The sequence below is a fragment of the Phoenix dactylifera genome, chromosome 16 (genome assembly GCF_009389715.1).
Source record: "Phoenix dactylifera cultivar Barhee BC4 chromosome 16, palm_55x_up_171113_PBpolish2nd_filt_p, whole genome shotgun sequence".
Lineage (NCBI taxonomy): Eukaryota > Viridiplantae > Streptophyta > Magnoliopsida > Arecales > Arecaceae > Phoenix > Phoenix dactylifera.
In genome coordinates, this window is record NC_052407.1 from 9,973,684 (window position 1) to 10,042,976 (window position 69,293).

The following is a 69,293-nucleotide window of genomic DNA, read 5'->3' on the forward strand; positions in this document are numbered from 1 at the left end:
AGGGTCAGCAGCACACATCATATTCTTAGCATCCCACATTTGCTGAGTCAGCTCAGGAACGGTGAGGGCCCGGTACTGCTGGGAGCCTCTAGAGGTTAAGGGCGCAAACCCCACCATGAAGAAGTGAAGGCGGGGGAAAGGGATCAAGTTGACCGCAAGCTTTCTAAGGTCAGAGTTGAGCTGACCTGGGAACCTTAGGCAACAGGTTACACCACTCATGGTAGCGGAGATGAGATGATTAAGATCACCAACTGGACCAAAGAGAAAGAAAAAATGAGGCTTTAAGGCCATCAAAGAACAAGAAATAACTATGAAAGATTTTATATTGCAAGCAGTATGGTCCATTAACCAACCCAAGACAGCAATTCACATTGGAGTTGGAAGTCTAAAGCAATCCAATACAGGGCAGAATAAAGAAATTATAATTCTAATTCAGCATATTTTACCAGTTCTAATTAACAATCAAAATTCGCAAAAAATGACAATGAAGTTTAACCAGTGCACTCATTGAAAGGAAAAAGGAGGAGAAATAAAAGAACTTACAGGTAGGAGTGGCAAGCTTGAGAGTGCGGAAGCAGATATCATAGAGAGCTTCATTATCAAGGACCATACATTCATCAGCATTCTCGACAAGCTGATGGACAGAAAGTGTAGCATTGTATGGCTCCACAACTGTGTCAGAGACCTTGGGTGATGGAAAAACTGAGAACGTCAACATCATACGGTCTGGGTACTCCTCTCTGATCTTAGAAATAAGAAGTGTTCCCATGCCAGATCCAGTGCCTCCTCCCAACGAATGGCATACTTGGAATCCTGCAAAGGCAATCAAACAGATAAACAACAACATTCTTTAAAATGATAACTGCTTATTTTTTGGGATAAAAAAACAATCAGACCACAATTGCACCACGTGGTACTATAACAATTTGAGGAGATAACAAAAAGCACCACATTGGCTCAAAACATGCCTTATCTATAAGAGTCAGAAGCCACATTTGCTTTTCCATACCAAAAAAGGAATGATAAGTATATCTTGAGATGCATGCAACCCTTCCATAATAATGACCTAATCAACATAAAGTCCAACTTAATTATCTAAAAGCAGGAATAGCTGAAAGAAGGATAAAGAGAAACATGTCATGAGTTCATAAGGCTGTATACATCTATGGTCAGATATAATCTGATCATGGTTTACCAGGCCTTCTCCGATTATGCCTTACTATGCTAAACTAAACTAAAATTCCTTGAAGATAGTTTAGAGCATAATTTGTGTCCAAAACCCTCTTAAATTTGCAATACTTATTGCTTACTATCAAATCCTTATTTCTGACAAAATTAACTTAAAAATTCCCAACAACTACGAAGACCAGAATATAAAAATATGTTAAAATATATGATCACAACCTTTCACCAAGCCAATACATTAGTAGTCATTGCACTTTCAAATTATAGTCGTTACACTCTTTTCAAGGATCTGAAACAAAAGTTGAAGAGGAACAACAAAGAAGTACCATATGAGCTGTGGTAGGGGATTCCCCTTGAATCTTAGATGTTTTGGTTACTCTTAGGACTTTCTGACAACAGAACATGTAAAGCAACTGTAGAAAGGCCATATCAAACCAGTAAACACAGATGTGCCCATAAGACGTTGTAGTACATGTCACCTTGTATAGAAATACGCACTAAAGCAAGGTTTAAATACTTGATCATAAATACAAAGTATTACTATTATTATTTTGTCGTGCTCATTTTTTAATAAACTAAAGATACTTATATATAATCCAGGTATCGCAAATCACTGGTCCAAGAGCAAGAAATAGACACTACAAGGTCACATGTACTGGGTACTTGGAAATGTATCCACCCACGGTGATCAACGCTACTTTGTGAGCATCCAATAATACATGCATTTAATCAAGTACCAATAGCTACCCAAATACTTGCAGCTATAAGATATCAGCAGTGAATCATAAAGGACACCATCAGTCCAAGATTGCTAACATATTTTACCCCTTAAGTGATAACAGAGCAGAGTTCAGACAAAGATCTGGACATTAAAGTTACATAAAATTTTGTCCTTATAAGATTGCCTACACACTCATCAATTAAACTTGCCAATCCAGATACAAAACATTGAAAAACATATGCCGGGTAAGGATCTGGATCATAACAATCTCCACCAAGAATTCATTTTCATCTAACCAATGAATAGAAAGACCTGTACATTTTATTTGTAGTTCTCGTCTCCTTCATACCCACTTGGCGACTTTCAATCTCCACGAAGGATGCAGAAACTATAAATTTCACTCAGATGTATATGACAGATCTGTGGTGACAGAACAGAGCTACAATATCTTTCCAGCTGCCAACTAAAAAATAATATTGTATGGGTTCGAAATGGATTAAATAGAACTACATGAACACACAAATCATTTACCTCATAGAACATACAAACTAAGCATTGGGTTGGTATAAAGGGGGAAAAGTAAAACATTGGATCCCCATAGAGATGAATTCATGCTGGCACTTAAACATTAAAAATAAAATGTTTTTATATACAAGATTCAACAAAGAAGAGAAATAAACATTAAAGAACAAAAGACACCGATCATTTTAATTGGACAAAAATAATAGCTAGCCATCAGAAAACAGGGACGCAAAACTTCTACAATTATATAATAACTAACGATGCAAGTAAATAACAAGATTGATGAGAGGAAAAATCTTAGAAGAAGGAAATTAAAAAAACAATGTGGAGGAAATACGAATGGCAAACTTGCAATTCGTGATTCTTAGAGTATAACCTGAGCTTGCATATAAAAGGAAATCCAGATTTCAAGAACCAGTAGTCTTAACACGATAATATCATTGGGGTCCGATTTTTTTTCTAAGAATAGGATAATTAACATTCGGATATCATATACAACAAAAACTAAAGAAATATATCAAAAACCCTAACTACCTTCAATGAGACAAATTACACAAATACATCTGACCATATGTAAATTACATCGAAAAACCAAATTAACCACATTTCAGAGACAATGCGGAAAAATCAAAGAAAAACACATAAAAGCCTTCAAAAAATGCTACCAAGATGGAATCTTTAACGACATCAACAATAAAATGAACAAAACCCCTAGCATTCTCCATTTCATACCACAAACCTTGCAAGCAGTCGCAGTTCTCGGCCTCCTTGCGGACCACATCAAGAACGGAGTCGATGAGCTCGGCGCCCTCGGTGTAGTGCCCCTTGGCCCAGTTGTTCCCGGCCCCGGACTGGCCGAAGACGAAGTTGTCCGGCCGGAAGACCTGGCCGAAGGGCCCGGATCTCACGGAATCCATGGTCCCGGGCTCCAGATCCATGAGCACCGCCCTGGGGACGTAGCGCCCGCCGCTGGCCTCATTGTAGTAGACGTTGATACGCTCGAGCTGGAGGTCGGAGTCGCCGGAGTATTTGCCGGTGTGGTCGATCCCGTGCTCGTCGCAGATCACCTCCCAGAACTTGGCCCCGATCTGGTTCCCGCATTGCCCGCCCTGTACGTGAAGGATCTCCCTCATCTTCGCCTCCAAGCGCCGCCCTCGTCCTGTGCGTCTCCGGGCGGCCCGGCTAGGGTTCCGACGAAAAGGTGGCGGCGGCGAAGGGAGGAGGGGATGGTTGGAGGGGAGCGGAGGGCGGAGAGGGGTGAGCGATTTGAGAGGGCTTTTGTAGGAGGGTATGGGGTGTGCTCACCGGAGTTTGCTCACCCGTTCATATATCAGCCTATCGACTGGGTATCACGCGCGTGTGATGTTCTGGGAGGGATAGAGGCGAGTCAGGGGCGGTGAGAGGATCAATGCAGTGCTTCGCTGGAGCGGACGGTCGGGAGGAAAACCGTTACGGTGTCGTTTATGGGAAATGGTGTGGGTCGGCTGTACGGGAAAATGGTGTGGTCACTACATAGCTGGACCTCCCCCGAATCTATCTAAACTTTCATTCGAGGATGACAGCATGCACCTGGATTTCCAAAAAGAAAAAGGAGGAGGGGCTGGGTAGGGTTGCTATTTTTATTTTTATTTATTTATTTATTTATTTATTTATTTATTATTATTATTATTATTATTATTATTATTATTATTATTTACACAACGGCGCGTCACACACGATAAATATGGGTGCAACCAACAAAATTAGAAAAAATAAGTGGACAAAAAGGAGGAGTAGATACATAATTCTTTCAGAGAAAATCTTTGGAGTGATGAGTCGCATAGAAGGCAACTCTATCAGCAGCACTGTTTGCTTTCCGGTAGATATGAGTGTTCCAAAAGAGGTCACACTCTCTCAAAAGTCTGCACATGTCGTGGAACAATGTCATTATGCCAGTAGCGCTGCGCCGACCTCAAATCCACTCGATCATTGTAGCCGAGTTCCATTTGAGGAGGATACGGTCCGCATCCAGAACAAACCTCACATAGGTGATGGTCTCTCATGTGGCTCTAAGCTCGACACTAATGACAGAAGTATCGAAGATCCTCTGGCTTTGATTGCCACCAGTCTGGCGTCATGGTCTCTAATGACAAATTTCACACCTCCACTGCCCCCTCCCTCATCGACACTTCCGTCGAAGTTACATTTAATCAGTTAGTTCTTCGTTGGATCGTATCTACTTCTTCTTCTTCTTCTTCTTCTTTTTTTTGTTAAGATGAGCATTTCACACTACTCTAATAAAAATACAACCAAAAAAATAGAAAACAAGATATCTCTAGAAACTCTAGGTACAATGCCTCAGAAGTCTAGAAAAATCTGCTGGAATGGTCAGCCACAAAGGAGGTCATACAGTCTGTAGCTCTATTCACCTTCCGATAAACGTGCCTCGCCCTAAAGAAGATACAACCTCTCGCCAAGCCTCCGATGTTCTGAATCCGGGAATGCGACCCTGCCTCCTAGCTCGACTTTGAATCTTGTCAATCACCATCACTGAGTCACCCTCCAACAAGATGGCGTCGGCCCTCAAAATATAGCTGTGGCTGGCTCAAGCGGCCCACAGTTCTACTTCAGGCACTGAGTTGGTGAAGATCTAGCACCCATCCGCAGCAACCAGTCTGGAATCTGGATCTCTGATAGTAAAGCATGTTCCTTCTTTTCTGCTAATATCCAACACATATCCGTCAAAGTTATCTTGAGAATACTTGAGAGCTCCCTAAATCATACCTTAATTATTAACCCCTCTGGGCCGGTTTTATAATATCTGGTCCATAAGCAAAGAGAAGCTTATATGCTAGAAACAATCTTTTGTGATGTGTTGATATTTATTGGAGCAACTACAAAAGAACTTGTAATACTGTCAAATTTTGGTTCGGATGGTATATATAGCTCTTGCCGCAAGTGGCAAAAGGCGAGGTTCGATTTTGAAGGATGTTGGTCCTTGCTTCTATGTATAAATCTTAGGTTCTGGGAATATTTGGCTTTGTCTGTCCAGGAACTTCTATTCCAGCCTAAGTAGAAAAAAAACACAACTTGCAATGGTATGAACCACATTTTTTTAAGTTGAGCCCTTGATAATGAAAAAAATCTTGGTTGACTCATGAACAATGAATGTGATGGATTCTAATAAAGGATTTAATGGATGATTGTGATATCATCAGTGTATCTTTGGTAGATAAAAGATATTTAAATACATCAATAGATAATCAAAGTAGGGCTCCTTCTTATTCTCCAAAAAAAGAGAGGAAAAAGCAAAGAAAAGAAAAGAAAAGAAAAACCGATAATCACCCTTTCAAATTTTGGATGATGTATTTGTACATTGAGGTAAAAATGCATATAGAGATCAAGCGAACCTTCCAAAGTCAAGTGCAATCTGGAATTTTATTTTTATAAATACAATAGTATTCTTCTAATCCGCTTAATACTACAATTTTTTTTAAAAAAAAGTTCAAATAAGTTCTGTATACTCAAAAAGGTCAAGATCTTTAAATGGTTTACAGCTTAAAAAGAGTTTATATTTTCACTAAAAGGTTATAACAACATGGTAAGATTATTATAGTAAAAGATGACATATTTTTGCTTGAAGTCTGGCATTAGGTGTAGGGTTTTGTGCATCTTGCTATTAGAAATATTGGTTCTATTGCTTTTATGCGGTTGTAGTTGATGGTAACCTCTTTCTCTATAACAACTCAAGACCTTACTCAAATGGTTAGCTGAAAGGTATTATTTGGGTTTTTTGATCCTGTCTAAGTACCCAAGATTTACCCAGCAAATAACCGATGTCGGACTAAACACATGCTTGCATGGATCCTTACATACTCCTCTCGTTCAAGTCCTGATGTCCTTGTCAGACTAAAGGTTCAAATCCATTCAAATTTAATTACAAACACCACGATTGGCCCGTAGTCAGCCCTAATGGATCCGTACTATAGTGTCCCCTAGTCCACATAGGTTATGAGCCAAGTCCGCTCCGATACTATTTATAACAACCCAGGATCTCACTCAAAATGGCTAGCCGGAAGGTATTATTTGGGTTCTTTGATCCTGTATAAGTACCCAAGATCTATCCAGCGAATAATTAATGTGAGACTAAACACATGTCTGCACGGATCCTCACACTCTCCACCGGGAAAATGAAAGACATTTTACTAACAAAAGTCATCTTGCATTTTTCTCTCTCCATCTTATAGTTTTACAAATTCTCAAAAGAAGAATCAATGGATTTGTAGAACGACAAGAAAGTCTTATTGCCATTTACCATGCCCAACTCCCATAAACAACAAATGTTGTAAAGGATTTATAGCAAGAAACTGTGTATTTTATTAGAAATAAAAGAACCCATGCAAGTTGGACCAATAATGATCGATGTTGGATAAGATATCAACATGCATGGGAGCCGTACTGGTAGTTGCTTTCCATGCTTTGGAGGGACATGCCAAGCTGTTCTCATTGAACCCCAGAAAATTAATCAAATAACTTTTGGTTAGCAAGTCATCATACGATTGAATACATTATAGAGATGGAAATAGACTGAACTGTAACTTTGAAGCTAGAAGCCAAGTACCATCATTAGTTTTCATCATTGGGAATCCTGTTTACTTGGTGATGATCCTTAGAATATGATTCCAACTAACACCCATCTTCTCCTCAAAGATACTGTAAGTTAAATGGATTTGTCTAAGGGACAACAACAGATTTTTTTTTTTTTTTTTTGTGTTGGAGAGAGAAGATATTACATGCATTTGATGGGTAGGTGGCGCTTTATCATGCCCTTACCACTTTTTGGGTGGTTTAATGAGGTGGATATTATGCTTTAGTTCTACTCTATATATATATTTTGAAGCATATTGTAAAGATAAACTGACAAGGTAAATGTTATCATATTTGATAATATGAATATTTCGAATGATCTGTTTGATTGTGATACGTGTTATTATATAACTTTTGTTGTTTATATATTTGATAAATATATATAGAGTTTTAAAATTTTTAAATAATTTTTTTTAAAAAAAATTTAACTCTCACAATGCTTTACAGCATTGTTAAAAAAAAGCACTACCGACGCTTTTTAGAAATTTCGGCAAGTTGATTTTCAATGCTTGTATTGCGACGCTTTTGCGACGCTTTAGAAAGCGTCTGAAATAAAACTATCAACATTTATAAGCACCGGTGTAGAATGCCTGAAACTGATGTGGTGACATCAACTAAAATAGGTTGTTTTAGCAGACTATTGGCATGTTTAAAGGGATTAAAAGGGAAGTCTAGAGCTTAGCATTTTCAACCAACAGAAAGAAAATCTCATGGCTCCCCACTGCGTTGGTTATTGGTCCATGGAAGAGATTGCAGACCAAAGACAGAGAAGGGCTGGCATCAGATTAGTTTGGCCAAGGGACTTTAGTTAGAAGGACTACAATCTGATTTGCTTCTGGTCACAGATAAAGTAAAGCTATAAAGGAGCCAACAACTCGATAAGAAGCCCCAAAAAATAAGAAGGCTGATCTCCACCATTTCTCTCTCCCTCGTCTCCTCTCTTCTCACACGTCCTCTCTTCCTCTTCGCCGTGACCCAGCTCTACCCCTCCACCTTCATCTCGCCTCTCTTCTCCTTCTTCGTTTTTTCTCTTCTCCCTTTCTCCCGGTCTCTCCTAAGGTCCGTATGGTGTGCCTTCTATCGCACTGTAAAGTAGTGCAGGATAAAGTTTGTCGAGCGGACGTTAGAATATAGCCATTTCCCTATCATAATGATCATTAGTTTAGAACATAAATTTAAAAATTATTTGAAAATATTAGCCTGCGATTGAATTGATGATACATGTATCTGGTTTTTGAATTATTAGGTTCCGAGAAACTCTAACAATATGATTAGATTACTTGATTGTTGGTGTTTGCAAGATAAGTAATATTTGTTTGTAGTATTTGTTTAAAATTAATTGTGCAAATTATTATCATAATTTTAAAATATATTGCTAATTTTCTCTAATAATATGAGATTCAATTTATCATTACCATTTTACTTATTAACTATATGATTAAATCTTCACTACGAGATCAAACATGTAAAATTAAGTTGGTCGTATGTTCAGCTATAAAATTCAAAGTGACATTGTAAAATAAAAAAGACTTTATACATACATACATACATACATACAACCTATGTATTTGGGTCCTTGGATTGGGTTCCTTTCTTTATTCATATCTAGAACCTATGTCTACCTTATTCCAGTAATGGTTGAGTACAAGTTCCGGTACCTTATTAATATGGTATGGACCAGTACAGCATGATATTTTTATGAACATATGGTGCATCTTTTTTTACTAGCACGACAAAATTAAGAAAAGGTATCAACAAAAAACACAATTTGAGTTAGGGTGGTTTAAGTCAGGTTGATTCAAGACATTCTAATGTCGGTTTGGTTGGTGCTTTAAATTTAGAAATTTGTACTTGATTGGGTTTAGTTAGGTTGAGAGGAATACAAAGAACATGGTTAAGCTTCAGTTAGATCGCCTGTAATAGAAATTGAGTTCGATTTAGATTCGGTTGGGTTTCCCATGCTCTAATCTAAACCCAGTCCAACTTGAAACGAGGTTGACATGTTTCAACCAAAGCCAACCCAAGGTGTATATATATCAGCCCAACCTGAGTCAGATTACAGATTAGATTATTAGATGGTTAAGGTTTGGGTTAACCTAAATCGAGCTGTGTCTCTTTATTTAGGCAATAAATCCTCTACATGCTAGAGATGAAGCTGGTGCAAAGAGGGTCTTAACTTCCAAAAAGAAGATGGTGACATATTTCAGATGAAGAAGATCTAAAGCTAAGTCCAGATTGTCCAACTTGTTTAATGCCAAATTATGAGGCTTGCATGTCAAATCCTTGACTCAAAAAATGTTACTCAAGTTTGATAGTTCTTGTCTAGAAGAATGTGGTATACCATAGTTATCATTTTTAAAACCAACTTCCTATACATTAATCTGATAGATTGCTTTACTGGAGCCATCACTTGAATTGTTCAAGATTAGACTACTTTCATAACTTCCTACATCGTCGTAGCTATCCAATGCATCTATAAGTTGAACAAACTAAAATTTGGATGGGGGATGTGTGGCCAAAATAGTGAAGAGCTTTTTAAAATGAAGAGCTGTTTCATTAATCTGATTTTCTCATTGTAAGGTATTCAAGTCAAACATGAATTTGGGATACTTTTTATTTATTCTTAAATTTCTCCTTTTTAAAATGGTTGTCAAGCAAATTAAATGTTCCATTAGGCTCTGAAAAAATTCTTCTTTTTATTTTAATTTTTCATTGTAATTGAGTTTTATTGCACTAGAGAATGGGTCCTAAGTGTTCAAGGAGCCGACACCTAAATATCCATGTATTTTCATCGATTTTATATTTTTTTGAGTTTGATAAAATTGAGATTTTTCTCATTAATATAGTTGTAAGATGTGATCCAGCAAAGGAGTTGTGATGCAAGGCTACGGTTTTCAAGAAAAGGAACTTGTAAGAGGCCAGGCGACTTAAATCAACTTTTGATGGAGATTTTGGTGCAAGACAGAAAACCTTTTAGTAAAGTTTAATAAAATGCTAACTGTGAGGTAGAAGATCCAGCAAAAAGAAAAGGTGTGAAAAGCCTTCTATTTATCCCTACAATCTTCTCTCTGAATTTTTAACCATTCTTTATTCTTATTACTTTTGTTATCTATTTTAAATTTTTCAATTATTGCTTTCTCATATTTTATTGTGAAACTTGTTGTGCTTACTATGTATGCTGCGGAAAAAGATAGCTTTTAACTTCTTTACTCCATAAGCTCTCAAAACCCTAGCACTTTATTTTTATTTTTATTTTTTTGTTGTTGAACAAATAATTTATAAAATTCTAGTGCGGATATATCAAAAAAAAATCAAAAAATAGCAAGTCTTGGAGCGCTCTAGACAACTTCCTCTTCCAACCTATAGGGCTCTTTCGGAGTGATCTGCCACATACTAGCACTCCTTATTGGTTAGACTACATTTGGCTATCGACATGCATAAGTTTTCATATATTTATTTTTAATAAATGGATTGTTTCTACTGTTCAAGCATCCATAAATGTGACATCCCACTAGGGAAGATGTGCATTTTAGCTAAAAATCATCAGTGAATTTAGTGTTCTCTAAAAGTTCACACATTTCTTTTATTATATTCGTCACGAATAACCTGATATCAATTGTAAGGTTGGATTATTGTCCACCTTGACACATTTCGTACCATATGCATATAGTCTAATTAAACTAAAAGTTTTGTCCAATTTGAATCGATCTCAAGTCAAGCAAGCTAGAAAGCAATCGAAGAGATGAGCCTTAGAAGCATGCAAACGGATAGGTCTAGAATAAGTCTTGTACGAGTCCTTCAATCGAGTCCCTCTTCTTTAATAGGCACTTTCCGGTAGCAGGTTTTCTTATCTTGACACATTTGTGGTGTAGAACTTTTCAGAGAATTTAAGAACAATGAAATGTGGCCACAAAATGTAAGCCTAAGTTACTCTGAAATAATCAACCTCAAAATGTCAAGGAGAAGGAAAGAAGAGGTAAATGAAGAATATGAAGTCTTAGCGTTTAAAGCAAACAGAAATAAAATTATGGTCAGTTCATTCATCAATAGAAATCATCAGCTCCACAAAAAATAATTGAAAATCAGAAGTGGAAACTGATCTTATGACCTAACTAATGAAAACTTTTCTAAGGAGTTGGGACCACTTAAAATGTTTCCTCCTTAGAGTCTACAACAAATTAAATAGTGGCAGAGAATAATATGGTAGAAATAAAAGTTGGGGAATGAAATGGAAGTCAGGTAGAGAGGCAAACCATCCAGATTTTTAAGTCACAAACAAGTAAAGCTCACAACAAGAGACCATTTCATGAAGCATTAGCATGTTAATTTAATGAGCAAGAGCATGAAACCTTAGAATACAGTGATAGAAAATTCAAATCCTTTTGTGCCTTTTGGATTGCAACTGTTGTTGGTAATATTATGATTAAAGCTGGGCTATAATCCAGTGATTGCACCTATCCTCCATTTGAAGGAGGTTTTGGATGCAACCCCCTCAGAGGTGCTTTTCCAAGTGTATGACCTAGGTAATTCTTACATGGTGCAAATTCCCCCATGAAGGAGGTTTTAGATGCAGAGGTACAGGAGGTGCTTGTCCAAGTATATGACCCAGGTAATTCCTACATGGTGCAAGGCTTCATCAAAAGAAATTCCTACATGGTGCAAGTGCCCCTACTGTTATCCTTAACAAAAAAAAAAAGATAGCGAGTAGCACTAAGTACATGGGATACAAATGAGGGAGAAGATTGTTGCAATCCAATCAACCAATGAGATGGATGGTCACTACACCCCACCCCCCCGCACCTTTTTTTTAAAAAAAATAGATGTAAAGGCCAATAAAGAGCCCCACCATCTTTCATTAAGGCAAATGAAAGCTGCAACACAAAACCAGCCTAATGCTTTGGAGGTTTAATTCCTAATTATTTTAAACTTATATTAATAAATGATTCTCTTCTCTTGTATTTCTTTCTTTCACATAGGGTGAGAGAGCTTCACAACCAAGGGTTTGTTCTGTGAGAGCTCAGTCTGTTGTACATGAAAAGAACTATGGGGAAGTGAGAGTATTGTAAGTATAAAAATTAGCATATTCTTGGACAAACATACTCTCCACTCTAGATATATAACATTGGCCTGCATTACCTAGTAATAGGCTAATTACTACATTGCGTACGTAATTCAGCAGCTAAGGCCAATCTAGATATCCATCTGCACCATAGAAGCACATTTTGATTCTGCGAGACATATTGGATCATATACACAGTATTTTTGGACCCTGAAATAATCTAGTGGAGCTGGGGGTGCATGGTAAAAACCTCTTGACCAAGTATCAGTTGATTAGAGTATTTAGCATCATGGCTTCAAATTGCCTAGAAATTTTCTATATGTGCTCCCGGATCCATAGAATCTTAAACTAACAAGAGGGAGGTCCCCACTCAGTTAATGGCCACTGTAGGTGTTGTCCCCCTTATTAATCTCTTTTCTTTCTCCATTGTACATGTGCTTTTGGATATTTGTAGCAGGTCAATTCCAACAGGAAATCCATACAACTCCAAGGTACTATGTGTTCATGCAGTCTTTTAATTATAGTCTTTTAATTATCGGAGTTGGTTAGATTCCATAGATTTAGCTCCCATTTTTCATCGATCTTGGTACTCTTTTTACCAATGACATGGAGCAGAAAGGCACACTTGAGCTTCATTCCTACACATATGGAGGGGATCAAAAGGCCTAAGCTAGAGTAAGCATGGCCAGGATCGATGCTTACTGATGACAAGCTCTATGGAGTGCTAGCAAGTTTGGAAGCATCTCAAAAGTTGGCTAGGAGTCAGCTTGTCAATGTTAATTTGAGATCCCAATCTTCAAAGACAACTGATACTTTAAATAAAATTTCTTGTAGTTAAGAGTCTACATGGTGGTAGACTTCATCTTCTGGGCTGATGACCTAAACTTGTGACATGGGATTAATTTGAAGAGGTCACCATCTGCATGGCTGCGTCATTTATTTTAATATCTTTTTGGAATTACTATAAACATTCGCTTTCATTAATTTTGTAGATATGTTACATTGACTTGATCACACATGAAAAGATGGTCAAGGAAGAGAGACAAAAGAGGAGTCATCTATTACAAAGGAATAAAATCTTGTGTTTTGAATGTCTTCTTTCATGTTTCTTTCTCTTCGTTTTCTTTTTTAATATTTTGCATGGTATATCGTAGCTATTCTCTATCTAGGTATCTCAGTTGTTGTTAAGCAAAAGTTACTTTGAGATGGTCTAGTTTAGACGTGCAAGTTAGTGAAAGAGGAAAAACCTAGTCAAATGGAGATGTAGGCTTAGAAAGATTAGAGCAAACAGAAACTAGGCTTATTGCTTTCATGGTCCAAAGAGGAATCTTTTGAGCGCACTATGACTGAGGCTTCAAGTCATTTTTTTTTCTTATATTCGTACGACTTCATCTTTGAGGTGGTTGAGCTTTGATTTATTTGGCGTCGTAGGAACCATGCCGACCATCTATAGAGTCGCATGCCAATTGAAGCTTCTATATTATATATCTACACTATAGTAAAAAGAGGCTTTGGCGATGCTTTATATGATCTTTACCGATGCTTATAAGTATCGGTAATATTCTTTCCGGCACTTTTAAAAGCGTCGCCAAAGCATTGCTTATGTTAAAGTGAAGAACTAATATCACATATTTGCACCATCAAGCTACCACGGTGACTATTTAATTTGTTGCCTATGCAATTTGTGGATGAATAATATGTTTATTTACTATGAAGTGGCATTGCAATATACATCCTCAAAAACCTTGATTCTTTCACACTTGCACCATTTCCATAGAACTATGCTGGTGGTAGCCACATTGTACATTTCTTTGATACAATTGAACCCTAGACCTTCTAGGGATGGCTCATAAGTACTCAAGGTTTGAACACAAAATCTCCTCCCACAAGAAAAGGGGTGAAACCATTAAGCTATAACCCTATTTGCTCTTTGCATCTCATTTCAGAATTAGATATTGATAGACCTTTTTCTTTTAAGACATGTATGTGCCTCGAGAGAAGTAAGGTCCGGAGATAACCCTTCCGAGGCCTTGTAAGCGGGTCAGGAGATGGCCGAGCCGTAGCCTCATGGTCTGTCGACCATTCTTCAGTTGACAGAATTATGGTTCCTAACCAAGGGGATCAAAAAAATATAAAAAAAGGAAGGAGAAAGAGGCAAAGAAAGAAGAGAAAGGGCAACAAAAATGGGAAAAAACGTTAAAAGAAATGAAGAAACCCTAGAACTATTAGAATAGAGGCAAAGAAAGAAGAGAAGAAGACTGGAAAAGAATACCTACTAAAGAATCAAAATGAAGGAAGAGCAAATGAAAGAAACCTTCAACTACTGGCTTTGACTGTGAAAAAGAAGGGAGGGGGGGCTATGGTGAAGAAGCGCTCACTCACTTTCGCTTTGGACGTTCCAATTACAGAAATGCCCATAATGGAGAAGGAAGGAAGGTAGTTCGTCTTATAGAATCCTCAGACGGTGCGGATCAATCCGATCATTTGAATGCTTCGTTCGATCTCCCTCCACATGTCGCCCCGGCATTTAATTTTGGGCGATCACACAGATCATCGTTATTAAGAAGTCTAATTATCTCAAGGATCCCACCATAAATGATAATATCTCAGCAAGGTCGGTGAACACCACTAGATAATATATGCAGTCAGAACCCTCTAAAAAGCTCAAGAAATGGCCAAAAAAAGTGACCTCAACCGGTTGGCCCAACAACTTACTTCGACATATCAGCTCGGTAAATTGGCACAACTACTTTGTTCACTCGAGTGTAGAAAATCAACTCGGATTTGGAAGTGGGGAGTAACAGATATGCCTTGGATTCGACCTTTCCCAACATGGACATACCGACCAATGGGTGTTCCCACGTGGCCTCTGTTAAAAGTACCATAAAAGCCATTAAGGCTCGCCCAATGAGAGGCCATTACCGCTCATCCGATGATCATGCACAGCTAAGCCAGTTAAGATGTATGTTCGCGTCACTCGTTTACAAACTCCGACCCTCGTCTGAAAAAATAGCACCTAAGAGACCTTTACGTATACTTTCTCTACTTGCCGCCACTCTCTCTGTTGAGTCTTCGCTATTTTTCTAGGATTCTTGCTTGACTTAAGTATCAGAGGATCTTTCATTAAGCAAACTCCGGTAAGTAGACTTCTTTCCTGTTTCAGGTCGGACAATTTGCTCCAGCCTATTCATATGAGCATAGCCACCATCGACCATTTTCCTTATCATCTTTAGCTCAAACCGACCTTACGGATCCAACCAGCATTTTCACCGACCTCACCAGCACTTGCGATCACATTAGCATCAATCTCCAAGCGCCCCACGATTGGGCTGGATTTTGGCGGCAACGAGTCCCACTCAAAGGGCAAGAGAGTCCCTTCTAATGCTGCATTGAACTCAACAATTTTTTTCCCCATAATGTTCCCCTCCTACATATACTATTCAAATATTTATAGCTCCTCAAACCAAATAGCAAATTATAGAACTCTTGCATTCAAACCTGATTTACAGGGCCATTGGAAGAAGCAGGTATCAAAGGGCATCACAGGTATGGCATTCAAGATTTCCTCTTTTTTTCCTGAAAAAAAAAACGTTGCCTGGAGTCTTCTTAAACTAGAATACAACTCACTTGTTTTAAAAAAAGACTCCATGCCACGGTTTTTTTTTTTTTCTATCGTTGCCATTCTTCCTCCTCCTTTCCTGACACACTCTTTGTCCGTTTTGTTCTCATCTTTTTGATCTTTTAATACAATGGCATGACTTTCCCTCTTCTTCAATTCAAAAAAAAAGAAAACCAAATGACAAATGGCGTCCAGAGGCCTCTGGAGTCGGCTTAGTTTGGGGGCAAAAGTCTAAAAGGTCTAGCTCAAATCACTTAAAATTTTGTGACCTCAAAAGACCTGGTAATAAGAATATAATTTCTAGAAGATTGTAAGTATGCATGAGAAGACTCGGCCTACAGAAAGTCCAAATCATATGACGTGGTATTATCCCGCGACCAAGACAACGTCATTGATCTGAACTTTTGAAATTATTATATCCACTCCCCCAATTCCCTTGTTTTTTAGATATTCTTTGTTTATGTTACTCTCGAATCATGATTTTTTGACTATATATATATATATATATATTTATAAATGAATCTACACTTGTGTCGATTTCTACTTAAATCCAATTCAAGTCTAGGTTTAAGGATTAGAGCCTCACATAATTGATATAAGCTGTTAGATATGATCTACTATCTCTAGATTGCTTACATATCTAAAATTATATTATTTGGAGATGTTCAATATCCATACATTAAGTGGTCCAAAAATGTTTTCTGTTGAGCGAGGAAACATATTAATAGCACCCTCCCAGGTGGAAGGGACAAGGGTGGTGTGCCTCCACATGGCAGGCTGAACAAGGAAACGGGACCGTATTTAATAGGTCCAAGTTCAGATGTTCAAGTATGCTAAATTCTAAGCATACCAATCTGGGCATGTGAATCTTGCACGCCATTTTATTTTATTTTTTTTAAATGAAAATACACCAGAATCTTGCAATCAGAATTAGGCACCTAATTATGACCAAAAAGCAACGTGTGTCACAAAATTTACGGACTTGTAGACCCTGACATCTAATGAAGACTTCAGCCAGCTCCTTCCCTCGTAGCTCACATGTTTCCAAATAACCATGGTATAGAAATGTGAATATGTGACTGTAAAAGTAGAAAAAAAAAGAATGATGCAAGTTTGACGCATGTTTTGTTATGACATCTCTCGTATATTTTTTTGAAAAATATATGTAATTAAGGTGAATGGTCATGTGTAACACGACTCCTTGACCAAAAATTTTCTGGAAGCCGTTGGCTCCTCCATCTCTCTATATATAAACTTACTTGTGTGGGAATCCAGGCTCAGAACTCAAAACACCAATTAAAGGTGGCATCATAAAGTTCCACATAGAGAGAGAGAGAGAGAGAGAGAGAGAGAGAGAGAGAGAGAGAGAGGGTGGGTGTCTTTCTGCGTGTGGAGAGACAGAGATCTGGAGAGAGATGGGACAAAGGCGAGGTCGAGCGCCATGCTGCGAGAAGGTTGGGCTGAAGAAGGGGCCATGGACGCCGGTTGAAGATGCGAAGCTCATAGGTTACATTCAGAAGCATGGACACGAGAATTGGCGTGGTCTCCCCAAACAAGCAGGTGCGTACTACTTTGATTTGTTCTCTTGGTTTATCCAAGACCTTTGCGAGTAATAGAGCTTGGAATACATTTTGGTTCACATTTTGGTCTCCCTTCAATAAAAGAGATGAGGGATTTGGGAAGATGTAAGTGGAAGGCTAAATGATCATGTCGCGGTGATACAGAAAGATATTTTTTTAGATTTCTTAGTTCGGTATAAATACTTACAACGAATAACCGACGTGGGACTAAATACATGTCTGCAGAAATCTTCGCAATAAAATAGCAACGCATGATGCTGTTTTCCTTGAAGAATATAACTTAAGCTAGAAAGTTAGAGATTTTGTTAATTCGATGCAGGTTTGCTTCGATGCGGGAAGAGCTGCCGCTTAAGGTGGATTAATTACCTTCGGCCCGACATAAAGAGAGGAAACATCACAAAAGAGGAAGAGGAAACCATCATCAGGCTTCATGGACAGATGGGGAACAAGTAAGATTATAGAATCCAAAGTCTAGCTTATTAGGTCCATTTCATCATAATGCTTCAGCTTTTATCAAGGCTTAAATTAACTTACTATATATTGTTGTTCAGATGGTCCAAAATCGCCTCATGCCTCCCCGGAAGGACCGATAATGAGATCAAGAATCTGTGGAATACCCACTTAAGGAAGAGACTAACACCAAAGGAATCGAATAATCCTTCGACCAACAAAACTAAAGTTCCTCCAAGCTCACCCTCCAACTCTAACATTTCATGCGACAATGATGGTAATACAAAGATTGATGAGGACGGCAAGCAACCAAATGTTGGATCCTCTGAACCTTTAGAAGGAAATAACTCATATGACATGGAATGCAGTCAAGATTCAGTGAACATAATGAGTGAACTCTTCATGGAGATAGATCAATGCATGCTCATAGAAGGATTATCTGACCTTTCAGCAGATGACTGTAGAGATTCTTCAGGCATCTCTTCATTGGAATCACACATAACATCTTGTGATTTCCAGGAGAAGTCAGTCCAACAACCACTGCAGGACGACGGAAAGAACCACCAAGATTACTTAATCCGAGTACCTGAAATCTCCATCGATGCAGAAATTTGGAGCATAACAGATGATGTGGGTCCAGTGGTGGAAGGTGGAGCTCACACCATTCCAATAACCTCTGAAGGAGATTCAACAAGAGAGGTTGATGACAAGGGTTGGTTGGCTTACTTAGAAAAGGAGCTTGACTTGGAGGGAACAATGGATCTCAATGCGGTTGAGCAACTTTGTCCGACGGGATATCTTGGTGGGGTTTTGGAGGACTTTGATCCAGTCTCCTGTTATTTTCAGAAGAGACACTGTCCGCCTCCCTCGGATCTTGCATCCCAGGTTGGTCAATAGGATGACTCAAATGGTGGAAAAAAGCTGCAACGTCATGCAACCATCGTTAGGTCTTTCGACCCCCACTATACTTTGCTTGAATCATATTAACCTTGACCGTGTATATTTTCTCATGGGGTTATTGTCATCCTATCATCATGATGAGATCATATTAACATCAAACATATATCTTCTATGGTGCACGGTTTGCACTGCAAAGTTCTGTGCAGCATTCGATAGCCGCTATCAGTAGATAGACATTTTATTTGATATATAGCTGCCCATCTACTGATGGTGGCTATCAAGTGCTGCACAGTACTTTACGATGCAAATAACGCACCTCAGAGAATTTTGAGTCGCCGTCGACGTCTCTCTCCCTCTTGTGAATATGCTGGGGGGAGGATGGGTGCGGGTGGCTTAGACACAAGGTAGGGGACCTGACAAAATGCTCATTTGAGGGTGGTCTCAGAATCTGGTCAATACCAACTACAAAGTTTATATGGCTTAACTATTGCGTGCAGATAGGGCACAGTTTTCTTCTAATAATTATTGTGCGTGTGTGTGACTTAGAATATGGTCAATCCCTACTAGACAAAATTTACATAGTTTAATGCGTCTTCTAATAATGTTTTCTCAGCTCAATTATTTGTCTCCATGTATGAGACGGTGAACGACACGATAGAAAGTGGATAGCAAATCAGCCCACTTTTTTTTTTAGGAAAAAAAACTTTGCATGGGCGATATAAGAAATTTTTGAGATAATGATGACATGCATGAATGAATTAAATCGGAAGGTGCAAACAATTAGACTGCAAGATCCTTGTAACAAAACCATATATATATATATATATATATATATATATATATATATATATTTGATGAGATAAGAATAATGTAAGGATGGTTTCATCAGGCAACTCTCTAACATTCTTTTCCAAATCTATTCCAAATAGCAAAAGATAAAGCATTTCTGCTTTGTAAACATCTTCATCATCAAATCTATTCTTTCCACCAAGTTATACGAGCAAATCCAACTTGACCTCTAGCAATTTGAATCTGTCCTCCAATCCAACTCACTGAACCTAATGATAGTTAGGGTTGGCAATGTTTCATTGTTTAACCCATTTAGCTTGACCCAACCTGTTATAGGTCGGATTAGGTTATCTATTTAACAAAATAATCAAGTTCAAGTTTAGAGTTTTGACCTATTTAATAAATAGATCAAGTTTGGATTTATAAATTTTTGATCTATCTTACATCTGATCTTATCTGTATCTTATCCGATCCGACCCGATTGCCATCTCCATGTACTACCTTGATGTAACCCCAACGCCTCTGGTTGGAAGCCATTTAACTTAAGCCCATCTCTTCAGCATGGAATGAAGACCTCGGCTATGGCCCATAAAGTGCCCAGTTGGAAGGAGAGAAATAATGGGTCTTCCACAACAGAATACAAAACTCACGGCTTCTCCAAGCATCAAAGAATGTTTTAATATTCTTTGAACTTCATAGCTTTCAACTCCTTCCTCCTTTAGACACAATCTATTACTGCAGTTACCTATTCTACTTGTTTTAATTTAGTCCTGCAATTGTACTCTTTCATCGATTTAATCAAAATTCAGGTCCTGCAATTATACTCTTTCATCGATTTAATCCAAATTCAGGTACACACCAGTAGAAGAAGAAGAAGAAAAAAGGACAACTAGTTGCCTTAGCTTGTGTGAGATTTATAGGATCAGTAGGGAAGTTCCGGGTCCATATCCTTCCTTCTTGAGGATAACCAAGAGATAACAGTGAGAGAATCACCCTCCACCCAGAGTGTGCTTGCTCTAAGAACTTGGGTAGCAAATTTTGGCTAGAAAAATAAATAATGAAGGATATCAAATTAGTGTAAACAAAGGCAAGATAGAGAGTTTTCATAAAAGATATATCAATCTTTAGAACTTACTATATAGTTACCTTTTCACAAAAGATAATGATCTTTCTTTCATGTGGTACTCTACATGTCAAATGCTTTGAATCTAAACCATATAGTAGCAGTCAAGGAAGACAAGGATTTAGCAGGCAGCTATTAGCTCAGGCCATATTTGGCATCATTTTTTCCTGCTTTCATATTTTAATAAAAATACATGAAAATTGAGGCAACAAATCTATTTAGTTCTATTGTTTTACATTCTATTTTTAACATTAATTTTGATAACTTGTAGAAAAATAAAAACTAGATTTTCTTGTTTCTATTCTTTTTTTAAAAAAAAAATAAGAAACTTGGTTTTCTATCCACCACCACCCTCTCTGCCACGGCCACCTTCACCCTACCGCCACTTTCATGATAAAATTTAACTATTTCTTAGAATAACCTTTTATATTAGATATATTTGTATGTTTAAAATTTTAAAAAAAGTAGACACAAAATTTTTATATTCTATTTAAAAAAGTAAAAATAAAAGTGATGTGAAATACAATCTCAATTGGATCTTCAATAGCAAGGCTAAGAACTCAAATAAATAATTTCTTGCTATCCTTTTTAGGCTGTAGTCTTGAATTTTATAAATACCATCAAAGTCAACCTAGCACATCTTATATAAATGACTAGGAAATATAGCAACATGAGTCGGTCGAAGTACTTGTAATTGAATCCCTCCCTTACAAGGATGCTAGAACTTAAGGGAGAGTGTGTAAGGATCCGGCATATACAGTAGAGAAGGTCTTAGGTTGTTATTGTTTGCCCTTGGGGATCATACATTGTGTCACTAAGACAAAATATAAAAAAATAAAAAGAAAAAAATAGAAAAAAATTGTGAAGAATAATGCAATCTACATGCATTCAAGAATCTTTGAATTACATGTACTAGGGACGTGTCATGGTGATTTACATGTTCATATAGATACGATATGAAAGTTCTACCTGGATTCTTTTTTGTTAATAGACATTATACTTTGTTTGCTTGGGACAAAGGGGTGCAAATAGACTGGCTTGCGGGCCAACTTGGCCAACTTTTACATTGAGATGGATGTTCAAGTTAGCCCTGTGGCAATTTTTTCAAACCCTGTGGCTTCTCCTCTCATTACTCGACCACATGCGATCGGTAGCTAATGAAACTTGGTTTCGTTGGTGATGCTGCTCTCCTAAATAGAGACGGTAATATTTAACCCATTTAACTTGATCCAATTCATTATAGATCATGTTGGCTTTCCTATTTAATAAATTAGCTAGGTTCGAATTTAGATTTTTGACCCATTTCAGATATAGGTTGGATTCGGGTTGACGAACTTTTGACCTATCATATATTTGACCTAATGCGTATCTGGTCTTACCAACTCAAATTGCCATCCCTACTCAATGCGGGTTCGAACATGAAAGATAGCATTCTTCTCCAAAAAGATGAAGAATTGGAAGCATCCTCACCATCAAGTCATGGTTGTTAGCTCATCTGGCTTGTGAAAGGCCCTTCAATGGCCCACAATATGTACCAAGCTTTTTTGTTTTGGTAACAGGGAGAGAAACTCTCTACACCTGAATGAAGGGGATGCCCCCTGCATCTGCTGTAATATATCAAGCTAGAAAAGGGAGGAATAGTCCTCACTCCAAACTTGTAGACCTTGATCGAAGCTTGTTGAATGCACCACATGATTCGCTTCCCTGCATGCATGGCAACAGGAAAAATCGGATAGCGTGGAACAAAGCAGCTTAATATTTCTCAAAGCCGGATGCTGTAGAGAAACCTTTGCCGTTGATCCAATTGATCGGCCATTATTTTTGAATCCTCTTCTAATATAATTTTTCTTAGAGTTTTAATTAAATTTTCTTATTCTCTAAATTTTAATTTTAGTTGTTTTAAATATTTTAAAATATCTTTTGTGAGAAACTTTTTTTAGAAGAGTTGTGACTATGAGAATATTGATTTCCGAAAATATACGGTATTTCCGAAATATGATTCGATCTCAGATAATCCGATCTCTCTCTTTCTAGCACACGTTTTTTGATATCTCTCTTTCTGGTAATGCGTCTGTAGTCGGTCCGATCGAGCCTCGGATCATGTTCTTAGAGCAGTATATGATATTTCTAACAATTTTGTTATTTTGAAATATATTAAGAGCCATTTTCAGCTAATGCCATGCAGCCAATAACTCAGCATACAGATCTCGTCCCGTGTACCAAGCTCGAAAATGGGCCAGATAAATTCTGGGCCTTTATGGGCCTCCAGACGCCAAGATAAATTCTGTCTTTAAAAATTCGTGGCAGCCATCCAAGAGCCCCTGCAAGATTTTTTTTTTTTTTAATTGAATCATCCATCAGACGGCCCAAAACCTTTTCCATAGTGTTCCGTAGCCGTCCCAATTCCCCAACCACTTAAATCGGAGACCATGTGAACATCTTTTTCTCTCTCTCTTTAATTTTGGTGCAGAGGGGCCGCAGAGCAACGCAGGTCGTCGAACCCATCTGCTTCCCCTCCACTGCTTTCCCCTCGTTTTAATCCAAGAAAAAAAAGAGAGAAGAGATTCGGATGTGAGCCAATCCTTTTAGTACATCGCCTCCCAGTTCTTTGAAACCCTTGATAGTTTTTTGCTGCCCCAGTTTCTTCGGTCAAATGGCTTTGCTTCGAAGTTATGTAAGTTTTCCAGGATCGTTTGTTACTATTTGTTAATATTTGTTTCTCTTTTTAGTTTTTGATAGTTGAGATTGATCTGTTTCGTAGATCGAGGGGAACTGGATTTGAATTTGTTATATCTTTACGGTTTTGGGTGTATAGATTGGGATCAGATTTTCCGCAGATCTGGGGTCACTGTGGTGTTCGTTCTGTTGTCGGATCTTAATCGGGTGATCGGAGCAATGTGATGCCCTTGTAGAAAGGATCTTGTTTTCTTTGTGGGGCTTGGATGGAGATTCGATCTTACGATAATAGATTAGAAAAAAATTCTTTTTTTTTTTAGTACGATTATTGTAGTTCGGTGGATTAGGTGTTTGGTATTGGAGAATTTTGATATGGATAACTTTTTTTAAACGATTGATAGGCTTCAAATTTGTATCAGTTGGAAAAGTATCCAGTTCTTTCCAACCCATGTTTCGTCTTTTCTTGTGGTTTCTATTCTTCGTTTTCTTTTAGAAAATAGATCTATTTCGTTAAAAGTTACAGTGTGTTCTGTGTCGTTTGTAGCTTTCATGTTAAAATTTTAAAGTGCTTGAACAGTTGGGTGTAGAACTGCCTCACTACATTTTTCTTATAATTTGTGCTATTTTTCTAGATTTTGTTTATTTTCATTCTGCAACAATTAAATGATGCATTAGTTTATGTCATGCTAGCATGGAAGGCTGCACGCAGTTCCTCTGGCATGTGTGTCAGTCATGGAATTGCCTCTGTGTTGTAGATTTTACCATGGTCCAAGGTTTGCCTTTATTGTTGATGACTCTGGTTAATGCTATACATTTTGTATAATCTTAGTGTTCGTTGTTGCAATGTTTTTTTACTGACAGCGGCTAGTGAAATCCAAATCATTTTGTTTTAAAACCCAAAGCATCAAATGGACACGAATACATCTTAGTGGCAATTTCTTTCTTTACCAAATGGGTGGAAGCGGCATCTTATCGAACACTGACATCGGCAAAAGTGGCCAAGTTCATTAAAGAAAGAAATTTATCATAATCTCTATTGATGAGTTGAAATTTATCATATAAGTTAAAATTTTAGACCTACAGGCATAAAAATCTACCAAGTTTTGCATTCGTCCATTGATGCTGATGCCATCTGCAAGTTTATGCCATCCAATGATATCAAGTGAAATTAAATTGAAGTATGGTTGAGTTGTTAGATCGTCTGTTGTTGCCAACTTTCTCTTAGAGCAGGGGAAATTAAATTTTGACACAAGAAGACAATGAGTCATCTTTAGAAGTCCTCTCACACACCTTCTTAATAGGTGCTATTTATCAAGTTTGGAGGCAAAAGCCCATTTATAATCCAAGGGCCATTGAAACATGTCACTTTTTCTTTGTCTAGTTGTCTAATAGATACAGCAACATGCAATAATATTTCACACTGTGGTATGGAGTCGAAGGAAAATATTCCTAAGAGGAGGATGAATCAGTTCATCATAACTTGCATTAATATAAAATACTAGAGTAGAATTCTATTTCGGTGTTGTGTCAAGGCTCTGGGCTATTCTAAATGTACCTGCATATGAAACTTATGAGGGTAAAGGATTGACACTTGGGGATGGGTCTACAAGAGAAATTTTTAAATATGAAAAGGTTCTGACACTTCAATATGTACCTGCATGAACATTCGTACTGAGATCTGTGTGATATAGGTTTTAAGTTTTCTTGAATTAGCTAGAAAAATTGGCTGATTTTGAATTATAAAGGTGGTTTCTTATATTAGTGATAGAAAGTAGTGAAGCTTACCATTTGTTTCTTTGTAACTAGTTTGGAATGAGAGGATTGTACAAATTTTTCCAAATAACAGGTTCATGAAATTTGGAAAGCAAGTTGGTGCACTATTTATGTTTGGTTTACCACTTTATATGTTGGCACATTGATTTACACAAAGTAAATTTAGCTCATCTTTTTGCATAGGCACCACCAAAACAAGGTATCTTTTGTCTCATTACTTATTTATTTCCTTAGGGACCTTAGTGTCCAAAAAAAGGAGCCTATTGACACTTCATCTGATTCAAGAGCCTGTTTTGGCTATTCTAGTAGGTGAACTAAGAGTTCAACAAAATAGAAATCTTGATGACTTGCTGATAACTGATGAGCGTTTTGTTCCATTTTCACTATAGAGCAAATGAATTGTCTGGAACAAAGTAGAAGGTTTAACTCCCTTCATTTATTTAGCAGCCCTTATATGAAAAGGAAGCTGATAGGACCTATGTCACAAGCTTAGATTGCCTAAAGTCACTTAATGTTTTACTAAAAAGCACTCTATAACATACTTCTGGCAGCTTGTACCAACCCTGCTTATTTGGCATGCTTTTTTCAATATGAGAATGGATCAATTTGGGACATTCCAGGTCCATTTAGTTAGGTAAAATGTTCCATATATAAATTTCATCTACATGGGCTATTTACAATGGACCCCTATATGATTATTTCAAGAAAAGTAGGACAATTCCAAGCCTTTTGGTTACCTATTAAACCAAACATGATGCTTTTTAGGCTGATGTCGTGAACTTGAGCCCTTCTTATGCTTATCAATGAAGAAACATGAACATACAATGCCTACTTTGGGCCCTTATTAGGAGTATGAGAAATATATAAGGCCTATCTAAGATGAATTCTTCTAATGGATCCTTATTTAGCTATTTTCGATGAAATAAGAGGCTAGTAGCCCCCCCCCCTGCCAACCAAAACACAAGCCAAAAAAAAACTGGACTGTTTCTTTTTCCCTAATATTAAGTTAATATTGTTTTCATGGTATCTAATTTAAATGCAATACTTGTACTGGAAACCATATAGTTAATAAAATAAATTAAATGAGTAAGTACCTATATTGGGGTTCTTGCATTATATCTCATTCGTGCCTAATTGATCTAACCCATGATAAATGTTTTGGACTAAATGATTATGTCAAGGTTCTTGTTGACTATTTCGTGTTGGTTTCATGAAACCTTAGTTGTCATTGTTTTTTTTTAATTACTATTTTTTGTTATGGTACCTTTTGGTGTTATTGCAAGATATTCCAAATCAAGGTTTGCCGTACAGGTGCATACTGACCATACAATAACGGTACCAAACCAGTACGTGGAATGGGGTGTATACCAACACTTGGTATACCAAATCAAGGACCATATTGTGCGTATTGATACTGCAATAGGATGGTACTAGTATGGGGTCCGATACCGAAATGGCAAACCTTGCTCCAAATTCTTTGGCATAATTTTCATATGTTAGCTTTAGGCATGTTTCTCCTTTATACTAGTTACATAGATTTAAGCATCATTGTTGAGGCTCTCTTACATCTTTGTTGCAAACACATGTACGATCTAAATTGATTCTAAATCACTTCATTCTCAGCTTCTACAAGACCTATGGCTTGGAATATATACATTTCTGATTCCCTTATCCATGGCTTTATCACATATCCATCTTCATCAATATAGTCATGTAGCTCATCCTAAATATATGTTTGGAGGCCAACACCATGGAGCTAGTATCATATAAACTTAAGCTTTTTAAATCCCATAACCAACATCAAGTGAAGTGGGTACCTGACTTAGGCTTCATAAGTCTTAAGCATGTATTTGAGTCAACCGAAAATGGGCCAACCTTGGTGTTATAATTCCTAGGCAATCTTGGGTGGGGCTATTGGAAAATTTGGATATGTTCAACTCAAATAGACCCATTGACATTGTACTTCAAATCAATTTGGTAACTAACATGGAGTCCATGATTTAGAAGTAGGGCATCCAAGACAGTGTCAGATTTACCTTTACTCCCACTTACTCTGCCATTTTGTGAGTAGCATATTTTTTCTCTCCCTCTATTGAATTTGTTTCTTGCTGTTCTTGGGTTCAAGCTTGGTGGTTCTAAGTTCTCTAGACTTGAAGTCCAATTTAACCCAAGCCAAGTCATTTAACAAATCAAAAATTGGTCAACCTTAGACATAGGCTCTATAATGCTGTAGCTCCTAAATCATTTAACTAGAATAGGCTGTTGACTTGTAACTCCGAGCTTATAGCTAAATTGGAACTGAGGAGATATATAGGTGAACCAACCCAAAATAGGTTAGCCTGGGCTTATGTCAAATAACCATGTGGGTGGCCTAGTGTTGCTATCCCCTTAAAATCTTGTAAACTTTGGACTCATAATGTTCATTGTTATGGCTAACAAAAGAAGTGGTAATCTTACTTGAGTCTACTACCTTTGAGCGTAGTTGAACTAACTTAAATGAGTCAACCTCGAAGTCTTGAACTTGTTTCTTCTAAATCCTATAGCTAACCTAAAATTAAATAGGCAAGAAGCATAGCATCTGTAGCTGACACAGGCTTGGAGGCCTAGCACGAGCTTTAGAGCAATACAACAGAAGAATAAAACTAGCTAAGCAAGTATAAAGCTAATTCTATAAGTCAAGAAAACGTCTAAATTTAGAAAATTTAAAAGCAGGTAGATAACTAAGAATGAAAGTCTAAGAATAAGTAGTAGCTCTTTACCTTTCTACTAAGAGCATTTCATCATCGCTAGAATTTACCAGGCTCCTTCGAAACACACCACAATGAAGAACTCCACTAACTGATAGCGTCACTATCCCCAAGACCCACCAGGATTTGCTTTAGAATCTACCAGAGCTTGTGCAGAATCCACACTGCAAAAAGATTTCAGAGCAACCATGATTTATCATTTACCCAAGAGAAAAGTAGATTGTCTAAAACTAGGGTATATAAGGGTGTATTGCAAGCTATAGGGCCCCTTATATTGAGAGGGACAAGTGGGTACCCTTAAAGGTCGACTAAAACTCGAAAAGAAGATCCTAAATCCACTAATGTAATCTTCATCTTAAGGGCATTCTAGATGTAAAAATAGATCTATCGAATGATGACGAGGATCTGTTATCAGATTGGTTAGATGACAGTTTGTCATCAAATTCATTCGGATGGTGACTTGGGGACCATTAGATTCCTAAGCTTCCTAGTTCTGTTTGGAGTTGGATGCTTCTCCAAATGGCAATATCTTGCCGTCAGAACATTTCAAATGGTAGAGAAGCTACTATCGAATCAAGTAGCATCGTACTTGGACAAGGCCTTTCTGATGGTTTTTGCCATCAGACTGTTTTGACCATAAATTTTGGCCATCAGATCTGGTAATGTTCGACTTGGACTGGTCGGTCATAGAGAGGCCTTTCTGACTGTTTCTTCTGTTAGGCCATTTTGACAGTGAGTTTATGTCGTCAAGTCCTTCTAACAATGAATGTCCTTCTGATGTCTTTTTTGCTTTTGAAGGAGGTGTTCTGATGTTGGATTCCTTTCGAAGCCAGGTTCTTGCTGTCAGATCCAAATTTGACTCTTTTGGCTTTGGCTTTTGTTTAGATTGGTCCCTGCCTGTTTTGGTTTTGATGATAAGTGTTAGTGCTGTCAGTTGGCTTTTGATGTAGACATCTTCCTGTCGGATAGAACAATGGTAGTAGTCTTACCATTGGCATCACAACTTGGTCCATATGGTCTTTTGGAGGATCAAGACATACATTCTAGTACTTTGATGCTTTTGATCATAGGATCTCATGCAAATAGGACCGGGGTTGCCAAACCATAGATTCAAGCATCTCCGGCCTGCATCAGTAACTATGAAACCTAGGTGAAACATTCCATGATATGTTAGCCACCTTATGTTTGATGGATATGAAGCTCAACAGTTATAAATTTAGAGATCCGTAGTCAGTGAATCCCAAATGGATCATTGTCAGGTTGTTGATATGGCGTTTGCATATCCAACACAAGATCCTGAGTCAACTGTTCGTTGTTTACACATCTTGGGTTTGTAACTCTTCCAAAATTTGCTTTGGACCTTTTGGTTCCTAATCCATGTTTTGCTGCCTAGTTCTTAAACTGGACCAAATTTCTATAATTGGGCCTTATGTATCTGCTGTTTTATGTTTTACCGTGTATAATTATGTAATTATTGCTAGAAAGTTATATGCTCCTGACAATACCATGTAATAGGTAACTGCTGTTTTCATTTTTGTTGGAATTGTCTTCTGTATACCTATCTGTATGAGGTTTCCTAGTTTATGCTTTTCCAAACATGAGGTGGTCTTCAGTCTCGCAGAAGTGTTAAAAAGAAAAGTTCTGAGCCCATAGGGTGGACATGAGGGATTTATAAATGAATTAGTAACTCTTTGGTATTGTTAATTCTCGTATAGATCTCATAGTTTATGCTTTTCCAAACATTAGATGGTCTTCAGTCTCTCAGAAGTGTTAAAATGAAAAGTTCTAATCCCATACGGTGGGCGTAAGGGTTTGATAAATGAATTAGCAACTCTTTGGTATTGATAATTCTCTTATAGATCTCCATTATCACACTAGTAAGTGTGATATCATCACTACCTAAGTAAGTTGGAAATACTTCAGGTCGATATGTTTTATATTTGCTTTGCAAAAGCCTTCTTGTCAAAGGACCCTTACTTCATTATGAATTGGTTTAAGCAGTCCTAATTAATTAGGACAACATTTTGTTTTTTTTTTGTGGCCTAAGTGCTTTATATCTGGGTGTGGGTACATCCATGAATTTTAGAATACATTTAATTTGGTAAAGGAACTAATTGTTTATTCTACCATTTAGTTGGTGGATCCTGATATCATCCACTCGGTGAATCTGATGATAGACCCCTTCATGTTTTATCCCTTCATAATTTTATAAGCTTGGGCTCTATCAAATAATGAATTGAGTCTGGATTTTGTGGTTAGTTATTGGATGTATCTTTGACTATTTTATTATCAATCTCACTCTCATTCTGTGTAGTTTACTCTTAGAAACTGTATAATTGATGGATATGCAGTAGACAAGTCTTGTATGCCCACAAACCTATTGTGCTTTTGGAAGTTGAAATTTGCTAATCGATGAACTGATGCTTTGGTGTTCTTTAAGTCCTGGAGTGGTATTATACACCTTATGGAAGTTGAATTTTACTATTGTACAACTTGATACCTTTTATATTCTTAAGGAGTCCTGGAGTGATATTATACACCTCTAACAATCAGCTCAACTTCTTTCAGTCAAATGCATCCTCTGGGATGGGTGTTGCGGACCATTGCAAGGATACATTCTTAGAGCTTCAGAGGAAGAAGACGCACCGATATGTGATTTTTAAAATTGATGAGAAGCAAAAGGAGGTTGTTGTAGAGAAGACTGGAGGTGCAGCTGAGAGCTATGATGATTTCATGGCTTCTCTACCAGAAAATGATTGCCGATATGCCGTCTATGATTTTGACTTTGTGACTGACGAGAACTGTCAGAAAAGCAAGATTTTCTTTATTGCATGGTAATTCTCTGTGCTAGTTCTCCCTTTGATTTGCTGAGAATGGTATTATCATTGTTCGATAAGGTGTAATGTGTATAAAATTTTAATCAGATAAAAGAAAATATAGGTAGTTGTTCTAGTTGTGCAATTTCTGCAGGCTAGGCAGTTATCTGTCTTGTATTGTAATAGGTGGATGGTTATTTGACATGTTTTGTTATTGCAATCTCTGTGTAGTTGCAAGCAAGGGTTAAATCCTTGGGACAGGGATGTCCCGCTTTCTCCATGGATCGGGATGCCCTGATGTCTATCTTGCCTGTGTAGGCGTCCCGGTCGAGCGGTAGGCTTCCCCATCTCTCTTTCCTTCCTTCTTTTATTTCTTCATTTGTTTGTTTCTTTTCCTTCGTTCTTTCCTTTCTTTCTTCTATCCTTCCTTTTTTTCTACATCCTTTCTTTCCTTTTTTGTCTTCTTTCTTTCAGTCTTTTTTCCTTCCTTTTTCATAGTCTTTTTTCCTTCCTTTTTCTTCTCCCTTTCTTTCTTTCCTTTTTCTTCTTCTTCCTTTTTTTTCTTCATTCTTTCCTTTCCTTTTTTTCCTTCCTTGCTTTCTTTCCTTTTCTTCCCTTCTTTCATTCCTTTCTATTTTTCCTTTTCTTCTTATTTCCTTTCTTTTCTTTTTTTACTCTTTCTTCTTCTCTCCCCATATGGATGGGTTTTGGAGCCCTGCCCCTGCCTCGGTGCCATTTTCTCATAGAAACAGGAGGGGACGGCTGAGATGCCCCCTATTCGGTCGGGATTTAAAACATTAGTTGCAAACTTTAAAGAAATGAAGTGGTTTGAGATGGTCCCGAAAGTGAATGTTGATGGGTTTGAGGGAACAGATATAATGATGAGGTGGAATCAAGAAATCCCAACTATTTTAATATAAATTAGATTTTAATGTGTAACTTGACTGATTGCTTTAACAAAATTATGTATCAGGATCAGGGTAATTCATGTGTGTGGATTTGAGGGCACAACTATAGTACAAATGTGCATGCACGCTTACATATACACATAAAGTTATGCATACATGAAATTCATACATAAATGCATATGGAAGCATGCATTCATGTATGTTTATACACACGTGGACAAATACATATGCATGCATACATCATATGTATTGATTGGAGTCATTATTGATGTCATGGCAAAGCAGGATTGTTGGTCTTGTTTAAGCAAATGAAATGAAGTATTTGAATATGTAGTCTGAATTCCAGATTACTTGCTTTCGAAGAATCAGTGCCGGAGGAGAATGCTATCTGATACAGGTTGGATAAATGTGATGGGAGGATCCATAGAACATGATTGGTCCAAGATATAAAGTTTCCATATTATTTTATTTATGATTCTTAGAAAAATGGATTACCATTGGAGATTTGCATTGAAAATGATTGCATAAACAGAGGATGTGACCTCTCATGTGAACAGATTGTGAAAAAAGATTCATGAGCTCCACCCTCTGCCACCTTCCATTGAGAAAATCTTATTTGTTGGTAATAATCATGTCTCATATGTTTTTCTTCTCATTCTAGATTTCTTTTTCATCACTTATTAAGATGATCATCAAGAATAACGAGCCATGCTTGCCAAACAAAATGTATTGTGGGCGTAGTTTGCACTGCCAAGTATCATGCTTTAGATTGCATGTTAAGCATTTTGATTGGAACAGTTGAAAGTAGGTACGATGGGTGTAAATCGACACCCTCTGCCACTTTCATTGCCAAAAGGATTCTCAGAATGCCCCCTTGTTGTTTTCACTTTTTTCACTTTGTCAATGTAGATTTGAGCATCTTCACTTGAGCCATATGCGTAGAAAAGACCATTGTTCACATTATTATTCCATAACTTTAATACCTATGGCTCTTGAATATTTTTTGGATCTCTTTCTGCTTTTCTTTTCTTGTTAATTTCTGATTTGTAAATTTGTGCTGATACAAGCGATGTGTTAATGTTATGTTTACATATAATTGGGTATGTCATAAATATCTTTTTGGATCAGGTCCCCTTCTGTATCTCGAATTCGAGCTAAGATGCTCTATGCAACCTCCAAGGATCGGTTCAGGCGAGAGCTGGATGGAATTCACTATGAGATTCAGGCAACCGACCCCTCAGAGGTGGACCTTGAGGTTCTTAGAGACAGGGCACATTAAATCAGAGTTCTTAGGATCATGCAAACTAAAACAAGTGATGGGTGTATTCAGTAATGCCCTTTGGAAAATAGTTGTGAAGAAACCAGATTCTTATGAACTATATGCAGCTTGACTATGCTGGTTGATATTTATGTTGTTGGAAAACCGATATTTATAAACTATGGAAAGAAATTGTAAGCAAGTACAACTCCTAAGACCATAGATTGTATGATTGTTGTGCATGATCGGGTGACTGCATCTTCCCTATTATCTCTGTTGTTGTTCAAGTCACAAATGTCAAATTAAGAGGGAACATACCCCCTCCACCCTCCCCATCAAGAAGCTGATTGTCCACCTTAGTTACCCAATCAATCATGGGGTCCCTACTCTATCTTTCTAGTGGCAGCTCATGAAGCTTGATTCGGAAAATTCTTCAAGGAAAAACAATCTAACATGTAACTGAGTAATTGTGCACTCCTGTGTGTAGTTGTGTGACTTGCAGAAAAAGAACCTATCCTTGCAGAAGTTGTGTGGTTGTTGAACCAATTTTGGATTCTATTCTTTTGTTCAGAGGGAGACTATCTGTGTAGCAGATTGGCTTGAATGTTTAGGTAGAGAATATAAATAGCAATTTATTTGGAGATGCAGGTAGCTTGGGAGCAGTTGGAGCTTTGTGTATAGGCATATTAAACAGGAAGTGTACTTAAGGATTTGTTTGATTTGCGGAAAAATTTTACCTCATCAGAATATTTTTGTTGGAAAGTTAATACCTAGGTTTATAATACATGAGGGTAGTTTTTATATGTTTGGTTTATTATAGAAAAGTGGCATAGGAAAGTAGTAGGTTTTGTGAGTAACGACACAAATTAGAGGAACTCTAAGAGACTGTGGCCAGCAAAATCAAAAAAAGAAAAAAAAACATAATATTTGACAATTTTTTTTAAACTGCTAAAACATGCATTTCATATATCATGGGTACGAATACCTTCAAGAAAATCAAAAATAAAAGGTTCTAAAGTTTTTCGAGTATCTCTCCTTCTTCAGTTCATAGGATGCTTCTTGAATGGCTCGCTACATAAATTGCCACCCAGTCTGCTGTCTATTAGCCTCACGATATACATGCATAGTCTGAAATGTAACACTTTCTCTCACCAACGTCCAAATATCGCGGAGCAAGGGATAAACTCTTCCGTCATTGCTTGGGGTCCTTTAGATCCAGCTGATCACCGTGACCGAATCATCCTCAAATAGAACTGGACTCACGCGGCGGGTAAACTTGATCGCACAAAAAAAAAAAAAAAAAAGACAAGCTTGAAAGTAGCGTAATTAAGTTAATAGAGTATATAAAATCAAAGAATACCAACCGTCCAAATAAATATGGCACCGCGATCCATTCACGACGGGTAGTTCTAAATACACCCCCCCGATTGCTCAGGACACCCCCCAAAAATTAAAAAAAATTAAATACTCTCTACACCCCCCCATTTGCTAAGGACACTCCTAAAAAATTAAAAAATCCTAAATTACCCTTCACCCTCCCCACCCCCTCACCTAAATTGCTCTCTACACCCCCCAAACCCCCCCCCCCCAACCCCGCTCTTCCCCTCCAAAACTCCACTCCAGCCGGCTTCTCCCTTCCGCCCAAAAAACTTCGCCTCAAGCACCTCAAGCACCTCGCCGGCGGCCAAACCCCCTCCGTCTCCCCCTTCTCCCTCGCCCAAAACCCCCCCGTTCCCCCTTCTCCCTCTCGTCGCCGGCATTCTCCCCTTCTCCCTCTCGTCGCCGGCATTCTCCCGGAACCACCTCCCCGGCCATCTCCCGAGCAACGAGCACCTCGCCGGCGCCTCCACGACCACGTCGAGGTAGCTCCCCGCCCCCCCGCCTCCAGTGCTCCGTTCGGCACTGGATCGCCGAACAGAACCCTTCTGTTCGGCTGAACAGTGCCGAACAGAAGCCCTCTGTTCGGCAACACTCAACCGAACAGAAGCCTTCTGTTCGGCTGCACGGTGCCGAACAGAAGCCTTCTGTTCGGCTGCACAGTGCCGAACAGAATGGTTCTGTCCGGCTCTGAGCAGCCGAACAGAAGCCTTCTGTCCGGCTCTGTGCAGCCGAACAGAAGCCTTCTGTCCGGCACTGTGCAGCCGAACAGAAGGGTTCTGGTGCCAAATCGCGTGCCGTGCTGAATTTTGTGCCGAACATTTATGTATGCAATTGAATTATTTTCTTTGATATAGCCTAACATTGAATTTCTATATTTTCAGACATGGATCCCCGTCCCGCCAGAGTTAGACCTACGGCGTCAGCTAGGAGACGTCGTGCTAGGATTGCTTCTCCCGAGCCTGCTCATATGCCATCGGACTCTCCTGAGTCAGAGCATGATGATATGCCCGCTAGGGGCGAAGACGATGAGTCCGTTGGACCATGTCCAGGAGGTCCAGAGGATGAGTCCGTCCTGATCAGTTTCAGGACGCATATAGCAGCTTCCATCTGGAGGCAACAGGTATTGTTTATTTGTTATAGCATTATATTTTGTTTATTGATGTTTATAAAGTAGTAGTAATTATACATTTATATTACAGGAACGAGCTCCACTAAAGTGCATGAACCATACTGCCAAGGTTGGTGAATGGAAGTGGTGGTCTTCAAACCAACCAAATACCAGGTTCAGAGCACTATTGAGGCAGTCGGGCCTCGTAGAGTTAGTACAGTGCTCTTATCGATTCATCGATAAGATTCTGATTTCGGGCTTCGTAGAGAGATGGCAGCCCGAGACGAACACCTTCCATATACCATTTGGCGAGATCACTATCACGTTGGATGATGTATCCGCCATTTTAGGGATTCCTGTCGCAGGTTCCTCAGTATCAGTTTCTCCTGAGAGGATGAGTGATCGGGATGCTGAGGAGCTACTTGTGGAGTTGTTGGGGTGTCAGCTGGAGACGCGCGTCAGGAGGTACTGTCATCGCGCGGTCAGTCTGTGAGGATGGAGTGGCTGAGGACTCAGTTTCACTCTGTATCTGATAGAGACAGGCAGCAGAGGATAGAGTGTGCAGCACGAGCCTATTTGTTATTTTTGTTAGGCTGCACACTCTTTGCTGATAAGAGTGGGACCAGGGTGCCTATAGCGTATCTGTGTTTACTGCGGGATCTGGATAGGGTGAGCACATATGCCTGGGGTACAGCTGCCTTAGCATATTTGTATCGGCAGTTGGGGATTGCGTCGAGGTCATCAGTGAGACAGATCAGTGGTTATATGACGCTTCTGCAGGCATGGATTTATGAGCATTTTCCAGCACTCAGTCCTCACCCGTTGCTCGAGTATACTGATGCCAGTCCCCGCGTGCACCGCTGGATGCCCGGTACTCCATCCCGTACCACGATGGACCATTTAGTGGTTCTACGTGAGTCATTGGACCTTTTGAGCATCGATGAGGTACGTATCATATTACCATTTGCTTGTGTTTGTCAGTACTTTTAATATGCGATATAGTATTAAACTGAAATGGACCTTTTGTTTTACAGGTTATTTGGGATCCCCATCATCGGCTTCGGGGAGATCGCCCATATATACCCGTCGCATTTTTTAGTGGCTCCATCAAGTGCCTTGATATCGTAGAACCCTATCATCCAGAAAGGGTTCTTAGACAGTTTGGTCGTATTCAGACCATCCCTCGAGCGCCACTAGCCCCTACGCGAGCCAACAGAGGTTCCACAGCAGGCTCGTACCGGATACATTACTCCTATATGGATCAGCTTTGGGAGCGGTGGGAGGACCACGTGCTGAGCCAGGCGAGCAGGAGCCACCCAGTTACCCGGCCATCAGACAGCGTACCGGGATACATGGAGTGGTATCTCCGTATCACGCACGTTGCAGTTCAGCCTCCTCATCTGCGCTCGAGTACTCATTCTGGAGCTAGGGGAGGTCATGATGATGCTGACATGCACCGGCGGCGTAATGCAGCTGCACTCGGTATCAGTACCGACATTGTACGGATGGGTCCCTCAGAGGCTACGTCACTAGGTGCCGGGCACCTATATGATGCTATTTCTCAGATGCATCAGGTACTTCTGGGTGGATGAGCCTGGCCCGAGTACAGCACCCTCTCATTCGGATCCAGGACCCTCTCATTCGGACGTACAGCAGTACACGCGTCGACGGATGGCGTCATAGGGATTGATGATGGAGCCTTTGTAATCTTTGTAAAGCCTTTGATATTAATGAAAAATATATATTTTTGGTACATTTACGTGTAATCTTTGTAAAGCCTGGCCCGTTCTATTTTACACAAATATAACAGTGCACATAACAATCAATCTAACAATGCGAAGACAGATATTTTTTGATTTATATTGATGATGGAGTTTCACAGTACATGACTCTAAGAGGCCAAAAAAATTTACAACTTTCAAAAATTGTACATATATAAATAATCAATCTAACTCTACTGTCTCGCTAATTATAACATTAGGTGAGATGCTCTCTTTGAACTGTTGAATCCGTGCTTCATATGAATTTTCCCATCCGGTAGCACAAGGAAGATGATATTTTCGCCAGTTGGTCGCTACTGGCGGAACGGGATGTCCCGGCAACAAGAACACCTTCAAAATTAGAAATAAGAAAATATTAATAGCTACAAAATTATAAATAAGCAAAAATTAAATAAGCAAAATTAAATATTCGCAAGTGTTGTGAACGTAGTACCTCAACAAAATGATTTCCATTTACGAATCCGATAGCGATATCTTTGCGGGGATAGAAGAGGTACTGGCACAGAACGGAGAGGTAGGAAGGTCAGACATTGTTGCAACGAGAGATGGTATAGGACAACATTATAGCAGGATGCTATAAGATGACCCATGTCCGGCATAGTCATCCATCTGTCATATGGTGGACAATCATCATAATATGATAATGCATGAGTGATCTCAGCAATCGTCCCTTCCACACCATATAATGTGCGATAGTGGTCCGAATGACATTGCAACTCTTGCAATAAATCCTTCCTAACACGCACCCAGTCATCTTCTCCAAATCCCAGTAAGTCAGCTATTGCCCTAAATCCGCAATTCCCATCAGCTTTTACATCCTTGATATGCTGGATGTATGGTCTCAAGGCAGAAGGAATAGCATCAATATAGATAATGGGCGTATGTGACTGGGCTCTAGTACGAAAAACCTGCAAATAATATCAAATGATAGAAAATATGTAACAATGGCAGAACATGTCCCGTATCGGCACATCCCGTATCGGCACATCTCGGCACGGCACATCCCGTATCGGCACATCTCGGCACGGCACGTCCCGACATGTCTCGTATCGGCACATCTCGGCACGGCACGTCCCGACATGTCCTGTATCGGCACATGACATACCGGCACGGCACGGACCGTCCCGTAGACGTTGTGATACCTATTGTAAGGAAATAAATATTTGGTACTTACCTTTTGCTTGGGCCGTCTCTTTTGAATCTGAGTAGATGGATTGCGGATGGTAACTTTCTCAACACCAGGTGAATAACTATCCTGTCCAGATAGAACCAACTCAAACGCAGACGGGTCACGTCGAGTAGACGTATCAACCTTCAGTGAAGCGCGCCCACGTGAACCGGTCTTCCGTTTTGCAGGCTCTAAAAGAGGTGTACTATCTGGACTTGCAATCTCTCGTAACTTCTTGATCATCTGCAATTGAGAAGCCCCATCTAACTTCTTGAATCGTAGCGCAATCAAATCTAACTCTGCATCACAACTCAACTGAATTGGCTGCACGGGGGGGGGGGGGGTAGGCAGAATATCAAGTTTCCTCCAATGAGGATCTATGCAGTCGAGAGGAATGGGCCGACCTTCCACCCTGTACCGCGCAATCTGGTGAGCACATGGTATACCATGTGTGCGTCGAATAGCGCACCCACAATTTGAATCATCAAACCCAACTGAATTGGCTCGTTTCGATTGGGCGAGGACATGATTTAACGCACTTATAGATATGAAACCTCGCAACTCTTTGAATTCAGCTGGCTTGAAGTTGTGCTGCACTACCAATAAACTCTTCTCCAATGAGGCTTTAACGGAGCTGTGCTGCAACTCAATCAATCCATGTATTCTAGTCCAAGATGACTCGAAACTTCCTTGGCTTGATCCAAGCTGCTTTTTGAGCTTTGCATGTGCACTCTCGACCCTAGTAAACAAATGAAAGTTAGATATAAGAATTGAGGCAAATTAAAATTAAATGAGTCTTTATTTGTGATACCTATTTGTCGTCACATTTCCGTAGTGCCTGCATGTATCAGTCCACGCCGCAACAAATCTTTCCTTGTATTTGCTCAGCCAAGTATCTGACACATACTGTAGTGCATCTGGATAGGTACCGAACTCTCTCTGCAGTGCACTCCAGCGATCATTATACTCGTCTTCCGTGGAGGACAGCACTAGTACATTCCAACTCATAATAAATTTATCCCATTTCTCCTTCAATTCGAAAAATTTTTTGCACTTGGCCAAAACATTCCTACTAATATGCCATCTACATGATAAATGTCTAGCAGTAGGAAATACTCTATGAATTGCATTCATCAAAGCCAAGTCTCTATCTGTAACAATCAACTCAGGCAAAACATCATCAGCTATGACACTGCGCAATCTCTCTAATGCCCAAGTATAGCTTTCTTCCCCCTCAGAATTTAAGTATACAAAAGCAACTGAAAATGTCATGTCAGTAGATGTCACCCCCACAATCTCTAAGAGCGGAAGACGATACCTATTCGTCTTGTACGTGCAATCCATTATCAACACACGGGGGAAATGCACGGAACAAATCAATGCTGCCAGGGTGTGCCCAAAATAAGTCATGCACAACATCCGTATTAGTACAATTCCTATGCCACTCAATATATTTAGCCTCTGATAATTTACCTAATAGATGTTGCATTTCAGACCTCCCGGCTTTCTCTGCAACCTTAAACCGTTGACGTACATTGTAGATAGTCTTGATAGTCGTAACATTGAGGGCATCTCTTTCCTTCAATGTGGATAATATGTCCTTTGGACGAACCAAACTCTTCGACATATCCACTAACAATTCCGTCTCCTGCTTAGATAATCTCCCTGCATATGAGTGCCCCTCCAGATTCTCTGCAGCGGGATGATTGTGCACTCCACATACGACCAGTAATATCCAATCATCCGCAGTATCCAATTTCTTTCCTCTTAATGCAAAAGGGCATCCACACTTCTTTGTCCCACAGGCAGTCTTTATTCGCTTTTCTTTTGTGGTTCGGTACGTCCCACCCCTCTCACGACCTAACGTAATTCTGGGTTTCTTAGAAATGGTACCTGCATCGGATGATTTGATTACAACAACAAAACCATTTCGCCTCCCAGCTTCACGACACCAATTACACAAGTCCTCTCTACTCTTGAAGATCTATACATTAAACAATTTATGTAAGTACACAGTTGTAAAAATAGCTCGCTAAACTAATACAAAATTGCACAATATATTATAATACCTCGTAAGTTGTAAATTCGCTTGTGTAATCCAGTACAAATTCTGATCCAATTATACTCGATTCGGTTGTAGCATAGCCCTACATATAAAATAATTTATCACCAAGAATTAATGAATCAGAGGATCTGTTCGGCACAAAATTCAGCACGGCACGCGATTTGGCACGAGAAGGCTTCTGTTCGGGCTGCAGAGTGCCGAACAGAAGCCTTCTGTTCGGCTGCAGTGTGCCGGACAGAAGCCTTATGTTCGGCACTGTGCAGCCGAACAGAAGCCTTCTGTTCGGTAGAGCGTTGCCGAACAGAAGGCTTCTGTTCGGCACTATGCAGCCGAACAGAAGCCTTTTGTTCGGCGATCCAGTGCCGAACGGAGCACGAACCGTGAAAAAAAAAAAACTTTCGAAACAAGGTGGAACACGTACCTTTGCGGCCGATTCTTCGTCCCAAATCACTAGTTGCTTGTCCATGCTTCGAATGAGGCTTAAATCTCCTTCAAAGATCGCCTAAACGATGTAAATGGATCGAGGGGTTTAAGGGGGGTTTGAGGGGTGGTTTTTTTTTTCCTTTTCAAAACGAAACGGAGGAGGAGACGGAGGAGGAGGAAGGGGGGTGTACTGAGAAAATTTCAAGGGCAATATGGTAATTACACTAAAGGTTAGTTTGGGTATTTTTTTTTTTGGTTTTTGGGGGGTGTCCTGAGCAATCGGGGGGGTGTATTTAGAACTCCCCATTCACGACCCCACGGTAAGCACTTCCAAATGACCAAAATAACCCTCCATTTCCAGCACTGCCACTAATGTCCCGTTTCGCTGGATCCTTCCCCCATCCTACAGAACCGCATATCAAACCGCCTAGATCAAATCCGACGGCCCAAACGGTGCTTTCTACCGGTATCAGACATGGTGGGAGAGGGGCCAGTGTGGGATTGCCACGAGGGAGGTTCTCCTTCCCCCCTTCATCCTTTTCTTTAGCGAAAAAAAAAAAAAAAAAAAAACAAAAGCGGAAGACGGGAGAAAAAAAAAAAAAGGGACAAACTTATGTACGGTGGAACCAAGAAGGGCAAAATCGAAATAAATGCATTTTCCTTTAAACTTTTAGTTAAGTGCATAATTTATTCAATGACAATATATCCAAGCATCCAAATAGGCACTAAGCTCCTGTCTCATGTAGATTATCGAACGATCCATATTTTCTTTATATTTTATCAGACAACACTTTCATGATTTAGGAACCATCAATATTTACCTCAGACTTAATGGACTAGTAGATCTGTAAGCTTTTAGTTAGTCATTTTGCTAGCTATCTTAAAGAGGTTAACATCGAGCAGCTCTATGTACAATCAACCTAATTCTATAAACATTTTAGTTTTAAACATTAATATTCTAGCTTATCAAATTCTCTAGTATTACTTTGTGTAAAAAATAAAAATTACGAATATATAAACTTAGAGGATGCATATGACTTTGCCATGCATATCCAAAGATTATCTTGCATATGACTTGCTATGCATTTTCAAAGTATCTTATCTCTGACATCCACTATTTAGGTTCAGAATTGGTTGATTTATACTACAACATAGGACTGTTTTTCAACACTTGTTGGACATCTACTATGCAGTAACATTTGAATAGGCATAGAATATAAAATTCTAACAAAATTATTAGATCACGTTGCTTAAGACTGTAAGTAATTGATCGATATTTACTTACTTTTGTTTTAAAATGTGTAGATCATAATTCATAAAATGGATTTTCAATTTATTTGTCCTATCCTATATTTTATCGTACGCACAATTGATGGATAAATTTGAAACCACCAAGATACATCAACTTTTATATCAAGGCATTTTTATAGTGTGAAACACGGTTAATATTTTGAATATATACTTACATGCATACATTCCGTTCGAAGATCAACATCGTTAATCATGATCTATGTAACTAAAAGTGCCTATAAATCAAAAATTGTGTTTTTGCCATTTCTAACCAACGCATCATATAGGCATAAAGACAAATGATTTTTCACTACGCTAGTTTGCTAAAATACATAACATAGTTTAATACTTAGACCATGGCAAAATATTGTTTATATTCTTTTAACTATTTATTTTTGCAATTTTTAGTACCTGGTTTACAAACCAATAAAACTCATGATCATGATCAATATTATGAGTCTTCATGTGTGTGTATATTAATATTATTTTACTCCAAATGCTTTTAATAAAAATTAATGATGTAGACTTTTCAAAGTGAAAATTCATACATTGATCATGTTCTACAGTGTAATGAAGACCGAGAAATAACATTTCATGTACTTTGGAGGTCTTTTACCCATGCATCTTATAAGTACAACACAGATAATGATATTGTATTTTTTTTTTAAATTGTAATTATTTGCATTTGCCAATTATATAATATATAATTAAGGCTGCAAATGAATTGGATCAATTCGTCATCCAATCCGACCTAAATTTTAGGACTCACGAGTCCGGATCAATTTCTAAAATTGGACCCAACCGGCTCAGATTCAGTAAATCTAGATCCGACCTGATCCATCTCCTTTTTTGGATTTTTTTTGGATCGTTTACGCTGCGACCCGTTCCGACCCGAGCCGAAATCCCGCACTGCCGCCTGCGGCCAGGACGCCTGGACCCACGACTCCAACCCGAAATGGAGCGGTTAAATTGAAAGCCAGCGCCATTCTTCATCCTCCTCCGAGCCCCTCCTCCGGGCGCCGCCTCCTCCAAGCCTCTCCTCCTCCTAGCGCCTCCTCCGAGCGCCTCCTCCTCCGGGCACCGCCTCCTCCGAGCGCCTCCTCCTCCTAGCGCCTCCTCGGAGCCCCTCCTCCGGGCGCCGCCTCCTCCGAGCCCCTCCTCCGGGCGCCGCCTCCTCCGAGCGCCTCCTCCGAGTCCCTCTTTCGGCTCCGAGCCCCTCCTCCGAGCGGCGCCTCCTCCGAGTCCCTTCTTCGGCTCCGAGTGCCTCCTCCTCCAAGCGCCTCCTCCGAGCGCCTCCTCCCGACTCCCGAGCTGGAAGGATCTCTGATTGATGGACGGCCTCTGATTGGAGAGCGGACCACCGACCACCACCACTGCATTTGCACTTCAGCCCCAAGCAGGAAGGATCTCGAGTACTTGACCCTGGGTTTGAGTCCGGAGTCTCCGGACACGTAGATATATAAGGTTATCGGGTTGGATCATAATCCATTAACGCTAGGCCCGCTAATCCGTTTCGCCTTTCCTCCCGTTCTCCATTTCCTCAACCTCGCAAACAAATTCGGGAAAAACCCCAAAACCCTAAACCCCTCTCTGTTCTTGCCTCCTCCTCCTCCTCCTCCTCCTCCCTCTCTTTGCTCAACCCTAGGCATGAATTCTCTTCCCTCGTTCTCAGTTTACTTCTCCTCGATCCGCTCCCTGGAATCTAACACGTTGCCGTAATTCTTGCCAGGTAGATAACCTTCGGTGAAGATATGGCGAAGAAGTTGGGGAAGAAGGCGAGAAAGTTCGCCAAGAAGAACCTCCAATCCGTGCTCAAGCGGAGGCGCAAGATCAAATCCATGTTCAAAAGGAAAGCCGCTTCTCGTCGAGGTTTCCATCAGATCTCAAAGCTTATAAATCTTCTTCTTCTTATTTGCTTTTACTTGATTTTATGGATATTTTCCAAGATGAGGACAGCAAATATCATCCAAATCGTAGTAACTGGGCCCTAAAAACAATCTAGTAACTCAAAATCTCTTCTTTATTCCTTGTTGTTATGTTATATTTAGTTTACATATGCAAAAGGTTAGAAAGGAGATGCTTTTGATTTTGTAATTAATGCACTGTCTTCATACTTGAACATCATTTGCTGTCACAGTGGGTAATGAGGATGCTGCAGAAGAGTATGAGAAGGTGCGATCAGAACAGCATGTTAGAGGGTGAGAAGCTTCTCCTAACTCAATTTCATTATGATATTTGTTAAAGTTGTCATAATTCAAGTTCTTTTTCATTTTTCTTTTTCTTTTTTAAATTTCAATTCCGGATTCTTTTAGTTACATTGCGGTTTAGTTTGATGCATTGCTTGATTGGTTAAGTAATTTCACTGATTTGTTTTCATAAATTACTAAACGGGGCTTTCTTTGTTATTCGTACTTTACATTTGGGATATGATTTCAGTATTGGATTTCTATTCGTAACGTTGTGTTTAGAGAAATAGGTTTCTTGGTTCAGCTTTGAGATCCTTTCAAAATGAGAACTATGGATAAACAAAATTACTATATTGACAAAGTGAATAGCATCCTCATCTAGCAAGGATGGTTGTATCTTCAATGACTTGTTTGAGTACATACCAACCATTTCATGATATCCAGTGATGGTAATTACTCAAGCAACATATCAGTTTGATGCATTACAGCATGAGCACAGGGCTTAGCTATTGTCTGAGCAAAGTAGGTTATTGACTTTTGTGAGTAAATACCAACCATTTCATGGTATCCAGTGATGGTAACTACTCAAGCAAAATATCAGTCTGATGCATTACAGCTTGAGCACAGGGCTTAGCTATTGTCTGAGCAAAGTAGGTTATCACTAGCAGTTTTTCCTAAAAGTGCCTAAGAGTCTTAATACTTAATAATTAGTTGGTCGAAATCATATGTGAATTGGCTTCCTGCTCTAGAGTATGGTGCCTTTGGAGTTATATTAGCGATAGGTGCTAATAGAAGATTGCATTAACCATTAGGTAAATTCATCATTGCAGGGATTTGAATGAAATTTTGGTCTCATATGAAGGTTCTTAATACATTGTTAAAAAAATACTTTCTTTGTGGAATTAGTGTGTAGAGTATCATATCTTGGTTTCAGTATAGAAATCAGTGAAGATTATCAAGGCTTTTAAATGTGATCCGTGACTTTGCAAAGAAGAACAGGATTGATCATTTTCTTCATTGTGTCAGCTCAAGTGTTTGGAGAGATGCACAGAATGATCATTACATGAAAACTGCATTTATTATCTTTCTATTATGTCATTAATAATATGTCATTGTAAAATAAGTCCTGTTTTTTACAGGATCTCAAGAATCATTGAATGTGATTTTGACAATTTACAAGAATATCCATTAAAATTAGCAAGGCAACTTAAAAAGTTAAAGACAAGTACTCTGGGAAAAATGGTTCATATTTTAACAATAAATTGTTCAGGAGAAATTGGAGATGTTAGATCATGTCGAATGAAGATTAAAGCAGGCCTGAAGAAGGAAAATATCATATGTGTGGAAGGAGGGTTGGATAAGGGGATGATGAGACTTGTGAAGACTGGGATGGTGGGGATGATTTGTAGCTGGTTGTTCTAAACAAGGATAAACCTTGACACAAATTCATAGAATCGCTTAATATTAAATCTTGTTAATAATAATCCTTTTTCTTTGTGCCTGTTTGGACATGTTTGCCTTCAAATATATTGAATCACAGATTCTTAAAGCTACTTTTAAATATATGAGATCAAGGCATGCTAATTATAACTTTTCCTCTCCTTTCTTATTGCCAGATTGGACATGTTTCTTCTTGCATACATGGCACATTCAATCAATAACTGAATCATCTGTCTTGTGGTCACAGTTCATATTTGTGTATATGTCACATTGCTTTAAATTTTACAGAACATTAAAATTCTGGCATGGATAATGTGCACTATCATTGCCAGTGATTGCATGTAGTTAATAATGTAAACACCATATGACCACATGCTACACAGGATAAGAATCTGGTGTGAACATAAAAGCTTTTCTTCTCAATCCGGATGTCTGATGTAAGAGAATTGAAACCTAGGTACAAAGTGTAGAAATAAGAACACCATACTTTGAGCTGTTTAAAGACTAAATGTTGGCCGTCACAATTTCTTTTCTATTTACCAATTGGTGATAAAGTTTCTTGTTTTTATGATATGTACTGTATAGAAAATAAAGGGAGAACAACTTTTCTTGTTTTCATATTCTGAAACAATCATCTTGAACTTACATTTTGTGAATTGTTAATCAGGAAAAAATCCATGAGTTTGTGTGTTCAGGAAGCAACAGTAGCTTCTTCTTGATTAAAATTTAGATAAACTAATTCTTCGTACTTTTATCTTACATCATCTTGTTAGCTTAAGTAGTTAACTGAAATCCAAAGGAAGTAAGTGGAGTGGTAAGCAATTACTATGCTATTTTCTGTCAACTTTAAAGGACTGTTTGTTTTCAGCAAAGACAAAACTTCTAAAACTTATGTAACATGTATTTTATGACCTTTAACAGTTTTGTTGCTCTCCTAATATTGCAACTTGGTTAGATGGTAAATTCCAAGCTGTACATCAATACATCCATATTTTGGGGAATAAGACTGCCATGTTGCTTTTCCTTCTGTCCTACTAAAATCTGCAAAACTTTCTAGATTATGCAGATAATCAACCTCGTGCCCTTGATCATGTTGTATAACCTATTGTAGCTTATGCTATTTCTCCAAATTAATAAAAAAAAATACAACTGATCCATCATTTTATGAGCATGCATGCTGTCCTTTTTTCTCTCTTCTTATCGTGTATCTATTTTCATAATTTGTTTTTGTTTGCAGAAACTTTGAAGATGGAGCCATTTCGAACAATCAGCTAGACAATTTGTTTGTGGAAGATGATGATGATTTAAATGAGGATGTCTCTGACAGTGATGGATATCTATCAGAGGTATTTTCTGTGGATTCTCTTTCTGTACCATTACATTAGCATAAAACATATTCAATTCTTATCCCAACAAGCAGTCCTTGGAATTTTGATTCCTTTTCACCATTCATGTCTATCATGGGCTAATTCAGCTGCCTATGGAGACTTTATTAACTTGTCCCACAGAACTTTTATTTGTTCTATTTTAGGTTTTATGTATGCCTTCACCAACTTTCAAGAAATATTTGAGCATTCTGTATCATGGCTCCTTATATCTTTGTTGCATATGCTCTTACCATTTTAAGTAGAGGTCAGCCATTGTGCTATTGATGCCACAACTATTCACTTTTCAAAATGCGTTCATGTCTAACCTAGTTCTTAAGTTTACCATTGCACGAACCTTGATATTCTGTACTTATCCTATTTGTTCGGACTTCTTCATTGCCTAAATGATCTAGCCTATAGAATGTTTCAAGTCCTATGATCTGATAAAATTATCGCATTGATCTGAAGGGGTCATGACAGCTGCACAGCACCTCTCAACTTTGTGAACTTGAATGTAATTTTATTAATCTTGTTCTCCATCATTTCATATGATGGATAAAAATGACAAAAATGTCAACACTGGGGTATCCCATATTTGTTAGCTTTGACTCGGCCTTGTACTCAAATGTTATCCTAGTAAAATTGTGTTCACATTGTTTGTAAATGTTCTATCTTTGATGACATGGGTATAGGTGCAGGGTCTTTTGTAGTGACCTAAATAAAGCCTGCCATTATTGGTAAGTAACTTATCTCATCACAATTACTTCTAATTTTTAGTGGTTCTTTGTGTATGTGTTTGGCAATCAAGATTTGCTCCTTTTGTGAACCTTTATTCATTCACCATTCTTTTCGTTTTCTTTATATTGGAATCTACAATGTAATTTGATTCTCTACTTTTAGTTTCTGGCTATCCACCCGCTATCAGCTCTTCACTTTTGTTGTCCAAGTTTAGACTAGCATCAGCTATTTTTTCTTTCTCACGTAACTTTTACTACCATATGTGTGTGCCTCTCCTTAACTTTTTGTATTCCTATTAGTAGTTCCACTGATGATGGTTAATTCACAGGATCCTGAATGCCCTTACATCTCGGAAAGTGAGAACGAGAATGATTCTAGAGGTTAGCATATCCTTCCTATTTCCATGCATTTTGAGCGTTGTGATATGTTGTCTAGTATAAATGTAATGGAAGTATATGCAGACAAGAGCGATCACATTGCTTTTTTCGAACAAAACAAGGAAATTCATCTGGAGATTGCCAAGCAAAAGAGAAAACTGGAAAGGCTGCTAGAGAAGGTGATACTTCATGCTATTTTTGCCCCTGAAAAAAAAGCTTCAATGGTCTAGGTCTGCCATATGCTATTATTCTGAGTTAAAAGAAAATGCTTGACGTATGCAATGCTGTTTTTATTTTTATTCATTAATAGTCTAACTCTTCTTGGTGTAAATTTTTTTTTGTTTTGGATTTTTCATTATTGATACAATAACTAACTGGTTTGTGTAAATTGTTTTTAGGACCCAAAATTTTCTGAATTCCTTGAAAGTAGAAGATCTGACCTGGACCAAACCAGAAGTCAAGAGATTGTAAGTTTTTCAGACATTACATGAAAGCTTTGCAGATATTTATATTTATGTTTCTTCACATTTTGATCATGGATCTGTTCTATATAAAGTATTCAGATGATGAAGGAAATACAAGTTATCTGGATGGAGTTGCAATTAGAGGGAGTCAGATCTCACATGATGACAAAATCCTTACAGGGCATACTATAGATGTTTGGTGTTGGTTGGTTATGGAACAGCCAGATGGTCCTGCATTTGCTAACCTACTTAATGGATTCCGTGCTGCATCTCGATATGGGATCAACTCTGATGATAATTCATCGCAGAAAATTCCAAATAGAGATGTTTTCTCTAAAATATTGACATTTGTTCTCTGTGAAGCAGATGGTATTTTCCGTAGATTATTGGGAGTTCCAGACTCCTGCATCAAAGAAAGCATTTTAAAGTTGAAAAGCACATCAGAGTGGAAAACCATGAGGCCACTGATGAAGTCTTATCTAAGGAGTTCTCTATTTCTTCTAAATCAAGTTACTGACAACCAGATTCTTGTTTTCGTCTTGTCTCGACTCAGAGCTTCTGTTATTTTCTTCACTTTATTCCCATCATTGGTAGGGAGGCTCATCAAGGTACCTGAAAATCTCTTGCTACATGGTTCCAGTGTTCCTCTTATGATATCCTTGTTAGTGAGATGTTGGAATCTAGTAACTAGAGGTTATTGGAAGTTTTGAACAAGACCATTTCACAATCTTTATGAATTTTGCATTCTTGGATTTCGATCAGTGCTGCATTTTCTGCATAAATTTCAATTCTTGTTAACGCTAGTAGTGTTATATTACAAGACATTTGTTACTTACTCTGACAAGTTTACCTGGTTAACTCTCGCAAGGTTTAAATGTAAGAAACATTATGAGCTAACTTTTATTTTTTTCATCAAAATGAGGCAGCTTTTATATTTTTCTTACGCGATACTTTGTCTCTTATTGTCAATACTTGGCTTCTTTTATAGTTTTCTTATGCATGGTACTTTGTTTCTTATTGTCAAATGTCAATACTTGGCAGCTTTTACCATTAATGCTTAGAAGAATGATGATGTTTTAATGAATTTTTGGTGACTTAACTAATTTTAGCTAAATAGTTAAAACTGGATGTAATTTTTACCTAACCAGCAAACCTTGTCCCAACTATCTAGTGTCATATGACAGTTAACTTCACAGCTAGAAGAATTTGCTGGATCTAATTGTTACTAAAGTAATTATGAACCAACCAGAATATTAGCAATATATTACCAGCATTGGTTATTATTGCTACCAAATAATTGACTTCATTGCAATCTAATTTCTGACTGATATCTTATGCCATCCTGCATTCGCATGCAGATCTTGGTTCATTTGTGGGCGACTGGTGAGGAGAGGTTGTCTTCATCTTCATTCTTTTTTATTCAAGACATTGCTTCCCAATTATCTTCTGACTGCCTTGATACCTGCCTGACGAGAACATATAATGCTTTCATTGCACATTGCAAGTTTGTGGGACCTACAAATTTGAAGCATCTAAAATTTCTTATGGACTCTGTTGTGGAAATCTATTCTCTTAACATTCAAAAATCATATCAGAAGGTGCTTCTCTCTGTGCAGCAGCTGGCCAGTATCCTGAGACAAGCTTTAAAGACAAAGGATAAGGTTTGTAACATGCAATCCCAACTTATATCTAGCATTTGGTTCCCTGGAGTCCCCATCCCCCTCCCCCCTTCCCACTTATATCTAGTATATGCTCTGTGTTTGGTGTTCTTTGGGTCCTTAGTAGGCATGCATGTGATGGTTGCGATTGATGGGCTTTTTTATGATTGCTGCAGTAGTATTAAACAATACTATATCATTAGTATGATTTGCATCACATAATATGTCAAATTGGATAAGATGCTCAGGTCTTAAACTGTACAGGAGGTTCTTTCTTCTAGCTTTTTATGGTTTGTGCTTTCTTTTCCCTATATATTTGACATTAATTTTGATCATATGGTGTGTTCGGTATATAATTTTGACATTGCTCTACAATGATTTATGGATGCAGGAAGAACTCAAGAAGATACACAATTGGCAGTATATTAACTGCCTTGACCTTTGGGTTAAGTTCATTACCTGTAACTTCAGGGATCATGACCTTCAGCAGCTGCTTTTCTTGATTATTCAAGTCATAAGAGGGATAGCTCATCTTTTTCCTGGTCCACGTTATGTACCTTTGAGGTTTAAATGCGTGCATATGCTCAATCATCTTTCTCTCTCCAGCAGAGTTTTCATACCTGTTGCATCCTTGGTTTTCGACTGCCTAGAATACAGGGGAAACAGCCATTCAGATACAACACAGAGAATGCAAGTTGACTTTTCATCGTTGTTAAAGGTTGGAATTGATGGGCTAGTTCATGTTGCCACTGGTTTTATGTTCACATTTTGTTCCTTTTTGTTTGGCTCCTATTATATGCTACTTATTTATTTTTAATCATATATGCAAGACTCATCTCATTTATGATCAGCTTAATAGACCAAGCATGGTTTAAAGCATTGACCATTGTAATGTTGCAGTAGCTGTTATAATGATTTTAGAGGCCTCTCTCTTATTAATTATATAATGGGCATTTAAATAAAATCTTTTCAGTTGACATTACGAAATTTTATATTGAACTATTTATAGCTGCACAAAGTATTGATCCAAAATATAATTCTAAATCTGTGATCAGTAACTTTTGACATTATGGTGTTATTAACCAATATCTTCTATTAGAATAGCTCAAAATAGCTGTTGCAACATCAATTTCAATATTCAAAAAAGAAATCCATTAAAAAGCTGGACTGGGAAAATAATTCCCATTATTTCCACTACTACTGTCAATAACATTAACCCTGAGGGGCCAATATAAGGAGTTAGTAGCATCATTCAGATCTTGGGGTCAAGTAGGTTCCACCTGAGAGCTTCTTCCAACTGGTCGTGAACCTGATACGACCTTTCACTTACTAGTATGAAGTCCTGGTCAAGGCAAACATGGCAAGCAAAAGTTATTTTTTGAGGACAGGAATGCTTTGAGAAAGCAACTGCCTTCATGATAGTAATATTCTTAGGAGAAGAGAGAAGAAATCAAGGTTTGTTTCAACGAGCTGTTCTCATATCTGAGGTACTTACTGATAATCTAGGGAGACAAATTGAAGCAGCTATAATATTTTTATACGAATTGCATATTTCTGTTATGAAATTAATATTATTCGAAAACATTGTGGCCTTCACCCATTCCTTAATCTTGATATACAATTTTTACCTATTTTTCCTTAAAATGTTCATTTGGCTCATAATCCATTCACTGCATGATCCCACACTTACATTCATGTTATGATGTTCTCATACTGCAGCTTCACCATGACATGGTCATTGTTGATGCAGGTGCCAAAGCAATTCCTTAAATCAAGAGACTTCCATGCGGGGTGTGTTCTTTCAGCAGTTGAACTGCTTGTAGCACACTTTATTCAGTGGAGCTACCATATATCATTCCCTGAGCTGGCAACTATTCCTCTCATTCTCTTGAAAAGATTCCATGAGAAGACAAATGTTGAGAGTCTACGCCGCCTGGTGAAACGTTTAATAGATCAGGTATTTCTCTTTTTCTTTTTCTTTTTCTTTTTCTTTTTTATGATAATTGAAGAGCAGTTACTGAAAAGACATTATTGTTCTGTTAGTGATGAGCAGATAATAAAATATATATTTATTGAGGTTGATGTACTGTTGTTCTTGGACCCTTTCTGAGAATCATGAAACAAATATGATAGAAAATCTTCTGCTACTGATTTGAGGGGCAAAAAGGGAAAAAGGTGTTTTTTTTAATCAATTACCATTCTGTTAAGAATTTGACTGTCTGGCTTCCTCTACCCCAATCAAGAAGAGAAGGATAAAGCGAGGGACAGCTAATTGGTTTAGGCATCTGCACTGTTCTCCATTAACCCTTTGTGACATGACTACTTGTTCTAAAAACAGGTTGAACAGAACATTGCATTCATTCAGAAGAAAAGAGAAGAGGTTTCTTTTTCACCAAATGATCAAGCTTCGGTTGAATGCTTCCTACAGGTTAGTTTCCTTCGCTTCAGTTTGCTTCCAAGATCTGTGAACTGCAATAATTTAATTTTCTTGGCTTGTTATACTTGTAGCTGGAAAAAACTGGTCCGCCAGCACCTTTCACTCAGTACTATTCCAGCATTCTACAAAATTCACGGTTTTGAGATAAGGATTGACTAAGGTTGCTTAACGGTAAGAACATCATTTCTTGGGCAAATAGCAAGACTTGATTCAGTTTTCTGTTACAGGAGCCCATAGTTTAATGTAGGCATCATCGATGCCAACCATAAGGATGACCTGATATTACTATTCAGCAATAACCTTCTGCATTAAATCCTTCATTTTGAAAATTTTGCAGGGATTTCTGCTGCGAGGTTTCTGTGTTCCTCCCTGAAGGGAGAGAATGATGAATGCATCATGGCCTTTATGCTTATCTGATAATTCAAGTATTGTGTTTTCTCGGAGGGCATTCTTTTGGAGGAGAAACGGTGCAGGAATGGCCTGATGTATTGACCATAGGTAAGGTAGGAGGTGGATTGTCCGGCCGATCATCAAGTTTTTTGAGATATCATTATGCTTTCTCATTATTTAAAGCCTATCTTCACCTACAGTTTGTCCCACCGGCCTCGTTTACCTGTGTTACTATAAAGATGTATCTTTGCTAAATACTCATGTTGATCTATCCTTTTTTTGTTCATTTCATGTAGCAACCAAGAGAGATTGTACTTATCATCAATATAAATTTTGAAAAATTATCTCAAGATTGCAGCCATTTATTGTGCTCCTGACATGCATATGATGCTGGTGCTATGTCCTAGCTCTAGATAATATCTTTGGGTACTTCATGCTTGAATTTTTGTTTCCACGGGGCCTTTAATGCATTGATGCTGATGAAATGAGGGTAGGCCCCTATCTAGACCTGTATATTTTCAGTCCTACCAATGTGCGTGATAGTGGTTGTCATGTTCTTGGTCTTATTACACCTTGTTTCTTGACCTGTTGCACGATTATCTGGATTTTGTTTGGTCCTTTTTTTCCTCAATGTCAAGCCCATCAAAGCTATGAAACCACTCCCATTTAATGCTAACTTGTATGGATCTTACGGACCTTTCATTGGTCTCTTTGCATGGTGGTTTCTCTGCTTCGTATTCATCCTTCAGCGACTGCAACACCTACTTGTGCACAAAATCAACTTTTCGGCTCCTGCCCTGTTTGACTTGTTGAACGCATGATTGTCTTGACCTCACTGTGCCAAAACGTCCATGTCCCCCACCTTCCACGTCTCCCTCCTTCCCTCTCTCTCTCTCTCTCTCTCTCTCACGCGCGCACACACGCTCGCACATTCATGGGAATGGTTTGCCTGACTTTTGGAGTCCTTATAATATAAAGTCAATGTTTTGAATAGCGTTACGCTGTGGTGTTGCAACCTCAATGGCACTGTTATTGGTCAATGGCAATTATTTGTCTTAAAAAGTAGTATTTTAAATTTTTTATATCAGTCATGGTTTGGTGGCGTTTTAAGTGTTATAATGGAAAATAATTAAAATAATAGGAAAATCAAGACATTATCTTTTTTATCTATTTTTCATTAAAGAAAATAATATTTTTGCATGACGTGATCTTTTATGTAGGGAAATTCAGTAAAAAAAAAAAAATAGAAAATATTTTATTTATAGAAGTACAGTAAAAAATGGATAACATCAATTATTTACATTATAATGCTGTTATAATGTTAAATAGTATATTCAAGTGACTGTTATGTTTTCTTCTTACACATATATTGACTGTCTTCACTTATGTGGATTCGTAGTCAGACCTGATTAGATCCAGGTTGAGCAGTAGTCATGAAAACTGTTTCAATGGCCTTTATAACCATTGTAATGCTACTATTTTAGATACTGCTTAGAGCTAAGAGCCTTTGTGAAATTTTTGTGCTGGTCCTATGTTGCTTGCAAATGCTGATTGTTCTGGTTATAGTTTCATTAGGATCTTCCCTGTTTGGAGTATTAGGTCACTGTGTTTCTTTCTCTCTCTGAAGAGTAGAAACCTAGATATCGAGTGGCTGCCAGCTCGAGATCTGAGCTCTTCTCTTGCTTCCATGCCTCCCAACAATGTTCCCCATGCCAAAAAGCTCTGATCCAAGTTCATTTGCTGGCGGCAAATTCTTCTCCTCCTGATCATTGGAGGCTCCTTGAAGGCTTTGTTCGATGCCGAGGATCAGGTGGAGTTAGCTTGGCCATCATTGGAGCTGGGTCTCTGAAGCCCTCTCCTCGCCGGTGGGCAGTGGGTTGAGGGTCTCTCGCTGGATCACCGGAAGGTATGCCCGGGGGAGCAACCATGGAGGACAAGGAGGACGGGCGGCAGTGGAATTGGCACCGTCGAGAGGCATGGCAGGGAAGGGGAGCAGGTAGAGGGGCACCAGGGGGTGGGGGAGGTATAGATTGCAAATTGGGTTGAGCGTTGCCTTGTAATCAAATCGTTTCAAATTAAAAAGATTTAAGTTCATATAATACATGCACACCGGTAGGTTAAAAAGACTAATAGGTGATAGGCCAAATGGGCGAGAAGGATGCAGCCATTTGACAATATATACGTAATGCATACATACTCAAGAGTCATCCCCAACTGGTGTTCGCATAAGAAATAAGACAAACAACAGACATATGATATGCTCATATGATCATATAATATATAAACAAAAAATCCATTAGGCCTACAGAAAACTTCGTTTCGTGAGCATGGAGAACAAACTTGAGAATGCGGAGAACTGGGGGGCACATGATGAAGTATAATGATTAGAAAAGTTAGAGCAAACTCTGTTATTGCAAACTCTTATCCTAGTATATCCTTCTTACCACGAGTACTCTAGGTTAGACTTGGTTCACTGTGCCACGCTTCTGTTTAGAAAGTTTAAGCATGGTGCAGTGGAGTGCCCAATGCTCAGGGTTGAGTATGTTATAGCTAGACATGATGGTGGAAGTAAGCTAGATACTAAATTCAATTAACTCATTCTCTTCATTAATCTATTCCCACATCATCTCTTAACCCTTCTTTTTTTTATTCCATATGTTTGTTTTCTTGAAGAAAGTCTAACAATTAACTAACGGAGCCAACGTCTAAAAAGTTTTGCTTAGCTATTAGAACTTCATTTTCATTGCCATATGGTCTAGCCTTCTATCAGGATTTTGACACTATTAATAGAGTGGAAAAAAGATCACAATACCCTTGAGAGTGGTCGGATCTTGGCATTGTATGATCTCAAGGTGCTTCATCCTTTCTGATTCATCCACTTGCATAGATCTTAAAGTACTCTATCTCTATCATTCATACATCTGCACAGATCTCAAAGCACCACATTCTCTGTCATTCATTCATTTGCATAGATCTCAAAGCGCTTCATCTTCTATCGTTCATCCACCTACACAAATCTCAAAGCACTATATTTGTCATCCATTTACACAAATCTCAAAGCATTCAATCTTCTATCATCTATTCGCTTGCATAGACCTTAAAGCATTCTATTTTCTATCATTCATCCTCCTGCACATATCTTAAAGTATTCCATCCTTTATTATCCATTCATCTATATAAATTTGAAAGCGCTCTATCCTCTCTCATTCATATGCCTACATAGATCTCAAACCACTCCGTCATTTGTCATACATCTACCTGCATAGATCTCAAAGCACTCCATCCCTTGTCATCTATCCACCTGCATAGATTTCAAAGTACTCCATTCCTTATCATTCATCCATATGCACAGATCTCAAAATGCCATATACTCTATCATCCATCAATCTACATAGATTTCAAAACACTCTATTCTTTATCATCCATCCACTTGTATAGATTTCAAAATGCTCAATCCTCTATCATCCATCCACCTGCATAGATTTTAAAGTACTCTATCATCTATCATATATTTACCTACATAGATCTTAAAGTATTTCATCCTCTGTCATCTATATGCTTGAACAGATCTCAAAGCACCCCATCCTTTATCATTTATTTGCTTGCATAGATCTTAAAGCACTCCATCTTCTATCTTTTATATGCCTGTACATATCTCAAAGTGCCCCATCCTCTATCATCTATAAACTTGCATAAATCTCAAAGTGCTCTATCTATCATCCATCCACCTACATAGATCTCAAAGCATTCTATCCTCTATCATCCATCCACATACACAATCTCAAAACACTCCATCCTCTATCTCTATCTACTTGCACAGATCTCAAAGCATTCCATTATATGTCATTCATCCACTTACATAAATCTCAAAATGCTCTATCTTCTATCATCCATTTGCATGCATAGATCTCAAAGCACTCTATTCTCTATCATCCATCTGTCTCCATAGATCTTAAAGTATTCCATCTTTTATCGTCCATCCACCTACATAGATCTCAAAACACTCCATACTCTATTATCCATCTGCCTGCATAGAACTCAAAGTGCTATTCCCTATCATTTATCTATATGCATAGATTGCAAAGCACTCCCTTTCAATTCATGCCAAAATAAGTCTCTTGCTAAGTTTGTGAAAAGGGTAAGTTTGAAATTTTACAAAAGTTTAGTTATTAGATGGCCTACACATGATAACATTTTGTAATGGAGATAGACAACTGGGCCATATTATAACGAATGTGAAGTTTTGGTGGTTAATTGATATTTTTTAATGTATGTTTGGAAAATCTAGCAGGATTAGGTTGGATTTTCTATAGGAATTAGGTCTGTTAACTTTTCAAGTCCTATTTTTTCAAAAGGCCCATTCTAGTCTAGGCCTAAATCCCATCCATATATGGGCCTACCGGACTGTAGGATGAAAAAAAGATCTATGGAGGTCCTTTTTTCCCCCCACAGAATTTGTGTTGGAGAGAAATTGGGTTGATATGGTCTTTGCTTAAATAGACTGCGTAAGCTATGATCCAATGAAAAATTCAGCCCAATCCTGTTGGATTTTCCAAACAGGTTCTTAAACTTTGGTGTCTATGTGTAAATGGCCCAAACTTAGAGGAATGTATCTAGAATTTTTCCTAAAATATAAGCAAGAGACTCTTCTCAGAACAATGGAACAATAAAAAAGAAATTTATAATGAGAGCAAGCGACCCTTCTCAGAATAATGGAATTGATTTCATATTATCTTCTTCTATACTTTGCTGTAGTTTTTACAATAGATTTAGGTAGTATTTTGTGATCGCAAAACTTCTCGAAGGTTCAAGGAAACTAAACCCAATCCTGTCTTTTTCAAATTTCGGCCGTAGGCCGGTGGCAGGCCGCAAAAATATCCTTGTATCACCATTTGCTTGGTATCCCAGTTTCATTTTGAAAATCAAGGAAATAAGTTTTCGGTATGCCCGGAGGGACCCTAGATGGAATGCCACCAAAGAAGAAGACCGATGCTCGCCTTCCACCATTGTGCAATTCGGAAATCTTGTTGAAGATTCCACCTCTTTAGAGGAGCAACTGGTTTTCCGAGCCGAGCAAGTGGAAAGCTCCTCACCCTCACAACAACCTGGTGCCATTAGTGGTAGAACCCAATAAAGTGTGTTTCTCCAAAGGAATGCTGGCCAACATGAAGGTCAACATCCAATTATGGAATCATTCTGATAGGTAGTGGGCTAGAAGTGCAATACTGTTGCATAGTTGAAATATCTTGGAGGAGCAACTGGTTTCCTGGGCTGAGCAGATGGAAAGCTCCTCACCCTCACAACAATCTGGTGCCGTTAGTGGTAGAACCCAACAAAGTGTATTTTCTCAAAGGAATGCTAGCCAACATAAAGGTCAACTTCCAATTATGGGATCATTCTAATAGGTAGTGGGCCAGATGTGTAATATTGTTGCATAATTGAAATACCATCTAGACGAAAGTTAGAAGGATCTATTGAAAGTGCCGACGAGCCAATTTGCTACAGTTCTAAGATTGTAAGTAAGTCAATAGGGAGTTCTTCTATGCAAATGTCTAACCAAATTGACAAATTGATTGCAGTTTTAGCCGATCAAAATCTGTCTTCACAAGCATCTTGCAATACATTCCTGAACTAGTAGATTTTTGAAAGTAATCCTCAGCTTACGTGCTGATCACTTGTCCAAGATTTACAGTATGGAAATGTAAGAATTTTAAAATGGCTTGACTTCTAAAAACTAATATCATATGATGAGAAAAGCCTGAGCATTATGTGGGAGAGCCATCAAGAATGAATCCGTAAATATAGAATATCGAAGCACTTATTAGGTTGCAAGGCCCATTCGATGCAACTGCTTCGGCCAGCTATAGGTGGAATGTAACTATTGGTAGATATTTTATTGGCCAATGAGGAAATGGGAGTAAGCCTATAGTTGAAGTTGTGATTCATGCTAAGGGGCAACCGAACCCAACTTCTGGAATAGGTGCGGTTATAAAAGCTTGGCGGGGGGCAAGGTGGACCTAGTAACCTATTGAAGCAAGCGGCTCCGGCAATAAGTTTGGCACCTCTGGCGAACCCAATTGTTAATGCTGGGGGATAGTTTGGGTATCTGCCAGTTTCTAATTTGTTGCCTTAAGGGATATACTTATTCAATTCCACATTTGTTACGCAAACATTGGAAATGAGTCTTTATCAAGCTAGTGTGGGCCCTCATGTGACACATTCGAGTCCTTTGTTTCAACTACAACTGCGCGCACCCTTGCAGCAATGTGTAATATAGCAAAATTAGGATGATTGGGGTCAACTATCACCAAATCTAGCCCATTTGGTAGATTTAATTAGAGAACAACTTGGTTCCTTTGTAACCTACAAACTCCTCAGAGGATATACTCTTGGTTTTCAGATGATGATGAAGTATCTATGGTGGAACATATCAGAAGGTCTTCTATCCAATGCATTGTAGCAGGTGCCAATGATTTTCTTAAATTAATTGAGGTTATTTGCAAATTCACTCATGGGTTCTGCTTTTCTCTGATATGTTAAGTTGCCCTTAAATTTTGTTTATACTTGGCAAGAATTAGAGAGTCAATTTTATGCCCAATTTTATAAAATCAACCAGAAGTTTCAGTGGCTGATTTAGCTAGATTGACACAACAACTTGAGGAGTCAGTTGAAAAATATATGTCTCGATTTAAAAGGGCAAGAAATAGGTGTTACACATCCCTAAGAGAGATCGAATATGTTAAATTGCCCAAAATAGCCTTAATCTTGAGTTTAAAAAGAAATTTACCGATCAAGAATTCCCTGATTTGTCTTAGTTAACTTATCAAGTTGTGAATTATGAATCAATTTTGAGAGAGGAAGAGCAAAATAAAACATCAAAAGAAATCTATTTTAGAGACTATAATTATGAAATTTCTGCATTTGAAGCCTAGTACTGAAGGAAGGCTAAAATTTTTGTAATGTTACACAGAAGGCTGGTACTGAAGGAAGGCTAAAATTTTTGGAGAATGATAAAGGCAACATGTTGATCAATAGAGATTCTTCTCCTAAGATGGCGGTGGATCTTTCGAAGGTGACATCGCCTAGTTATAAACATAATATTGTGAAAGAGTTGAATATGTGGGGCGATTCTATGAAGATTAATAAAACATATGGGTCGCAATGTTGGAGAAGTTGATTCAAGGAATTACAGAATTGGATCTATTACATGTGGAGGTGCGTTGCTAGACTTGTAGATAAGTCTCATGGTTTAGTGCTACCCCAGAAAGGTTGGTGGATCACCAAGAGAGACATTGGAAGAATTGGCCACAAAATCTCTCTTTCAATAGGTTGGAAAAAAAGAGGTTTGAATGTGGAGATTGGATTATCAGCTGAGAGGCTGTTGAAGGCAAGAAAGATGCATGTTGAAGAGTAACTAGAAGATAAAAGGAAGGCTCCATTGGATGAAGGCCAATCGTCTAGTGAGTACAATAGAGGAGTTCAAAAGAGATAAAGAGTTAGGGCACAAAAAGAGCAAAGCAAAGATGAAAAGGGGATGCTGCTTGATCGACAAGTGGTTGAGACTTTTAGTTAGTCCGGTAAAATTGGCTCAGGGTGATAGTCCTAGGCCGAAGTTCAAGTAGTAAAATGGACAATGACAGAAGAATGCCAAAATCAGTGAAATTTTCAATTACCCTACTCGGAGAATGGAATGAGATTCAACCAAAAGAAGAAGATAGTATCGGCCAGTGCCAATGATGACAAAACTTCAAAAAAGGTGTTGGCAAAGGATGAAGGCAATGGAGCAAATCTTGATAGCAGGACCATAAGAGAGAGAGTTTCTTGACTAATGATGGTACTAGGTAAGAAGAGAGAAACCTACGCATGCATAAACATAATAATTAGCTGCCAAAAATATAGTTGATGAGGTAGAGCGAAAGATTCAATTTAGATCAATTTTCTGAAAGGTAGATGTGAATATGGTCTTCATGCTGCCCTATATTTTATATGTGAAACCAAATCAACTTGCCTAAATTGAAGAAGATGTATTGCAAATAGGCGAATGTTCAAAATTTCTTTGTGTTGATCAGAAGCCGAATGAAGTGGTGGATGATAACTCTAGGCCAATGAATCTTGTGTAGAAAAAAAATGTTGCTGCCATGTCATTCTAGAAGCCAATAACAGAGATGGACAAACATATTAAACCATTTTATATTAATGTATATATGTTTGGAAAGCCAGTTCGGCAAATATTAGTGGCTAATGGTGCAGTAGTTAATATCATACCAATAACAATTTTGAAGTTGGGAAAGAAAGAGAATGATTTGGTTATAGCAGATGATCGTGACCAACTTCATAAGAGGATCTTGCAAATCAAAAGGAGTATTACCGGTGCATTTACAAGTAGGCTCCCATGTATCTACTATTGAGTTCTATGTTATTGATACTTATACTACATATAATGCTTTACTTGGTCGAGATTGGATCGATGCAAATTTTTGTGTACCTTCATCCCTCTATCAACAATTGGTTCTCCAAAATTTGGATGCAAAATAGGATGAAGAAGAAGTGGAAATAGTTATAGCTAATAATAAGATGTTCATGTCGAATGCCAATATAGCAGAAGCTAAATTGTATCAAGAAGATATTGGTCCGGTGAAATTTGTGAAATAGAAAAAGTATGGAAAAATTACTAGTCTAACTATTTCAAACATGACTGAAGCTAACAGCAACAACCTTCCATGTATAATGAAAATGCCTCGACTTATTGAGATTGAGAGGCTGAATGGTTTTCTAGCCCTATCATGATCACGGAACAAGATCAAATGAAGGCAATAGCTAACACCTTGGTTAGGTCGGCAGCATATGAAGAGTTTAGTAATCATATAATATATTATAATAAATTATTAATTAATTTATTTATATATTAATAATTATTACAAAATTTATATTTATATTTATACTTATAATATATTATTTTTAGTACTAATAATTATTTTGATTAGAAAAATAAGTAAAATAGAAGTAATATATTAAATAGTTTTATTATATAAATATAAAGTATAATAATATATTTCTACTATAAATTAAAAATAAAATTGAATAATAATATGATTAATAATATACTATAATATAATATATCATAATATATATAATATCAATATAATATAATATCATATATATAATATTGATATAATATATTAATGGTATATTGATAAACAAATATTTTTTACTAAACTGAGAAATATTTTTGTTCTCAATGTTTAACACAAGATCACTATCCTGGGGTGATTTTGGATTTTCGACCTCAAGCACGGACATCCCATTACTACATTAGGCAATGATTTAATTGGTGAGGATGATTTGGGATCACTGCCACATAGGATCACTGTGGTGTAACCAAATACGGTGATCTCATCTCCTCCACTCACATTATCTTTGATCTTGGGATGATCACTCTATACCAAACATCCCCTAAATGATCTTAGTGGGATAACAAAAAGAAAGACTAAATTGATCAAAATTTAAATGGCAAAGAGTGCCATTATTATAACAAAAGTAGTGCTAATTGGAGTTTGGCCATTTTGAACCAGACTAACACTTGATTAATCAATGTTCTAGGTTGCAGAGTCCCAAGGAGAGGATATTACTCAAATTGTATTTCAAAAGAGATTGGTTGGAGTGTGGCGATAAAAATGAGATTTCATTCTTATAGATTAGGTTTAATTTGGTATCTTGACAAGGAGGTACAATTGAAGTAAATGATCTGGGTATTTTCTTCAAGGCCACATCCAGATTAGCCTAATAAGGCAGAATCCTCATACTACGGTTTGGCCAGAAAAAAAGTTGATATCAGTTACATCCTATCATCTTGTTATCGTCAGATAATAGGATGTGGGGTTATTGTTTTCACCATATATTTGCATGCATATGTGGGCCAATGGACCGATTGGATTAAACTAATCATATGATGAGTGCACAAAACAAATGGATTGGATAAGGGCTAAGGTTCAACGATAGATTTGGGTGGGAGAGATCCACTTGCCGCAAGTTTGAAGATATAATCAGCTCGAAACAGTAAAGTGGGTGAGTAGAGAATAATTGACGACTACTTATAACTGCACGAGAAGATGGGAAGATATATATATAAAAAAATTGTAATTAGAGTAGAGGACCCTTTTCGGAACAATAGAATCGTTTTGATATTATCTTCTTCTTTACTTTATTCTAGTTTTTATAATAGATATACAATATACTTAAGTAGCATTCCATGATCTCAAAAACACTTGAAGGTTCAAGGCAACCCTATCCGATCATATCTTCTTCAAATTCTGGCCATCTTTAAGGTGGCATGCCGCGTTGCCATTTGCTTGGTACTCTTATTCTGGTCTGAAAAATCTGAGAAACAACATATTATTTATTCACATGAATAAGGAAATGGCGGTCTCACTAAAGAAAAGAATATATCATCTAAAGGCTTGCATACTATGCTATGTAATGCAATATAATTTTGCAACAGCCCACAAAGGGTTATCAAGGAGTATGCTTAGAGGGGTGAATTGGCCTCAAGAGGTGATTGGCCCATGCCGAGGTAGTCACAATTTTGGTCAAGCATCACATGGGCCCCAAAATAGACTATATCTTGCAAAGTAAAAGGGTGGCAGGAAAGAACCCATGCCTAACTATGCTACCTTAATCTACTTTAGTCATTATTTGATTATTTTATTCATGCCTGAGATAAAATCTACATCTATGCCCACAATTTTGCTTCGAGTGACGCAACGAAATAGGTGGGGAAGAAAAATCTAACTCAGTAGAAATCTGCCGTGCTACCTTTCTTAATTGTAACATTCTCATGTTGCTTAAGCATCTCTCATACTCCTGCAATTGCTTGCTTCCGTTTCTCTCAAATCTCTTCATGCATTAAATGAGTGAGTAATGATCTAAACCCTGTGCATTTATTGTTAGCCCAAGACAATCTTGGGCGTCCAAGTCTTCAACGACACGATATGCAGGATAAACCCATGCAAAAATCAACGAAACCTCGAGTCAATGTTGGCATTAATGCAGTGTTTGAGTTTTCTCACCTTCTCGTAACTGCGCGTGGCCCCACCACCATACAAAAGCCTCGAGGAGAACGCGTTTGGGATTGTTCCAATAATAGCTCGAAGAAATACGGAAGTTTCGTGGGTCCTAAATGCCAAAAGGATTGAGCTATTTAATGAGACAGACTACTAGACTTAGTGCCTTAATGGTCAAATTTCATATCGTCAAACATACTTGAAGGTGAGGCATGTACTTGTGCTCCACGCTCCCCAATGGACGTGAAACCCGAGCACAACTCAACGTTACAGATGAACGAGGGACTCGTCAGACTCTCGCGGCCTTTTCGCTCCAAGTAAAGATGTATACAATTCACATGTCAATGGCTAGTTCTCTTAATGAAAGATGTCAATTTCTAGTTCTCAATTTAATTGCCATCCAATAATTATGATTTGATTAGGCTTCATTTAACTCCGCGCCTTATATTATACAAATTTACAAGCTCAAATAATGAGCAAGTCGAGGATTATTGGCGGTCGCATGGCTATCAAAACGAGGGACTTCGGGGGAAAAATTGTTTCATAGTCCCTCGTCACCAAAGTGCAGTCAAACTAGAGAACAGGAGTTAGTTTTTCTTGGGTTGACAACAAAGATTCATGACAGCAATGCGAGGTGATTCAAAATTTTAGATAAATGAAGAAACTCAAATAAATAAATTATGAGCATGAAGGCACAAAATCAAGATTCAAGATGAGCAATTGAACATGTTTAATTGTATTGCTGTAATATCTTCCTTGGAGTTAACCAAGCCTGGTCGATCTGAATGGCTTGGGCCTTAGGATGGGTGTGAGCCAGCCTTTCGGCACGCAGCCCAGTATGCAAGTAGGGCGAAGAGCTTATTTCTCAAAAAAAAAAAAAAATGTTTTGCACGTGCATTGCACATGCTAAGGAAGAGATGGACTTTCAAAGAAAGTCGTCTTCTTCGTCGGTTTCTTTCAGAAGTTCGATGTTGACAAGGACTCTGACACCCTCTCCACTCTATATAAGTATGCCCAGGACCCCTCACCTCACTGTCGGATGGTGTTGGCGATCGCCATCGTCAGACTATCGTCGGCTCCCTTCATCGTCTCTTTTTGATTTTCTACGGCTTTGGCTCATCGTGCTCGTCGGAATTAGACTCGAGGTCATGCCGAAAGCCAAGGTAAGGCCTTTGAATCCTTTTACTTCTTTAATCTTGCATGAAGCTCCATCACCAGCCAATAAATTTGCCAGAATTGATGAAGAAAAAGTCCCCTATCTCCAATCCTATCACTAGCCCTATTTTTCCTTTTTTTCCTGCCAACAACGCTGTCGCTTCCCATTGATGAAGCTCAGGCTAAATCATTAGGCCTCTTCTTAGGCCACATAGTGGTGATATAACCATTGGTGAGCATGCTAGAATTGGATCAAGTCGAGAACATCCTTTATTTTTCTATCATTTTTCTTGATTTTTCTCCTCTACGCCTATCACTGCCACCGACCGTCGGTTGCAAGACCTCTAATAGCAACGCTATAGCCAGTGCCACCATTGGTAGTAACCACCACCAGGTCCTATGAGGCTCTTCCCCTTTCCTTATTTTTCTTAGAAGAAGAAGGAAAGAAAACAAAAAAAAATGGAAAATATAATATTTTTGACTCTCTCTCCTTCTCTATATCTCTCTTTGAGTTCGGCAGGCCCGACTATAGGGACCCTCTCTTGTGATTTTCGACAATATTGGTAAAGAGAATCCTGACCCTTGGCTTTCGAGCGGTATACCGGCCTCCGCCTTGACTCTTGTCAGACACTACTAGATTTGGTTTCTCTCGCTCTCTATGGAGCTACCTATATTCTAGTCTGATCTTGATCAGATGAAGTTACTATGATCGGACCAACCCAGACTCTTAGGCACTACCGCCTAATTAGCTCTCTGCCATCCTCTTAGTCTCTGTCTTCTATACCCTTTCTCTCTTCCTCTCTCTACTCTCTCTTCCTCTCTCTCTACATGATTAATGGACCCTTTGAGGTCCCAGGCAAGCTCAGGATGACTGTTGACCTAGGAGGGATCCTAGGTAGGCATTATGTGATCTTAGAAGGAGATTTTGGATCAATTTTGTTATGATCATCTGCCATAATACATGGATGGTTATAATTATTCCGACAATGAGATCTGGCTCTATATGTGTGCAATCGTCTAGACAAGAAGATGTTGAACAGATCACTTTATCTCCGCAATCGTAGATCGAGGAGTGGATCAGTGCTCGCTATACTTGAGTCTCAAATCGATATAGGTAAGAATTTTTATACACAATATGTATTTGTAGCTTGTGTCGATAAGTTTGAATTTTGCATCATTATGTGTGTGATTGCTGCTTAATTTCTAATACAAATATATAAATATATATTTCTTTATGGCATAGATGTATCAATTATTGATGATTTTGGTTGTTTGAAATATGGTGCTGGTTATTTTGAAATTTGGTAAGAAATATAATAAAAAATTATATTTTTTCTAACATGAATAAAATTTAATAATTTGATTGCTGAGTAAAAAAAATTGGACTAGTTATGTTATGATGGCCAGTCATGGGCCGAATCATGATATTTTGGTTTGCCGCCATAGGCTGAAGTGGGGATTATAGTTTACCACCATGCGCCGAAGCATGAAATTATAATTTGCTAGTCATGGGCTGAAGTGTGACCATAGATAGTCTAGATCAAAAAAATAATTATTGATCGAAAATGTGGATAATAATGAACTATAAGATATATGAAATCACTATTGAACAAAAGTTTTAGATTGATAATATGTTTGATACTTGTTTCTTGAACGAGATATATATTTGCTAATGTACATTTATATACGCATATCTATATGAATTTATTTGAGCCATGCTAAATAGTTGGTATGAGATTTTATAATTTTTGCTTGTAATTTTATAATTTATAGTTAATCTTTATTTTAAATTTATTTTATTTATGTTGGTGTGAGTGTGGGAGGGCTGTAAAGCTTGCAGCATCTCTTTTTTTTTTCCATAGTTGCAGGATGTGTAGTCTCGATTAGGTTGGACGTAGAGTTCGAACGATAGAGTCATTAGCTAGTTAGTTTATTTTTTGATACTAATGAACATTTAAATATTTTGTAGTTGAATAAGTTTGATTATTTGACTATGGTGGATTTATTTAGTTGAATTGTTTAGCTATTATTTATTATTTTATATTCTGGAGTTGTTAAAATTTTGTTCATCTTAGGCCTTGCATGATCTTTAGGGCACCGCTTGAGGTTTATGTGGCCATATCATATGTCTGACCCAGGTGATAGGTTGGGGGCATGACTATTACATTCAATCGAGATCATGCTTGCCATGAGAAATTGCAATATGTTTTCTAGTCTAGCTATGAACTAGCTATTAAGTGGAAGTGGATAGGTCATGATGAAAAAAGATGGGCAAACCTGATTGCTTTAATGTATGTAATAACACTAAATTATGGGTTATCATGCATACAAGTAGCTCTCACTTTTATAGCCATGTATGTCAAAAGTGCATACATACACAGTGATGTGTGGAGACTAAAGCTGACTATGGGTGGAGCTTGGCATACAAAACATGAAATTTTACATAGGCCCAGCCCGAAGCTCGACTAAAAATAAATAGAGTTTAGGCTCGAGGCCCGCTTGGCATGTACAAGCAGTTTTTTCTTTTTTAGATGTTTACGTTAAAAGCATATATATATTTATAAACAACTATGTGTAAGAGAAGGTACAAAATCATGCATGGTTCAATATAATTAGTTGAACAAATTTAATTATGTTGTGGTTGCCTATAATACAAGACAAGCAACGAGACAAATAGCTGTCTGCTCAATTATGAGCCAACTATTGAGTATAAGTTCCAACGTTATGGTATGTGTTGGTGGCTTACACATTTGAATTTCCCTATTGCATGTTTAAACACAAAACATAGGCCATCCTTTGTACATGCAATTTTCAGCTTTATATACAATTCATTATATACAATTGTATGCATAACGAACAAAATTATGACTCAAGATAAGTAGTTGAACATGTTTATCTACTTACCTTCAATATAAGTCATGACAATTATATAAATAGCTATATGCTTATTTTTTATCTATGAGCCGGCTTTCTAGGATAAATTGACATGACATAGCTTGTAGTTGTGCATCTATGTTTCCTTAATACTTTACTAGTCTAGTATGCTACAGTAACTCTGATGACACATCACAGTACATGTTTGTTCCTTACACATGTGAATAAAGGAATGAGATAAGAAGTTAGTTATGTTTAATTATATTCTGTTACAGTCACATTAAGTCAAGAAATGCGACAAATAGATATTTGCTTACTAGTTTGGCTATCGACCAACTTTGATGACATATCATGAGACACATTTTTGGCTCATAGACTGGAATAATGGATCAAGATTAGCAGTCATACATGTTTAATTATATTGTATTTTATGTTTAGTTACAATCAAGCAATGGGACAACTAGTTACCTGCTTACCCAACAAAGTATGAAAGTATAGAATTATGGTTTGAGATAAGCAGTGGAATTATAATTATATTGTGTTTACCTTCAATATAAATCAAGCAATGAGATAGTTATGTGCTATGTGCTTAGGTGACCCCTATGAAGTAGTTGAGTGTGAATTGACACGTCATTGTACATGTCCATGCCTTGTATATCTGCATTGCCCTAATAACTTACTAGTCCATGACAACTAGTCTAGCTCTCATGACACGACATAGTAGGTGTTCGTGGCTCAACAAACTTGAATAATGAATCAAGATATGCAGTTGGACATGTTTAATTACATTATGTTTGCATTCAGTTTGAGTCAAGTAATGCGACAAATAGATATTTATTTTGTCTAGCTATCCACCAACTCGCATGACACGTAATGATATATATTGTTATGGCTCATAAACCCAAATAAGAGATTAAGTATATCGGACATATTTAGTTATCTTGTATTTACATTCAATTTAAGTTGGGTAATATGATAAATAGCTCTCTACTTACTGGTCTAGCTACCAACCAGCTCCAGCGACACATCATTGAATATATTCATGGTTCACACAACCGAATTATGGATCATGATGAGCAGTTAAACATGTTTAATTACACGGTGCTTACGTTCAGTTTTAGTCAAACAATACGACAAATACCTATTTTCTTACCAGTCTAGCTACGAACAAGCTCTTGCA

The 69,293-nt window shown here is 38.1% G+C and overlaps 4 protein-coding genes across 8 annotated transcripts in view; 3 read left to right on the forward strand and 1 right to left on the reverse strand.

Annotated features, from left to right (window-relative positions):
• LOC103709839 (tubulin beta chain) overlaps positions 1–3,716 on the reverse strand; it is a 4,413-nt gene extending 697 nt beyond the window's left edge. Inside the window, exons 1-3 of the mRNA XM_008795356.4 lie at positions 3,168–3,716; positions 544–813; positions 1–251 (exon numbers count right to left, since the gene is read on the reverse strand). The exon at positions 1–251 is cut by the window's left edge and continues 697 nt beyond it. Coding sequence (XP_008793578.1) covers positions 1–251; positions 544–813; positions 3,168–3,561 — 915 coding nt within the window. The 5' untranslated portion in view covers positions 3,562–3,716. The remainder of the gene's footprint in view (positions 252–543; positions 814–3,167) is intronic.
• A 13,405-nt stretch (positions 3,717–17,121) lies between these two features.
• LOC103709857 (transcription factor MYB13-like) lies at positions 17,122–18,789 on the forward strand. Its single transcript, XM_008795381.2, has 3 exons — positions 17,122–17,292; positions 17,632–17,761; positions 17,864–18,789. Exons 1-3 carry the CDS (start codon positions 17,148–17,150, stop codon positions 18,657–18,659), a joined length of 1,071 nt encoding a protein of 356 aa, XP_008793603.2. The 5' UTR covers positions 17,122–17,147; the 3' UTR covers positions 18,660–18,789.
• Positions 18,790–22,986: 4,197 nt separating this feature from the next.
• Positions 22,987–33,508, forward strand: LOC103709840 (actin-depolymerizing factor 11). 3 transcript variants are annotated; one of them, XR_005506531.1, is made up of 4 exons: positions 22,987–23,248; positions 30,339–30,604; positions 32,623–32,986; positions 33,498–33,508. XR_005506531.1 is itself a non-coding variant. In XM_008795358.3 (4 exons), exons 1-3 carry the CDS (start codon positions 23,228–23,230, stop codon positions 30,882–30,884), a joined length of 354 nt encoding a protein of 117 aa, XP_008793580.2. In that variant the 5' UTR covers positions 22,987–23,227; the 3' UTR covers positions 30,885–30,920; positions 32,623–33,019. The 3 variants fall into 3 exon arrangements, 2 of the variants coding, with proteins under 2 accessions (XP_008793580.2, XP_008793579.1); XM_008795358.3 differs by lacking the exon at positions 33,498–33,508 and adding an exon at positions 30,818–30,920 and having other exon boundaries at positions 32,623–33,019; XM_008795357.4 differs by lacking the exon at positions 33,498–33,508 and having other exon boundaries at positions 32,623–32,997.
• Positions 33,509–43,161: 9,653 nt separating this feature from the next.
• On the forward strand, positions 43,162–53,385 carry LOC103709841 (nucleolar complex protein 2 homolog). Of its 3 annotated transcripts, none has more exons than XM_026805721.2 (14): positions 43,162–43,431; positions 43,697–43,836; positions 44,105–44,165; positions 46,831–46,939; positions 48,027–48,078; positions 48,160–48,254; positions 48,474–48,542; positions 48,632–49,147; positions 49,898–50,200; positions 50,589–50,915; positions 51,948–52,154; positions 52,536–52,625; positions 52,706–52,805; positions 52,972–53,385. In XM_026805721.2, the coding sequence occupies exons 2-13, from the start codon at positions 43,719–43,721 to the stop codon at positions 52,775–52,777; spliced, it is 2,019 nt and encodes a 672-aa protein (XP_026661522.2). In that variant the 5' UTR covers positions 43,162–43,431; positions 43,697–43,718; the 3' UTR covers positions 52,778–52,805; positions 52,972–53,385. The 3 variants fall into 3 exon arrangements, with proteins under 3 accessions (XP_026661522.2, XP_038970399.1, XP_008793581.2); XM_039114471.1 differs by lacking the exon at positions 43,162–43,431 and adding an exon at positions 43,441–43,559; XM_008795359.4 differs by lacking the exon at positions 43,162–43,431 and adding an exon at positions 43,446–43,612.
• The last annotated feature ends 15,908 nt before the right edge of the window (positions 53,386–69,293 follow it).

What these genes read in the sequence shown, in the direction of transcription:
- LOC103709841 (XM_026805721.2), top strand. Translation starts at nt 43,719, where the DNA reads ATGGCGAAGAAGTTGGGGAAGAAGGCGAGAAAGTTCGCCAAGAAGAAC. An exon ending in GAACGAGAATGATTCTAGAG is followed by an intron (nt 48,079 to 48,159) that starts GTTAGCATATCC and finishes AAGTATATGCAG; the next exon opens with ACAAGAGCGATCACATTGCT. An exon ending in CGGTTGAATGCTTCCTACAG is followed by an intron (nt 52,626 to 52,705) that starts GTTAGTTTCCTT and finishes TTATACTTGTAG; the next exon opens with CTGGAAAAAACTGGTCCGCC.
- LOC103709840 (XM_008795357.4), top strand. Translation starts at nt 23,228, where the DNA reads ATGGCTTTGCTTCGAAGTTAT. An exon ending in TGGCTTTGCTTCGAAGTTAT is followed by an intron (nt 23,249 to 30,338) that starts GTAAGTTTTCCA and finishes AACTTCTTTCAG; the next exon opens with TCAAATGCATCCTCTGGGAT. An exon ending in AAGATTTTCTTTATTGCATG is followed by an intron (nt 30,605 to 32,622) that starts GTAATTCTCTGT and finishes TTTTTGGATCAG; the next exon opens with GTCCCCTTCTGTATCTCGAA.
- LOC103709857 (XM_008795381.2), top strand. Translation starts at nt 17,148, where the DNA reads ATGGGACAAAGGCGAGGTCGAGCGCCATGCTGCGAGAAGGTTGGGCTG. An exon ending in TGGTCTCCCCAAACAAGCAG is followed by an intron (nt 17,293 to 17,631) that starts GTGCGTACTACT and finishes AATTCGATGCAG; the next exon opens with GTTTGCTTCGATGCGGGAAG. An exon ending in CATGGACAGATGGGGAACAA is followed by an intron (nt 17,762 to 17,863) that starts GTAAGATTATAG and finishes ATTGTTGTTCAG; the next exon opens with ATGGTCCAAAATCGCCTCAT.